General features: G+C 43.3%; 5 protein-coding genes, 1 long non-coding RNA gene and 1 pseudogene across 6 annotated transcripts, besides 1 other annotated feature; 6 read left to right on the forward strand and 1 right to left on the reverse strand.

The window, feature by feature from the left end:
* Positions 1-12,927: 12,927 nt before the first annotated feature.
* Positions 12,928-13,579, reverse strand: LOC124903235 (uncharacterized). The gene is made up of 2 exons (XR_007063920.1): positions 13,512-13,579; positions 12,928-13,021 (listed from the first exon to the last, which is right to left on the reverse strand). It is a non-coding gene; the product is annotated as an uncharacterized LOC124903235 (long non-coding RNA).
* A 3,179-nt stretch (positions 13,580-16,758) lies between these two features.
* Positions 16,759-19,780, forward strand: PRR20A (proline rich 20A). Its single transcript, NM_198441.2, has 3 exons — positions 16,759-16,972; positions 17,127-17,197; positions 18,219-19,780. Exons 2-3 carry the CDS (start codon positions 17,146-17,148, stop codon positions 18,830-18,832), a joined length of 666 nt encoding a protein of 221 aa, NP_940843.1. The 5' UTR covers positions 16,759-16,972; positions 17,127-17,145; the 3' UTR covers positions 18,833-19,780.
* A 3,548-nt stretch (positions 19,781-23,328) lies between these two features.
* On the forward strand, positions 23,329-26,350 carry PRR20B (proline rich 20B). Its single transcript, NM_001130404.1, has 3 exons — positions 23,329-23,542; positions 23,697-23,767; positions 24,789-26,350. Exons 2-3 carry the CDS (start codon positions 23,716-23,718, stop codon positions 25,400-25,402), a joined length of 666 nt encoding a protein of 221 aa, NP_001123876.1. The 5' UTR covers positions 23,329-23,542; positions 23,697-23,715; the 3' UTR covers positions 25,403-26,350.
* Positions 28,496-28,790: a silencer, noted in NCBI's record as "tiled region #3887; K562 Repressive non-DNase unmatched - State 24:Quies". NCBI's record gives its function as "represses a minimal TATA promoter and a strong SV40 promoter by Sharpr-MPRA in K562 cells {active_cell/tissue: K562}" and the evidence as "EXISTENCE:reporter gene assay evidence [ECO:0000049][PMID:27701403]".
* On the forward strand, positions 29,902-32,923 carry PRR20C (proline rich 20C). The gene is made up of 3 exons (NM_001130405.1): positions 29,902-30,115; positions 30,270-30,340; positions 31,362-32,923. The coding sequence occupies exons 2-3, from the start codon at positions 30,289-30,291 to the stop codon at positions 31,973-31,975; spliced, it is 666 nt and encodes a 221-aa protein (NP_001123877.1). The 5' UTR covers positions 29,902-30,115; positions 30,270-30,288; the 3' UTR covers positions 31,976-32,923.
* A 3,549-nt stretch (positions 32,924-36,472) lies between these two features.
* Positions 36,473-39,494, forward strand: PRR20D (proline rich 20D). Its single transcript, NM_001130406.1, has 3 exons — positions 36,473-36,686; positions 36,841-36,911; positions 37,933-39,494. Exons 2-3 carry the CDS (start codon positions 36,860-36,862, stop codon positions 38,544-38,546), a joined length of 666 nt encoding a protein of 221 aa, NP_001123878.1. The 5' UTR covers positions 36,473-36,686; positions 36,841-36,859; the 3' UTR covers positions 38,547-39,494.
* Positions 39,495-43,037: 3,543 nt separating this feature from the next.
* PRR20E (proline rich 20E) lies at positions 43,038-46,059 on the forward strand. The gene is made up of 3 exons (NM_001130407.1): positions 43,038-43,251; positions 43,406-43,476; positions 44,498-46,059. The coding sequence occupies exons 2-3, from the start codon at positions 43,425-43,427 to the stop codon at positions 45,109-45,111; spliced, it is 666 nt and encodes a 221-aa protein (NP_001123879.1). The 5' UTR covers positions 43,038-43,251; positions 43,406-43,424; the 3' UTR covers positions 45,112-46,059.
* PRR20FP (proline rich 20F, pseudogene) lies at positions 49,294-49,473 on the forward strand (annotated as a pseudogene).

Below are 70,623 nucleotides of genomic sequence, written 5' to 3' on the forward strand. Positions count from 1 at the left end.
TAGTCTGTGGGAAATATGAGTGAGGAGGCAATTGGTTCCCCAAATTGAAGTAGCAGAAAACAAGACTAAAGGCAATAACAGTCAATTCATCTCAAAATATTTTATAATAAGGCCAGAAATTGCAAATACTAATGGTAGTTAAAAGATTACCTACTTACAGTCTTCAGATCTAAATCTAAGGATAGCATCTAAGTTCAAATAGATGTATTGGTAGTCACTGGCATAATTAAATAGAAGAGAAACTTGATGACAAAATGCAAATACCTGCATTGCAAGCAGGTATATAGAGTTGTCATTCTCATATACAAGATATATTTGGTCAACAGTCACATCTCCCAGTATCTGGTTTACTATTGGCTCCAATTTAGGTAATCACAGTGCATCAAAAATAATTGGGGCTACCACACAAGCAAAAGTTTAATTGTTATCATGTCTCGTCAATCATTAATCTACCTCAATGTTTATCTCCAACAACATAATAGAAAGTTATCTTTTTTAGCTTTTACAAATGTAATGATGTCTTAAACAAAGTAGCCAATATTTTTCTAATAACCACAGCTCTATTTGCCTGATAAGAATTAGATTATTTCAGAAGTGATTTTAAAGATGATGAAAAATGATGGAAAGGAAAAATAAAATTTACCATCAGTTAGATGAGTCTAGCACTGAAGAAAATATTACTAGGATTCTGCATCCTTAATAGTTCACGACGGTAATTGATGTCCTCAGACAATTCCAGAAATTCACTTGAATCTAGCTCTTAGTTCTTTTGATGGATTTAATAATTTAGAAAATAGAAGTAGAAAAAAATATAGTATCAAAGAGATTTGAATTTAGGGATGTAAATTATGTGAAGTAATGCATATGTTCGTTAGCTCAATTTGGACATGACACAATGTATACATGTTTCATGAAAAATGTACATGATAAATGTATGGAATTTTTGTCAATTAAAAGCATTACATATATATATCTATATGCATAGAAACATACACACACACTATATATATACCTATATATGCACACACACACACAGCTATATTTATACATACCTACATATGAGCATATATAAACTTACATATATTAACCTAATACATAAGGTATATATAAATGTATTAAATAACAATATAATTATAAAATATTAAGTAATATATAAGGTATATACATAAAAAGGTATTATATGCCTTATAAGGCATACCTTATAATACCTTTATACCTTTATATAATAACTTTATATATATCTTATATATACCTCATATATACCCTCATATACTATAAATATATTACATAATATATACATACCTTACACATTATATAATTAATATAATATCAAGATTACAATATAGTTAGTATATAATTAGAATGCTACAATAATATGGTATTATATACTTAATATAAGGTATTTATAAATGTATTACATAATAATACATAAGTATAGTATGTATAGGAAAAAAGCAATTGACATAAAAGGACTTATATAATAGTCTCTATGTATAGGGAAGACCCTTGTGTTGAACATATATAATATGTCAGTATAGGTATATACACTTATATATACATATGTGTGTGTATACATATATATATATACACCCCATATATAACTCATATATATATATATATATATACTTCTCATGTTTAATTAGGGTGATTTAATGTAAACTGAATATTAGAATCTGAGGTGTTTCTGTTACTGACTGCTATTTTATGTAATTTAGTTTATCTATCTACTTACTTGTTTATCATTTTTCTATTTGTTTGTATGATTAGGTAGTTTTCAAGCTACAGGCAAACTAATAAAATTTAGGCAGTTTGTTATTATTTTTGTATGAAAAACTCTAATTATTTTGAATTTGAAAGAATTGGGACTTAGCTATCCAATTAAACCTCATGTTTTACAAGGACAGCTTTTCAAACATATTTTGTTTTAATTTGATGTAGGGTTGATAACCGACAGGAAGAAAAAAGAGATCAAAATGTTCCAAAATTCTAAGTAGGTTCAGGACTGATTTGCAGCAAAAGTTGCAAAAGTGTATTGTTTTTAATTAATAACAAAGATATTACGATGCTGATTTTTTTAAGTTATAAAAACTACTAAAGTATATGTATTTTAGACCTTTTGGGTGAGTTTCTCTGAAAGGGAGTAAGACTATCCTATTTGAAGTAATGATTTCTGAATATGGTGTCATCTGAGGAATGGTGACTTTTAATTAGCACGTAGAAGGAGATTTACAGAGAAATTTTGAGTTGGCAAAAGTGTTTGCTAAGAAGAGAGGGTTGTTTCTAAATGGCACTTTAAAGAAGACTAAACAAAGTATGTGAAAATACATATATTAGAAAAGCATCAAACTTAGCAACAGAGGTATCAAAATTCTTAAACGTCAACTCAGGGAGAAGTAGGCAAATATGCTACTTATGAACAAGAAGTTTTGAGGATTTGGGACTAGCAATTTATGATGAAGAGAAATAATAGCAACAGATGATGAGAAATGATAAATCACTAGAGAAATTGTTCATATTTAACATCCCAATTATGTAAGGCATGATTATGATGCTTCTCTCATATCAGGATATACCAGAAGAAGCATGACCAAAGAAATAGATCCTTTCTGTTATGAATCTAGTATTAGTGTACTAAAATTTAAAAAATTCTCATCTCTATCTTGAGACTAGTAGAAAAACTAGAATTGCAGGGTTTAAAGTTCTGATTTTAAAATAAATAAAAGTATTTTCCTACTAGCAAATAATATATTTTATAATAATTTCAAGAAATAATAAAAATATTGGAATTTTCAAACTAACCACCAAATATGTCAATGGCCAGCACCCTGAACAAACCAGTGAAGATGAGGAAGAGATTATAACAATTAAATTTTATTGTTCATTTTACTTTGTCAATCCTTAGAATTTAATAACTCCAATAATTAAATACTAACAGGAATGTTAGCATACAAATCTAATATTTTAGTATGTTCATTTAAAATAATGAATACATGTTTAAATATAAATTACTAAACATGATATAGAATTCTATATTGATTTAAAATTATATGCCTGATACCACATAATAGTGCACTTATTTTTAGCCATGTCATCACTCTTTTTCTCTTGGAGTCTTATATTTCCTGTATTTTGGTTCTGTTAATTGGTAGTTTACCAACTGTCTACATTGTATTTTTTCATGAGCTTTATAAACATTTCTATTTGGAGATAGCATCATATGATGTTCACTTACAAATGTGATAAAATAAATGGATACGTTGTGCAATGCATTGAACCTACATGGGATTTAGTAGTTTTAAAGCCAAAGTTATTTGTGTTCCACATGCAGTGAAAAGGGATGTTTCAAAATCTGAGAAGAGAGCCTACTTTAAGAAAAAATAAAATTCTTAAATGATGGTGCTAGTTTTTATGGATCCTTGAAAGGAATAATATGACATGCTTGTAAATGTTACTGAGGCAAACATGAGGCAGTCTCTGCCTGAAGAATAAAATTGAGGCATATGTTCTTTCCATCCCATCAAACCCAAGTTTCTAAGGAATATATAAATCTTATGTGCAATGTATAACTGTTTTTCATCCAAGCAAAGCAAGTTCCTGATTCTACCTAGTCTAGATGTGCTTTGTATCTATTTAACTTTTAGTTGGTTGGCAGGAGGGGTAGGGAAGAGGATTGTAAGGATCATCATATGAAAACTTTTGTCTCCCGCATGTTTATTTCTTTATATAATTGATAGTTTTTAATGGAAGACTCTTGTATTTTAGCCATCCTATGTGATTATCAATTTCATATACATTGTGTTTGAGTTTTATTAAAGTATCTGTAAGAAAAATGAAGTAGCTCATGTTTTTCCATTCTAAGTATATTAATACATCTAGACAATCTATAATATTTGAAATAACTTGGTTTATTATGCTACTATCACCTTTATAAACTTATAGCATCTCAATTTTGGCATAGTTCGAAGATCCTTTACATGCTTTCTTGGACTAATGGCTTTATATCCTATACCGAAGAAACAGCTAAGATGCCACGTACGTATACCTCTCTCCTTTCTAGCTTATAAATTTAACTACACCTACTGTTATCTCATCCACAACACAACCTCAAGACACAGGGGAAAAACACTGCAATAAACATTTTCATTTCTGTAATTGTATAAAAATACATCTTTTTATATGAAGAATGGGAAACAATATAGTGATGTCAGTTAAGGAGGAAAATTTTGCCATTTTTTTTAACTCAGAGAATTTCTATTATTTGGGACAGGAATTCATGATGATCCAAAATATTTTGCTGCTCATTTTGTTATACATATGTGTTATTTAATATATGGCTATAACATGCATGTGTGTACATGATGTATAGATATGTATGTATCTTCATTTCTTATTTGATTTATAGTATTGCCACCAAAACAACAATTTAAAAAATACTGAAGCCTCTATACTGTCTGCTTCTGAACTACTATTCACAGCGGATATCCACAAATTCTTAATAGGTTACTTCATTATGCATAATGAAAAAACATTGATTTTTTTAAACAAAACTTTTCCTTGGTTATTTCCACAATTTATTATTGATTTAATATTTTAATGGCTTTTTACTATGAAAGGAGTCATCTCCTTCTTTAAATTCTTTGAACAGCTGTTAATCTATTGCATTTGCTATTTGATATTTGCAGTATCTCAATAGAACTATCTTCCTTTTTGTGAGAACGGTCACTACAAAATTTCCCACAAACTTCTTAGAAATGTAATTTTGAGAACAAACGGTTATCTTTTTGATTCGGGGGAAGAATTTTCAAATCGATGAGAGCTACTGTTTGGATGTGGTATGTCCCTGCCAAAACTCAAGTAGAACTGTAATTGCCTATGCAGCAGTGCTGGGAGGTGGGGCCCAGAGCGAGGAGTTTGAGTCATGGGGCCAGATCCTTCATGAACAGATTAATGCCCTCTGGTGGAATTAAAGTCTCGCTTATTTAGGAGTGAGTTCTTGCTGGCTGAGGACTAGATTAGTTACAATGACAGTGGGTTGTTATAAAAGCGAGCCAAGCTTCCCAGATTCATGCTTGCTTCCTCTCTCACCATGTGATCTCTGTGCACATGTCCTCTTGGTTTTCTGGTTTTATAGACACAATGGAGTATTATTTAGCCAAAAAAAAAAAGAACAAATTTGGGCCGGGCACGGTGGCTCACGCCTGTAATCCCAGCACTTTGGGAGGCCAAGGCGGGCGCATCACGAGGTCAAGAGATCGAGACCATCCTGGCTAACACGGTGAAACCCCGTCTCTACTAAGAATACAAAAAGTTAGCAGGGCATGGTGGCGGGCGCCTGAAGTCCCAGCTACTCAGGAGGTGGAGGCAGGAGAATGGCATGAACCCGGGAGGCGGAGCTTGCAGTGAGCCGAGATCGCGCCACTGCACTCCAGCCTGGGCAACAGAGTGAGACTCCGTCTCAAAAAAAAAAAAAAAAAAGTGTTACCATGTTTTCACCCAGCACTAGGTTCCACCAGCAGCTGGTCAGATCAGAACTTCCCCACCTGCAAGATTTTTAGCTAAAAAAATTACCTTTATAAATTATCTAGCCTCTGATCTTCTATTAGAGCAACGCAAAATGGGCTAAGACAATGAGAATCTTTTTATTAAACAAAGAAAGAAAAAACAACTTGCTATTTAATGTATGACTTTAGCTAAAATTGTATAGAACACTTTGAAAATTGATATTATAACCTAAATAAAATAAAATTCAATAACAATTGTTGTGGCCTACCATATATAGATATGCTTCCTAATTTTAATAATATCAAGACGAAAATGAAATAAAGTGGTTTTGTTCATTAGTACACCCTGATTTAATAGGGTAAATACATGCAAACAAAAGTAATACAATATATGGTGAAAGTAATATCAGTTCCACTTTTTCCTGGAGTAGTTAGGAAAGAAAAGTCAAGATAAAGTGATCAATTGTTGAAAATCTAGAGAGTAGGCTGGGCACAGTGGCTCACGCCTGTAATCCCAGCAGTTTGAGAGGCTGAGGCGGGCAGATCGCTTGAGATCAGAAGTTCAAAAACAGCCTGGCCAACATAGTGAAACCCTGTCTCTACTACAAATACAAAAAATTAGCTGGGTGTGGTGGCAGATGTCTGTAATCCCAGCTACTCAGGAGGCTGAGGCAGGAGAATCACTTGAATCCAGGAGGCGGAGGTTGCAGTGAGCTGAGATCACATCACTGCACTCCAGCCTGGGCAACAAGAGTGAAACTCCATCTCAAAAAAAAAAAGAAGAATAGAAAATCTACAGAGTATTGCTCCTATGTAATGTCCTATTTCTGTTATCTAGAATATTTACTAAAATATTATGGAGAAATGTGAACAATGCATTATCCATATAGTGTGATGAACTGGACCAGGTAAAGGTAATTAAAGTTTCTTTGAATTATATAGTATATACATATGTGGGTTAATAGAGCTTTGGATAAAAACATGAGGACAGTAGTCTTTAATGTCTCTTTCTGATTAAAATTAAAACAAACTGATTCATCACATATGAGAGTCACATACCAAGTTGCTGATCTATTGCTATTATTCTAATAAAGATGTCAGTAGTTACAATTGTGGCCTGTGATTCTGTGTAAGATCCATCTGAAATTTTGCAGGAACGAGACTGGATTAAATTGTGATTTTATAGGGACTAATGCCCTTGCATTCCGTGAGTCTTTGAAAGGGGGACTAATTTGGCCATTTCAGCCAGGATTGATTGTGTTTTGGATTTACTTTCTTAGCTGTGCTGGGTGAGAGTTTTGGAGGTCTTCCCCCAGCATTTTCTTTCATAACAGCTCTTACTAAACAATCAGGGATCAATGTAAGATTCATATATTACATATACATTCTAAGTATGTACTTAGGGAACCAAGCAAATGGTTTGGGGCAAGGGTGCTCCCCATCCATTGGACCCATTAGGAAAGGAAACTGGTTCCGGGCTCCATTTACCATTTTGTCTCCATGTGGTCCTACTATTAAGGTAGGTGCATGATGTTATTTGTGGTTTCCTGCAATTAATGTCAGCCAAGAACAACATCGACCAAATATATTTGTCTGCCCTTTCCTCCTGTTTACAGTGTATGGTAATCTGATAAATGACCATATGCCCCTCTAGGGAAGGATTGGATCAATGAATGCTATATGTAGACCTCCAGATGTTACAACCTTCCATTCCATGGTAAACTTCTGGATCTAAGAACTGGTTCAAGATTGGGTATTGCACAAGGAAATTTGAACTCTTTATTGACGAATCTAATATTTGATCATGTCTTGAACTTTCTTGGCTATGTAAATAAAATAACTTTCTCATTGGCTGTCGATCTATGCCTTTTAGGAAAACTGTGTTCAAGTAGCCATTGTTACAGATCCTTCTGCATCAATGCTCCTATTAACCATTTCTAGTTCGCAGATTAATAAGAGAATTATATCCAACAGGTTGACAACAATTAAGTGCCATTGTTGCCACCTCTGTAATTCCATAATGCCATTATACCAATTTGCACTTAAGCCACCAACTTCTAGTGGCACCTGTTGTCTACCACCTGGCCTGCTGAGCAGAGCCACCACTGAATTTCTCAGAGATGTCATTGATCCCACTTCACTATTCTATTAGTTATCCATTTATGAAGGTAGTTTCCTTTGGGTCCTCCTGAAAAAGGTAGTTGGCTGGGTTGTCTTTCCCAAGGAACAAGGACACTGTAGTATGTATTCACCAATGTTTAGTAATTATGGGTTGAAAGTGGCTTTTAGAAGTTTAACTCCCTCTCCCTTTGACTTTCCCTGAACATGAACTATGCACATTAATAAAACTACTGAAGTCCTTGAGCAGAAATTCAGGTGTTTTCACTGAGAAGCTATTGCCTTGTACAGAAATATGAATGCTGACATAATATGGTTGAGACACCAGCAGAGATAGCTATAATCTTCCAGATTTTTTACCAGTATTCTCCATTACATAGTTATCTATTGTGCTTGTATAATATGCTTTAAACATCTATCTGTATGCCATATGATGGTAATTTAATCACTTCTAAGTGATTCATAGTACTTCATAGCAAATACACATAACATGTTATATATTGATTTTTTATGCTAGACAACAAGATTCTTTCCATCTAACTGACAAAACAATAAATGGTGAAAGACCATTGTAACTCAAGACCTATTGCACATTTGCATGAGTTTTCCTCAAAAAAATATATATCCAAAAGTAGAATATTGGATAACAGGAAATTATTATCTGACTTCAATAATTCCTACCAGATTTTTCTTAAGAATGCTTGCATCGATTTTTACTTCCACAAGTAGTGCACAGTTACTCATATTTGCTATTATTGAATTTTGATTTTTTACAAATTTTGTGATATTTTACTGCTTTTAAATTTGCCCATATCTAACTACCATGTGTATTTACCTTTAATTATTTGCATTAAAGTTTTATTTTGAGAAATGGCCATTCATATCCCTTGTATGTGTTCGTTATTTTCCTGAAATTTTTTGTTGTCTTGCAGTATTTCCTTGCATTTTCTATTTATTCCTTTTATATGTTGAAAATGCAAATAAAGCATTTTATTACACATTGCTTATCATGTCCAGAATATACTCCTAAATAACCTGCCATATAAAGAATAAGAAAATGTAACAAAATCTCAAGAGAAAAAAAATCAACAGAAATTAAACCTTGATATTATACAGAAAATGGATTATCAGATAAATATTATAAAATGAATATTATTATAACTATGATCTGTGAAATTAAGATAAGCACATTTGGAATGAATAGAAAAAAAGGTTTTCAACAAATAACATATATTAAAAGTGTACCATATGGAAATTATCCAATGGAAAAGGAGACAATTTAAAATTAAAAAATAAACTAAATGGGCATAATAGTAGAATGGAAACCATAGAAGACAACTCAGTTAAATTAAAGGCAAAACAATGGAAATTACCCAATCTGAAGACCAGATAATATTTTTAAAAGAAAAATAAGTTAGAACTCCAGGGACTTGAGTTTCTGATATCCAAGGGCATAACATATGTCACTGAAACATCAAATGGAGAGAATAAAATTTGGGCAGAGAAAAATACTTGGAGAAATAATTCCTAGATTTGGCATAACTCATAAATTTAAAGATTTACAGAAAAAACTCATATAACCTCCAATAGGATAATCTAAAAGAAAATCGTGACGAGACAAATCATTATAAAATGGCTGAACACCAAAGATAAAGAAAATAATTTGAAAGCATATAGAGTGAAACATAGAGCTAAACAGTGTCGACAAGGGGAAAATGATTCAATTAACACCCAATTTCGCAATATAAATCACATAAGGCAAAGACATTTGGAAAATATACATAAAACTCTGAAAGAAAAGAACTGTCAAATCCAAGTTTAATATCTTTAAAGATATTGTTTAGGAATTAGTGTGAAAGAAAGAGATTCTCAAATGACAGAAAACAATTAGAAAATATTGCCAATAAAACTGGTCTCTAGGAAACACTACAGGCTGAAGGTAAATGATACTTGAGGGAAACGTGCATCTTCCAAAATGCAGAAGAAGTAACAGAAATAGTGAATAGCTATGCAAATATAAAAGACTACTATTTTCCTCAAGTTTAAAAAAATCTCCAGGATTGAACAATTATATATATTATATACACATAAATATAAATATATGTGCATATATATATATATATATATATATGTCCCCCAAAATATAGAATTGTCACATATGTTAGAAGGTCTATTTATGTATGTAAAACCATGGACAATTTAGAATATTATCTTGCTTATAGAACTATACATTCTAGTTATACAGGAAGCAAAATACATTTTATATTTATGCTGACTTATAATTAAACTTTCATCCCAGTGATCTATCCAAATGGTGTAAAAAAAATTGTTTTGAGGCCGGGCGCGGTGGCTCACGCCAGTAATCCCAGCACTTTAGGAGGCCGAGGCGGGCGGATCACGAGGTCAGGAGATCGAGACCATCCTGGCGAACACGGTGAAACCCTGTGTCTACTAAAAATGCAAAAAAATTAGCTGGGCGTGGTGACGGGCACCTGTAGTCCCAGCTACTCGGGAGGCTGAGGCAGGAGAATGGAATGAACTCGGGAGGCGGAGCTTGCAGGGAGCCGAGATCGCGCCACTGCACTCCAGCCTGGGAGACACAGCGAGACTCTGTCTCAAAAAAAAAAAAAAAAAAAGAAAAGAAAAAAAAATTGTTTTGATTGACAAACAAGTTTTTTTTTAAGTTGCTTTATATATACACTTTATGGAGACAGTAAAGTTTTATCAGTTTCTGGATATGAGATATAAATGAGCAATTTTAAATTGTGAGTCTGATTATAAATTGGGGAGATTTCATTGGCTTCTGTTTTAATGATATTAGTAAATAACACAGGTCCACTTTTTTGTTTGCTTCTAAACCAATCTCTCTTTTACATGTACACAACAGGAAATAGAACGTTGCCTGCACATTCGTTGGAGGATATTCTTTTCACTCGATGGTTGGACTCTTCGTAAAAAGACTGAAATGTTTGGGAGCAAGAGAGACACAGACACACACACACACACACACACACACACACACACACACACACACAGAGACAGACTTCAATCCTTTCCAGTTGAATCGCTTTTAAGTAATTAATTATTCCTTTTTTTGCTTTACATCTAGCTTTAAGCATAAACTTAGAATATTTACCTTTAAATGCCTACCTGTTTCAGGTTATTATCAGAACAGGGAGATCTTCGCTCAGGCAGATTGTTTTGCAGGACAAAAAACTATAACCCACTGGTGTGATTTGTTAGAAAATAATTTCATGATTTTAACAACACTAACAGAAAACAAAACATTAAAAACTCAATTGGCAGTTTGCAACATTTCACTTTTGGTAAACTTGGCAGCAGCTGTCTGTTCAGGATATCAAAGCAATGCCAGTCAAAAGGCAACATATAAAGAGAAAAAACACAGCGACAAATGGTAATTGAAGAAAATAAAACAAGTAATAAGTAACTGAGGTATACTACTCTCAATTTCTTCTCATGCTTCTACTCCAGTTTTTAGTCCTCTGAAATCAGTCCATTTGAAAGTCATTCACTTTCAATAAATTCAGTTGGCCATGATATTCGTTAGAATAATGAATATAGATCAAATACATTATACTGAATTTTCTCTACATGGAGTAAGGTGGCTTTTTATTCTACAATAAAGTTAACGTGCTCTCTGCTACCAAATGCACTTTTATATTCACTTTCGTAAATAACTTAGAGAGCATTTGGATACTACACATATTTCTATAATGTCATAATAATTAGTTTCAATGTGTTATCAGAGTGCGAATAGTTGAAGTTAATGGCATTTTAATGTTCTTTATATTCTCAGTGCGAGTCCCAATTATAGAAATTTTCCACCCTGGGACTACTAAGACTCCCAATTTCATATTTGAATGTCCCTCTAGACTCTGTCAACAGGACGCAGAGCTTTTATAAATTGTGACCCTACAAATCTCATCCTTTCTGCTCACATGGCGAGAACATTATTGTGTCCATCAGTTGTGAACATACAGGCTTATATTGTTTTAGAAAATGATCAACGTTTCCTAGAACATCAAGCTGGTTGTTTTTCTCTTCCTTTACTTTTTTTCTTTGTATTCAGTATCAAAGGACAAGTGGAAAGAGTAAGAGCAATAACTGAATTAGGCAGAGATAGACCCTATAGCTTATTCATAATTACTTTCCCTTTTAATTCAACTTACAAGTGTTTCCCAAGCATATATATTTTAAAAGCACTATTAATGCTAGTGGAGAAGGAAAGTTATTAGGATAATTAAAAGATCATAAATATTTTCAAAAATATACTGGAATGGAAGCAGGAAATTAAAAATACTTCAATAATGGATTATATGATTTTTCTCAGCAACTAATTCATTCTCTTCTCTGTTAGAAGATCAAGCATCCCCTCCCAATGTCACACATACGCAGAGCATCCTTCCTTACCTCATTTTCTGGCATTGTCATGTGGCTTTCTGGAACCAATGTGAGCAGAAGTGACAAGGTGCTAGTTCTAAGCTGAGACTTTTAAAGGAATCTCATGTTTTTGCCCCTTGCCCTTTTCACGTGTCCTCAAGGGCAACAAGTTCCAAATAAGGGCTCAAATTTCAACATCAATTTCAGAAAAAGAAGTGTGGAGCAAATTAAATAGCTGAACTTGAATTGCTCATGATTAATATAATCTGAAAATAAATGTTTTGTTTAAATCACTGAGATTTGAGACTTCTTTGTTAATGAAACAAAACTGAGTAATACCATAATATTACAATACAAGCACTGAATGTTCAGTTCTATTTAAAAGCTTGAACAACCTGAAATTATGCCCATACATTTTTGTTGTTGTTGTTGTTTTTGGCCAATATTTCAAAAGACCTTTAAGGGGTATTCATATATGGAGGTAAAATAAAATAAATTAATCTTTTAGACAATAAATGCCATTTGAAAAACTGAAATAATCAAAAAATTATATCTGGTAAATTTTTTAATGGTTTATACTTGATTATAATCTGGTCTTTACTGTAGAGAATAATAAAGAGTTTAAGTTATATATTTGTTTTATCAACTTGAATATATTATTATTTATTTCACAACTGGGTTATGTTACTTTGGAGAATTTGCTTTTTTTTGATATTGACTTGAGTTTTCCTCCAATTATTTATCAGATTATTTATCTTCATTATAAATTACATAATGAACACATATAAACAACATTGATACACTGCTCTTAATGTGATAGTAAACAAAATATCATCTGTCATGTTTCCTGAAAAAGAAGTCAATTTTAAAATTAGAATCTTCTGACAATAAGAAGAAATGCAATAAATCTCTTAACACATCAATTAAAGTTTTACTCTTTTCTCATGGAGTTGAGAATTTGTCTTCATTATGGAGTTTCTCCTATCCTTCAAAGTTGAGTCCTAGAAAAAAAAAATGTCTTAAGAAATACTTCCTTTTTTAAAAATTTGGCTTTTGCTTTCTGAATCACGGTATTGGCCAACTCAGCATTTTGATATTTATTGAAAGGCCTTTATAAGGCAATTATTGCCTTTGGCTTGCCTTTCATATTCATTTTACTATAATTTTATGCTTCTCCAAGATCTCGTAATGTAAATCAGTGTAGTGAATATTGCTAGCATTAACATCAAACAAATTTTTGTAGTATAACATTTTCACATTCTTATCAGAAACAATGCTAGTTAGTTGCATTTTAAAATCTTGTTAAACAGTTACAATCATTTAAATGCATTTACCTGAGTAAATATATCTAACAGCTAATGCCTATTCAAGCAAATATATCTCAATAAAAGTGTCTGTAATTCTATTTATTTGTACATTTATTTTATCTCTTCTGTGTTTTTGTAACGAAGCCTGTATTTCATAAAAATCACAAGACTTTGTTTTACTTACTTTCTTTCTCTTCGTTCTTTTCTTTCTCCATGCATGCTTGCTTGCATGTAGTAGTTTCAGTAGGGAGTAGTCACTAGCAATTGATTAACTTCACATCCCAACCTCCAAGCACAGCCCATAGGATTCATAAACTTGTTTGTCTTTCAAAGAACAATGAACCTTAGACCATGCAGACCTCTTTGATGGCAACTAGAAGTCGGATCAGGCCAAAGGACGCAAACAGCTTTGATTATAAGGGCATCTCACCCCTCACATACATACCTTACTCATAAAATCCACCAAATATGTTCAAAGACAGGTAGGATTTGAGAGATTTCTCTCTCCTGCCCTCTTGTTTTGGCCAAATTGAATAAAACTCTCTCTGCTCCTAGGAGCTGAGGTGTCAGTTTTTGGTTTACTATGTATCAGGAACATTAACCTAAATTGGGGGATTCTACAACATTTTGAACCAAGTATATGTGTTTCCCAAAATTGTTTATTACTTCATAATTTTTCTATTCAGACAGTGATGATTGCTAAAAACTAAGGTGTCCCCAAGTGCAACATTGTTTCTAGATCATAAACCCAATGTGAAGCAGAATAGTATGTGTTTTGCTCAATATTTTACCCCTAGTCCCTAGACACTGCTTAGCCTGTAGTCATTAAAGGGACATCAGTGGAAGGACACCAACAACAACAACAACAAAAAAAAAAAAAAAAAAAAAAAAGAGGAAGAAGAAGAAGGAGGAAAGAAGGAAAGCAGAAAGGTGAGGATGAGCCAGGTTAGATATTGGGTTGTCAGTCAATTAATACAATCATGTCTAACACTTCTAAAAACACAGAAAGAAAATTTACAAGTCTCAACATTAGGTACTATTGCTCATTTTCTCTTTGACCTGCATGAAATTAAGAACTTGTTAAAATTCTTGGGATCTTAATTCAGACACAAAATATATAGATTTATCAAGTATATATGAAATACCGTATAGTCTTCCATGCCATCTTCACTACCCCATCCACCTTATCCATCATGTCTTCCACCTCCCAACTCTGTGTGTGCCCTTGCATCCCCTGAATTAAGAACGTGCTATCTCTGGAGGGATATTCACAGGATAGAGGATTCCTTCCAAGCAGGAAACTGAATGTTGCATGAGGAACACTTCTCGCCACTGATACAAAAGTTGAAGGATTGTGGGATGGGTGGAGCAGGGGTGAGGGAATTTTTTTCTTTAATTTTTGTTTAAATTATGCTTTAAGTTCTGGGATACATGTGCAGAACGTGCAGCTTTGTTACATAGGTATAAAGGTGCCATGATGTTTTGCTGCACCCATTAACCCATCATCTACATTAGGTATTTCTCCTAATAGTCTCCCTCCCCTAGATTCCCAGTCCCTCACAGACCCCAGTGTGTGATATTCCCCTCCCTGTGTCTATGTATTCACATTGTTCGACGCCCACTTATGAGTGAGCACATGTGATATTTGGTTTTCTTTTCCTGTGTTAGTTTGCTGAGATGGGAGGTTGACAAAGGGACACGGAAGCCAACTAAAGGAGCTCCCGGTGGCCAAAGCTGGAAACATTGAGTAACAAAGTAATTACCTAAATAATTAATAATTAAATAGTTAAGTAAAATACTTGACAAAATAATTAGTTCAATTATTAAATAATTCATCCCCTGAAGTACTGGAGTGTAAACCAAAGCATACAATAGGTGTCCATAAGTCCATACGGATATAAATAAGTGATTAAATAAACAAACATGTGGGGGAGAATGGGAAAATCCTCCACACAGGAGAACTCCACAGAACTTAGGTAGCTATTCCCCTGCAAGGAGATAAAGCAAAACTTCCCTTTTCTTTACGTATAGGCTACAGGTAGCGACTTCCAGAAAGCACAGTAGAGAAAGAGGTGGGAAAATCACTTTATGGTGGAGAAACCTAATCAACACTGCCCCAGCCCGGTGACCAGGACTAATAGCAGCAGTGATAAGCCGGCTTGATGGTGTGTACTCTAGACAGGATGGGATGGGAATGGCGCTTTCCCGCTGCAATCTTCCTGACAAAAACATATAATTCCAGTCAGATCACAAGGAATACATCACACGAACTTCAGGAGAGGACATCCCACAATATATCTGATCAGTATTCAAAGTGTCAGAGTCATCAAAAACAAGGCAAGTGTGAGAAACCGTCGCAGCCAAGGGGAACCGTGACGAGTTGTAAGGTGGTACCCTGGATGGGGTCTTGGGACAGAAAAGGTATGTGAGGTGAAAGCATAGCAAAACCTCACTTCAACAGGAAATACAACCCAAAAAAGTAATTGGCCCGGCATGGTGGCTTGCGCCTGGGGTCCCAGCGACTCGGGAGGTTGAGCGGGACGGACGGCTTGAGCTCAGGCCTTCCAAACAAGCCTGGGCACATAGCGAAAACTCGTCTCTCCAAAAAAATCCGAAAATTATCCCGATGTGGTGGCGCTCACCTGTAGTCCAGCTACTCCGGAGGCCGAGACAGGAGAATCACTTGAACTGATTCTCCTATCTCAGCCACCCCCCCCCAACCCCCCCAAGTAGCCGCAGCGAGCCGAGATGGCACCGCTGCACTCCAGCCTGGGCTACAGAGCGAGAACCAGTCTCTGTAAAAAACACAAGGATGCAAACCAACCAAATAACCCACTGTGGGATCCCCTCCAGCGTCCTGCTGTGTTTCCCGCTGTCTTCCTCCACCCGTGAGTGCACCCACAGCAATAAAAGCCAGCGGTGTGGGTCTCACACGCATCTCCAGCCCCGTCTCACACGCACCACCTCCGGGCCTGGACTTGGCCTCCCGTCCATTCCCAGAATGTGCCGGGCTCCCTTCCAGTCCGGGCCTCAGCACACTCTCTTCACTCCCCTTCCTCCCTCCCTGCCTCTCCCAACCCGGTTCAGGATGACTAATTTCAAACGTTATGTTCCAGATTTCAGCCCAGATATCCCCGCTTTGGATGCTTTCCTTGACCATGCTCAGATCTAAGCTAATCGCATCTTCCTGTCAGCCGCTTTCAGGGCACCACACCTCATTGTGCTGACACTCAGAGGTCATTATGCAATTTTTTTTCCTCGATGATTAGATTAATCAATCAACCACGGACGTCTAGAAATGGCGGCATCTCAGAAGGGCCCCCATTTGACTGGCAGGGGACTGGCCCAATGCGCCTCGCAAGCCCAGCCAGGCCCGCCCCAGCCGGCCCCCCTCTGACGACGCCTGTCCCTTACGCGACTGCCTTGCTGCCATATAAGAGGGACGGCGCTCGGCCTCCAGCAGTCGGCTTTCTGCTGGGCTCGGAGCCAGAACCTGCTGCGTGCTCCCTCCAGACTCCCTGGCTGCGGGTGGACTACCTCAGAGCTACAGCGGTGAACCTGTGGACACCTCCGACTCCTCGGGCCTCTCTTCGTCGAAGAGTCTCCTAATTTTCAGATCTCCGGAGCCAGCTGTGGGAAGATCAGGTGTGTGTCTGGGGGTCCCGGAGGCGTGGACGGATCTCGGGTGGGTGCAGTTGGGGACAGAATCCTCATTCCCCTAGAAAGGCCACGGCCATCCCCCTGCCTTGTCACCTCTGTCTTCCTAAATCCGTTCTTGCTCTCTTGTTTTTCTCCCCAGCCCCTCCCGCCGATTGCTCATGGAGGAACCAAGGCCTTCGAAGCGACTTCGCTCCATGGCCCCTAATCAAGGTACATCAAACGCCTGCCACTCCTCTCTTTTTAATTTCGTCTGTTCCCCAATTCTTCCCCAATGGTTGACACTCAAACTCAATCAAGCATTCTCTGTTTCACCTTCTCCTAGCCTGCCTCAACCTGGGCTGCTTGTTGGAAGTCAGCTCCCGGGTTCCACATCATCTGGGAAATTCCTTTCCCTCTTCCGAACCGTAATCCCATTTCCCAAATCTGAGATTTGCTGTTGTTGTCGCTGTTTCCTTCTGTTTAGTTTTGTATTACTGTTTCTCCGTAGCAGAGCGAGTCCTCACGCTACGTCTTGATCTATGATAAACCGGTACTTCCACCTTGTTCTTTCCCGGAGGAGTTGGAATTTTCCGGCTGTTGCCACGTTGTTCTCCAAAACTTTTCCCTTCATACGCTGAGTGTCCTAAATCTTTTAATCTTGTCTAGTTTGACAGATGCATAACAATAAAGCATCCACTGAAAGGAAATTCTTTAACATCTTGCTTGTCTGAAACATCTTCATTCTCCCCTCCCAGATTCTTCAGCGAAACTTCGGTTGGACAGGAAATTTTAGGTGGGAAATTCATTTCCCTTGAAATTTCGAAGACATTTTCTGTTATGTTCTAGACTGAACTGCTGCTTTTGAGATGTCTGACTTTTGAGACATGTGGAATCCTAGCCCTTTCCATGTGACTTTTCCTTTCTCTGTCTCCCGCTCTCTAGAATCTGTTAGAATCTTCTCTTTTTCCTCAGCACTCTGAAATTTTCTGGTGAAATGTCTCAGCCACAGCATACCTCTAATTCTCTTATATTTCATCCTTCTTTCCATCATTTTAGGTTTTTGCTTTGTTCTGTGGGAGACCTTCTCAACTTCATTCTCCAACTTCCGTGGAGAGTTTTGTTTCTTCTCTCACAATTTTAACTTCAGAAATCCCTCTTTTCTCTGAGTATTTATTTGTAAAAGTATCCTATAACTGCTTGACGGGTGAAGTTCCTTCTGTCTCTCTCTGCTCACGCTCCGCTTCTCTTTTAGCCTCAGGTGGGCCTCCTCCAGAGCCAGGCTGCTGTGTTGCGGACCCTGAAGGCTCCGTGGAAGCAGATGGGCCCGCACAGCCAGCCCAACCCGCAAAACCCATCGCTTACGTGAAACCCTTCAGACGGCAGCCCCCAGCTCGCCCAGAGTCACCCCCTCCTGCAGAGAGAGGCCGGCGCCGGGGAGGAAGCCGGCGGCCAGGGCGAGGCCGTGGCAGAAGGGCTGGGCCCCGCGGGGACGCTGGCCAGAGACAGGGGGCAGAAGGCTTGATGGCACCGGACGTGCACATCCAACTGGACCACCATGGAGAGCCAGGCCACCAGGGGGAACCGGAAATCACGGAGACCGCAGCCTTCTCCCTTTCTGAAACAGGTCCTCCGCCTGGAACTGTGCAGGAAGGCCCTGGCCCCGACGTGGCGCAACCTGAGCTGGGGTTTCAGGAGCCGCCCGCTGCTCCTGGGCCTCAGGCTGTTGACTGGCAACCCGTCTTGACCCTCTATCCCTGCATCGGGTTTAGGGCTCTGGGTGACTCAGCGGTTTTACAAGTCATTCAAACCCCCCAGGGCACCTACGTGCAAGGGGTCCCAGTGTTCCTCACCGACATTGCGTATTGACCACTATCTGCCACCCACGTTGTTCCCAGCCTCCCTTCCTTCCACCTGGACGTTCCCCCCAGCCCCACTTCTGCTCCACTCCTCCCCCGACTGGACCTGAAGCCTGAGCTTCCCCTGAACTTGGAGTACGCAACTTACAACATGCAAGCTGCCAAACACCCTTTCTGTACAAGGCGATTGGAATGGAACTGTCATGTACAGTGAAAGTACACGTCACGTTTTTCAGCCAAGAAGAAGCCAACCCAGACAACCTGGAAGAAGTGGGATGCAACAAGGATCACTAAGCATGGAAATTAGGAAACTGTATTCTTAAGTCCAGAGAAGTACGATTCTGGAAAAAGGATTGATGACCTAGAATTAAAATTCCAGAAGACACTCATATAGACATGTGGGACATGCGAAAACTCAGAAGGAGCTAGAAGTTACTAAAGTGCTTCTCTAGTGCCTGGAGACGATAGACTGGCTGAATATAAGAGCAATAAAAATCTAGACTGACACATTTTTAAGTCTCAACGTGGGTACCCTTTGGGAACCACTAAATGAATTGGAATAGAAGGTAAAATTTCAAACAGATTGAGGAAAAAGGGGATCAAAGGACATGTGACGAATCAGACAAAAGGTGTTGGGGTGGGGGGGGGGGCGGTTAACGGAAGCAAGGAGAGTGCATGACTCACTGGAACCGCTAAACCAGGAATCAGTAATTTGACGGCAGTGTCCTTGGCTTCCTCCTGGCTTTAATGGGAATATTTTGAATGTTTCACCATTAACCAAGATGTTGGCTGTAGGTGTCTCTTAGATGTTTAAGTTGAGTTAGTTCCCATCTTTTCAGAGTTTGATAAATGTTGTATTATGAACTTTTGTATTTTGTATTTTATTAGGTAGGCTGTTGTTGGCTGGTTTTCACTCCTTTGTAAACGTCCAAATAAAATACAGATAACTTTTTACATCAAAGATTTTTCTCTTGTGTACTCAATCCTTCTAAATAAACCTTTCTCTTCAGACTTATTTTATAGAACAGTTCTTTCACTAAACTTTCACAAATCGCAAATACAAAATGTGTTTACTAAAAGCAGAAAGGAAGGTAGAAAAATGGCTCCAGTCTCTGTTCTCCATTCATATCGCATCTTTCCCCATAGTCACACAAGTCTACACCAACAAACGTGTACATTGAGAGCATCGTTTGTGGCTCGCTTTTACAAACACCTGGCGTGCCATGCGCCAGGGGTCCTGCTGAAGTGACTATAAGGTCCAGGCAGGCAACACAGGTGTGGTCAGGACCAGAGCCTCTGTGGAGTCCGTGCGTCTCCAAACTAGGAACAGGCGACTTCGTATTGAAGCATGGCATGGAGCACAATGAGCACTGTGCAGTGGGAGCTGCTTCTTGGCTTGCCATTGGGGTCTGTCATCCATAAGCCAGAAAGCCCCCTTGCAGTCATCCTACGCACATGTGCCACTATCTTCTTGCTGTATATCTGTCTGGAAAGATGCACAGCTTTTACATTATGCAGGTGGTGGTCTGCTGATACGCTACTTCCAGGATATTTCTACCACCAGAATGCTTCACTAAACATTGGTACGTGGAGTAAGACAGGGTCTCATTCCGTCATCCAGGCTGGAGTGCAGTGGTGCAATCACAGCTCAGCGCAGCCTGCGCCTCCTCAGCTCGGGTGATCCTCCAACATCAGGTTGCCAAGTAGCTCAGACTGCAGGCAGGCACCAAGAGCCCTTGGTAATTCCTCCTGGTTTATTTATTCGTTCATTTATTTATTTATTTATTTTGAAACAGACTCTCACTCTTTCACCCAGGCTGGAGCGCGGTGGCTTCGGCTCACTGAGAACTCCATTCCCGGGACTGAAGCGATTCTCATGTCTCGCCCTAATAAAAATAGGAAAATTAGCCAGGCATGGTGGTGGGCCACTGTAGTCCCAGCTGCTCGGGAGGCTGAGGCGGGAGAATCCTTTGAGCCCAGGAGGCGGAGGTTGCAGTGAGCCCAGACTGCGCCATTGCAGTGATCCGAGATCATGCTATTGCACTCCAGCCTGGGTGACAAGAGCAAAACTTTGTCTCAAAATGGAAAAAAGAGAGAGAGAAGTTATCCCAATAAGAAAGATAAAAGTTTTGAAGAGAAACTTCACAGAAGAATCTATGGGTTCGGTCAGTGAGCACACGAAATCCCAATAAGGATGAGAATATGCAAATAAGCATGGAGCATCCTGTGGTGCCAGGGAGAAAGGAGCCGCCCAAAACCAAACAAAGCCAAAAGCCACAGCGATGGGAGGTTGACAAAGGGACACGGAAGCCAACTAAAGGAGCTCCCGGTGGCCAAAGCTGGAAACGTTGAGTAACAAAGTAATTAGCTAAATAATTAATAATTAAATAGTTAAGTAAAATATTTGACAAAATAATTAGTTCAATTATTAAATAATTCATCCCCCGAAGTACTGGAGTGTAAACCAAAGCATACAATAGGTGTCCATAAGTCCATACGGATATAAATAAGTGATTAAATAAACAAACATGTGGGGGAGAATGGGAAAATCCTCCACACAGGAGAACTCCACAGAACTTAGGTAGCTATTCCCCTGCAAGGAGATAAAGCAAAACTTCCCTTTTCTTTACGTATAGGCTACAGGTAGCGACTTCCAGAAAGCACAGTAGAGAAAGAGGTGGGAAAATCACTTTATGGTGGAGAAACCTAATCAACACTGCCCCAGCCCGGTGACCAGGACTAATAGCAGCAGTGATAAGCCGGCTTGATGGTGTGTACTCTAGACAGGATGGGATGGGAATGGCGCTTTCCCGCTGCAATCTTCCTGACAAAAACATATAATTCCAGTCAGATCACAAGGAATACATCACACGAACTTCAGGAGAGGACATCCCACAATATATCTGATCAGTATTCAAAGTGTCAGGGTCATCAAAAACAAGGCAAGTGTGAGAAACCGTCGCAGCCAAGGGGAACCGTGACGAGTTGTAAGGTGGTACCCTGGATGGGGTCTTGGGACAGAAAAGGTATGTGAGGTGAAAGCATAGCAAAACCTCACTTCAACAGGAAATACAACCCAAAAAAATAATTGGCCGGGCATGGTGGCTTGCGCCTGGGGTCCCAGCGACTCGGGAGGTTGAGCGGGACGGACGGCTTGAGCTCAGGCCTTCCAAACAAGCCTGGGCACATAGCGAAACCTCGTCTCTCCAAAAAAATCCGAAAATTATCCCGATGTGGTGGCGCTCACCTGTAGTCCAGCTACTCCGGAGGCCGAGACAGGAGAATCACTTGAACTGATTCTCCTATCTCAGCCCCCCCCCCCCCCCCGCCCCACCCCAAGTAGCCGCAGCGAGCCGAGATGGCACCGCTGCACTCCAGCCTGGGCTACAGAGCGAGAACCCGTCTCTGTAAAAGACACAAGGATGCAAACCAACCAAATAACCCACTGTGGGATCCCCTCCAGCGTCCTGCTGTGTTTCCCGCTGTCTTCCTCCACCCGTGAGTGCACCCACAGCAATAAAAGCCAGCGGTGTGGGTCTCACACGCATCTCCAGCCCCGTCGCCATCGCGCTGAGCTCGACTCTTTTTACAAAAGGCCACTTGACATCCTCACTTGGCAGTTCAAAAGCCCCTTCAACCAGATGTGCGCAAGCCAAGCTCCGCAACTTCCCGTTCAGAGCAGGTTCTCGGTCCACCTCTGCCTGAATGAACCGGCGGGCTACCAAGGCCGCAGTCTCTTCCTCAAGGGCTGTCCACACTGGGTCTCGCTTTCTCTTGGAAATTTCTCTCCCACCAGGGAACTTTCTCCTCCTCTACCTCCCTGAGTCTCAGTCTAACAGCACCCTGCGCCCAACCCCGAGGGCTGCAATAGCCTTCTTGCCTCTCCTGACTTATTCTGCGGACCCTGGGTTGGCGCTCCTTCACAGCCAGGCTGGTCGTTTCTGAAATGTTAACCCGCTGCCGGACACCGTTCCACGGTTTTCCGCTGCCTTGGAACAAGACCAGCTCCTGCGCGGACCCTGCCTCCACCTCGCACCACCTCCGGGCCTGGACTTGGCCTCCCGTCCATTCCCAGAATGTGCCGGGCTCCCTTCCAGTCCGGGCCTCAGCACACTCTCTTCACTCCCCTTCCTCCCTCCCTGCCTCTCCCAACCCGGTTCAGGATGACTAATTTCAAACGTTATGTTCCAGATTTCAGCCCAGATATCCCCGCTTTGGATGCTTTCCTTGACCATGCTCAGATCTAAGCTAATCGCATCTTCCTGTCAGCCGCTTTCAGGGCACCACACCTCATTGTGCTGACACTCAGAGGTCATTATGCAATTTTTTTTCCTCGATGATTAGATTAATCAATCAACCACGGACGTCTAGAAATGGCGGCATCTCAGAAGGGCCCCCATTTGACTGGCAGGGGACTGGCCCAATGCGCCTCGCAAGCCCAGCCAGGCCCGCCCCAGCCGGCCCCCCTCTGACGACGCCTGTCCCTTACGCGACTGCCTTGCTGCCATATAAGAGGGACGGCGCTCGGCCTCCAGCAGTCGGCTTTCTGCTGGGCTCGGAGCCAGAACCTGCTGCGTGCTCCCTCCAGACTCCCTGGCTGCGGGTGGACTACCTCAGAGCTACAGCGGTGAACCTGTGGACACCTCCGACTCCTCGGGCCTCTCTTCGTCGAAGAGTCTCCTAATTTTCAGATCTCCGGAGCCAGCTGTGGGAAGATCAGGTGTGTGTCTGGGGGTCCCGGAGGCGTGGACGGATCTCGGGTGGGTGCAGTTGGGGACAGAATCCTCATTCCCCTAGAAAGGCCACGGCCATCCCCCTGCCTTGTCACCTCTGTCTTCCTAAATCCGTTCTTGCTCTCTTGTTTTTCTCCCCAGCCCCTCCCGCCGATTGCTCATGGAGGAACCAAGGCCTTCGAAGCGACTTCGCTCCATGGCCCCTAATCAAGGTACATCAAACGCCTGCCACTCCTCTCTTTTTAATTTCGTCTGTTCCCCAATTCTTCCCCAATGGTTGACACTCAAACTCAATCAAGCATTCTCTGTTTCACCTTCTCCTAGCCTGCCTCAACCTGGGCTGCTTGTTGGAAGTCAGCTCCCGGGTTCCACATCATCTGGGAAATTCCTTTCCCTCTTCCGAACCGTAATCCCATTTCCCAAATCTGAGATTTGCTGTTGTTGTCGCTGTTTCCTTCTGTTTAGTTTTGTATTACTGTTTCTCCGTAGCAGAGCGAGTCCTCACGCTACGTCTTGATCTATGATAAACCGGTACTTCCACCTTGTTCTTTCCCGGAGGAGTTGGAATTTTCCGGCTGTTGCCACGTTGTTCTCCAAAACATTTCCCTTCATACGCTGAGTGTCCTAAATCTTTTAATCTTGTCTAGTTTGACAGATGCATAACAATAAAGCATCCACTGAAAGGAAATTCTTTAACATCTTGCTTGTCTGAAACATCTTCATTCTCCCCTCCCAGATTCTTCAGCGAAACTTCGGTTGGACAGGAAATTTTAGGTGGGAAATTCATTTCCCTTGAAATTTCGAAGACATTTTCTGTTATGTTCTAGACTGAACTGCTGCTTTTGAGATGTCTGACTTTTGAGACATGTGGAATCCTAGCCCTTTCCATGTGACTTTTCCTTTCTCTGTCTCCCGCTCTCTAGAATCTGTTAGAATCTTCTCTTTTTCCTCAGCACTCTGAAATTTTCTGGTGAAATGTCTCAGCCACAGCATACCTCTAATTCTCTTATATTTCATCCTTCTTTCCATCATTTTAGGTTTTTGCTTTGTTCTGTGGGAGACCTTCTCAACTTCATTCTCCAACTTCCGTGGAGAGTTTTGTTTCTTCTCTCACAATTTTAACTTCAGAAATCCCTCTTTTCTCTGAGTATTTATTTGTAAAAGTATCCTATAACTGCTTGACGGGTGAAGTTCCTTCTGTCTCTCTCTGCTCACGCTCCGCTTCTCTTTTAGCCTCAGGTGGGCCTCCTCCAGAGCCAGGCTGCTGTGTTGCGGACCCTGAAGGCTCCGTGGAAGCAGATGGGCCCGCACAGCCAGCCCAACCCGCAAAACCCATCGCTTACGTGAAACCCTTCAGACGGCAGCCCCCAGCTCGCCCAGAGTCACCCCCTCCTGCAGAGAGAGGCCGGCGCCGGGGAGGAAGCCGGCGGCCAGGGCGAGGCCGTGGCAGAAGGGCTGGGCCCCGCGGGGACGCTGGCCAGAGACAGGGGGCAGAAGGCTTGATGGCACCGGACGTGCACATCCAACTGGACCACCATGGAGAGCCAGGCCACCAGGGGGAACCGGAAATCACGGAGACCGCAGCCTTCTCCCTTTCTGAAACAGGTCCTCCGCCTGGAACTGTGCAGGAAGGCCCTGGCCCCGACGTGGCGCAACCTGAGCTGGGGTTTCAGGAGCCGCCCGCTGCTCCTGGGCCTCAGGCTGTTGACTGGCAACCCGTCTTGACCCTCTATCCCTGCATCGGGTTTAGGGCTCTGGGTGACTCAGCGGTTTTACAAGTCATTCAAACCCCCCAGGGCACCTACGTGCAAGGGGTCCCAGTGTTCCTCACCGACATTGCGTATTGACCACTATCTGCCACCCACGTTGTTCCCAGCCTCCCTTCCTTCCACCTGGACGTTCCCCCCAGCCCCACTTCTGCTCCACTCCTCCCCCGACTGGACCTGAAGCCTGAGCTTCCCCTGAACTTGGAGTACGCAACTTACAACATGCAAGCTGCCAAACACCCTTTCTGTACAAGGCGATTGGAATGGAACTGTCATGTACAGTGAAAGTACACGTCACGTTTTTCAGCCAAGAAGAAGCCAACCCAGACAACCTGGAAGAAGTGGGATGCAACAAGGATCACTAAGCATGGAAATTAGGAAACTGTATTCTTAAGTCCAGAGAAGTACGATTCTGGAAAAAGGATTGATGACCTAGAATTAAAATTCCAGAAGACACTCATATAGACATGTGGGACATGCGAAAACTCAGAAGGAGCTAGAAGTTACTAAAGTGCTTCTCTAGTGCCTGGAGACGATAGACTGGCTGAATATAAGAGCAATAAAAATCTAGACTGACACATTTTTAAGTCTCAACGTGGGTACCCTTTGGGAACCACTAAATGAATTGGAATAGAAGGTAAAATTTCAAACAGATTGAGGAAAAAGGGGATCAAAGGACATGTGACGAATCAGACAAAAGGTGTTGGGGTGGGGGGGGGGGCGGTTAACGGAAGCAAGGAGAGTGCATGACTCACTGGAACCGCTAAACCAGGAATCAGTAATTTGACGGCAGTGTCCTTGGCTTCCTCCTGGCTTTAATGGGAATATTTTGAATGTTTCACCATTAACCAAGATGTTGGCTGTAGGTGTCTCTTAGATGTTTAAGTTGAGTTAGTTCCCATCTTTTCAGAGTTTGATAAATGTTGTATTATGAACTTTTGTATTTTGTATTTTATTAGGTAGGCTGTTGTTGGCTGGTTTTCACTCCTTTGTAAACGTCCAAATAAAATACAGATAACTTTTTACATCAAAGATTTTTCTCTTGTGTACTCAATCCTTCTAAATAAACCTTTCTCTTCAGACTTATTTTATAGAACAGTTCTTTCACTAAACTTTCACAAATCGCAAATACAAAATGTGTTTACTAAAAGCAGAAAGGAAGGTAGAAAAATGGCTCCAGTCTCTGTTCTCCATTCATATCGCATCTTTCCCCATAGTCACACAAGTCTACACCAACAAACGTGTACATTGAGAGCATCGTTTGTGGCTCGCTTTTACAAACACCTGGCGTGCCATGCGCCAGGGGTCCTGCTGAAGTGACTATAAGGTCCAGGCAGGCAACACAGGTGTGGTCAGGACCAGAGCCTCTGTGGAGTCCGTGCGTCTCCAAACTAGGAACAGGCGACTTCGTATTGAAGCATGGCATGGAGCACAATGAGCACTGTGCAGTGGGAGCTGCTTCTTGGCTTGCCATTGGGGTCTGTCATCCATAAGCCAGAAAGCCCCCTTGCAGTCATCCTACGCACATGTGCCACTATCTTCTTGCTGTATATCTGTCTGGAAAGATGCACAGCTTTTACATTATGCAGGTGGTGGTCTGCTGATACGCTACTTCCAGGATATTTCTACCACCAGAATGCTTCACTAAACATTGGTACGTGGAGTAAGACAGGGTCTCATTCCGTCATCCAGGCTGGAGTGCAGTGGTGCAATCACAGCTCAGCGCAGCCTGCGCCTCCTCAGCTCGGGTGATCCTCCAACATCAGGTTGCCAAGTAGCTCAGACTGCAGGCAGGCACCAAGAGCCCTTGGTAATTCCTCCTGGTTTATTTATTCGTTCATTTATTTATTTATTTATTTTGAAACAGACTCTCACTCTTTCACCCAGGCTGGAGCGCGGTGGCTTCGGCTCACTGAGAACTCCATTCCCGGGACTGAAGCGATTCTCATGTCTCGCCCTAATAAAAATAGGAAAATTAGCCAGGCATGGTGGTGGGCCACTGTAGTCCCAGCTGCTCGGGAGGCTGAGGCGGGAGAATCCTTTGAGCCCAGGAGGCGGAGGTTGCAGTGAGCCCAGACTGCGCCATTGCAGTGATCCGAGATCATGCTATTGCACTCCAGCCTGGGTGACAAGAGCAAAACTTTGTCTCAAAATGGAAAAAAGAGAGAGAGAAGTTATCCCAATAAGAAAGATAAAAGTTTTGAAGAGAAACTTCACAGAAGAATCTATGGGTTCGGTCAGTGAGCACACGAAATCCCAATAAGGATGAGAATATGCAAATAAGCATGGAGCATCCTGTGGTGCCAGGGAGAAAGGAGCCGCCCAAAACCAAACAAAGCCAAAAGCCACAGCGATGGGAGGTTGACAAAGGGACACGGAAGCCAACTAAAGGAGCTCCCGGTGGCCAAAGCTGGAAACGTTGAGTAACAAAGTAATTAGCTAAATAATTAATAATTAAATAGTTAAGTAAAATATTTGACAAAATAATTAGTTCAATTATTAAATAATTCATCCCCCGAAGTACTGGAGTGTAAACCAAAGCATACAATAGGTGTCCATAAGTCCATACGGATATAAATAAGTGATTAAATAAACAAACATGTGGGGGAGAATGGGAAAATCCTCCACACAGGAGAACTCCACAGAACTTAGGTAGCTATTCCCCTGCAAGGAGATAAAGCAAAACTTCCCTTTTCTTTACGTATAGGCTACAGGTAGCGACTTCCAGAAAGCACAGTAGAGAAAGAGGTGGGAAAATCACTTTATGGTGGAGAAACCTAATCAACACTGCCCCAGCCCGGTGACCAGGACTAATAGCAGCAGTGATAAGCCGGCTTGATGGTGTGTACTCTAGACAGGATGGGATGGGAATGGCGCTTTCCCGCTGCAATCTTCCTGACAAAAACATATAATTCCAGTCAGATCACAAGGAATACATCACACGAACTTCAGGAGAGGACATCCCACAATATATCTGATCAGTATTCAAAGTGTCAGGGTCATCAAAAACAAGGCAAGTGTGAGAAACCGTCGCAGCCAAGGGGAACCGTGACGAGTTGTAAGGTGGTACCCTGGATGGGGTCTTGGGACAGAAAAGGTATGTGAGGTGAAAGCATAGCAAAACCTCACTTCAACAGGAAATACAACCCAAAAAAATAATTGGCCCGGCATGGTGGCTTGCGCCTGGGGTCCCAGCGACTCGGGAGGTTGAGCGGGACGGACGGCTTGAGCTCAGGCCTTCCAAACAAGCCTGGGCACATAGCGAAACCTCGTCTCTCCAAAAAAATCCGAAAATTATCCCGATGTGGTGGCGCTCACCTGTAGTCCAGCTACTCCGGAGGCCGAGACAGGAGAATCACTTGAACTGATTCTCCTATCTCAGCCCGCCCCGCCCCCCCCCCCCCCCCCCCCAAGTAGCCGCAGCGAGCCGAGATGGCACCGCTGCACTCCAGCCTGGGCTACAGAGCGAGAACCCGTCTCTGTAAAAGACACAAGGATGCAAACCAACCAAATAACCCACTGTGGGATCCCCTCCAGCGTCCTGCTGTGTTTCCCGCTGTCTTCCTCCACCCGTGAGTGCACCCACAGCAATAAAAGCCAGCGGTGTGGGTCTCACACGCATCTCCAGCCCCGTCGCCATCGCGCTGAGCTCGACTCTTTTTACAAAAGGCCACTTGACATCCTCACTTGGCAGTTCAAAAGCCCCTTCAACCAGATGTGCGCAAGCCAAGCTCCGCAACTTCCCGTTCAGAGCAGGTTCTCGGTCCACCTCTGCCTGAATGAACCGGCGGGCTACCAAGGCCGCAGTCTCTTCCTCAAGGGCTGTCCACACTGGGTCTCGCTTTCTCTTGGAAATTTCTCTCCCACCAGGGAACTTTCTCCTCCTCTACCTCCCTGAGTCTCAGTCTAACAGCACCCTGCGCCCAACCCCGAGGGCTGCAATAGCCTTCTTGCCTCTCCTGACTTATTCTGCGGACCCTGGGTTGGCGCTCCTTCACAGCCAGGCTGGTCGTTTCTGAAATGTTAACCCGCTGCCGGACACCGTTCCACGGTTTTCCGCTGCCTTGGAACAAGACCAGCTCCTGCGCGGACCCTGCCTCCACCTCGCACCACCTCCGGGCCTGGACTTGGCCTCCCGTCCATTCCCAGAATGTGCCGGGCTCCCTTCCAGTCCGGGCCTCAGCACACTCTCTTCACTCCCCTTCCTCCCTCCCTGCCTCTCCCAACCCGGTTCAGGATGACTAATTTCAAACGTTATGTTCCAGATTTCAGCCCAGATATCCCCGCTTTGGATGCTTTCCTTGACCATGCTCAGATCTAAGCTAATCGCATCTTCCTGTCAGCCGCTTTCAGGGCACCACACCTCATTGTGCTGACACTCAGAGGTCATTATGCAATTTTTTTTCCTCGATGATTAGATTAATCAATCAACCACGGACGTCTAGAAATGGCGGCATCTCAGAAGGGCCCCCATTTGACTGGCAGGGGACTGGCCCAATGCGCCTCGCAAGCCCAGCCAGGCCCGCCCCAGCCGGCCCCCCTCTGACGACGCCTGTCCCTTACGCGACTGCCTTGCTGCCATATAAGAGGGACGGCGCTCGGCCTCCAGCAGTCGGCTTTCTGCTGGGCTCGGAGCCAGAACCTGCTGCGTGCTCCCTCCAGACTCCCTGGCTGCGGGTGGACTACCTCAGAGCTACAGCGGTGAACCTGTGGACACCTCCGACTCCTCGGGCCTCTCTTCGTCGAAGAGTCTCCTAATTTTCAGATCTCCGGAGCCAGCTGTGGGAAGATCAGGTGTGTGTCTGGGGGTCCCGGAGGCGTGGACGGATCTCGGGTGGGTGCAGTTGGGGACAGAATCCTCATTCCCCTAGAAAGGCCACGGCCATCCCCCTGCCTTGTCACCTCTGTCTTCCTAAATCCGTTCTTGCTCTCTTGTTTTTCTCCCCAGCCCCTCCCGCCGATTGCTCATGGAGGAACCAAGGCCTTCGAAGCGACTTCGCTCCATGGCCCCTAATCAAGGTACATCAAACGCCTGCCACTCCTCTCTTTTTAATTTCGTCTGTTCCCCAATTCTTCCCCAATGGTTGACACTCAAACTCAATCAAGCATTCTCTGTTTCACCTTCTCCTAGCCTGCCTCAACCTGGGCTGCTTGTTGGAAGTCAGCTCCCGGGTTCCACATCATCTGGGAAATTCCTTTCCCTCTTCCGAACCGTAATCCCATTTCCCAAATCTGAGATTTGCTGTTGTTGTCGCTGTTTCCTTCTGTTTAGTTTTGTATTACTGTTTCTCCGTAGCAGAGCGAGTCCTCACGCTACGTCTTGATCTATGATAAACCGGTACTTCCACCTTGTTCTTTCCCGGAGGAGTTGGAATTTTCCGGCTGTTGCCACGTTGTTCTCCAAAACTTTTCCCTTCATACGCTGAGTGTCCTAAATCTTTTAATCTTGTCTAGTTTGACAGATGCATAACAATAAAGCATCCACTGAAAGGAAATTCTTTAACATCTTGCTTGTCTGAAACATCTTCATTCTCCCCTCCCAGATTCTTCAGCGAAACTTCGGTTGGACAGGAAATTTTAGGTGGGAAATTCATTTCCCTTGAAATTTCGAAGACATTTTCTGTTATGTTCTAGACTGAACTGCTGCTTTTGAGATGTCTGACTTTTGAGACATGTGGAATCCTAGCCCTTTCCATGTGACTTTTCCTTTCTCTGTCTCCCGCTCTCTAGAATCTGTTAGAATCTTCTCTTTTTCCTCAGCACTCTGAAATTTTCTGGTGAAATGTCTCAGCCACAGCATACCTCTAATTCTCTTATATTTCATCCTTCTTTCCATCATTTTAGGTTTTTGCTTTGTTCTGTGGGAGACCTTCTCAACTTCATTCTCCAACTTCCGTGGAGAGTTTTGTTTCTTCTCTCACAATTTTAACTTCAGAAATCCCTCTTTTCTCTGAGTATTTATTTGTAAAAGTATCCTATAACTGCTTGACGGGTGAAGTTCCTTCTGTCTCTCTCTGCTCACGCTCCGCTTCTCTTTTAGCCTCAGGTGGGCCTCCTCCAGAGCCAGGCTGCTGTGTTGCGGACCCTGAAGGCTCCGTGGAAGCAGATGGGCCCGCACAGCCAGCCCAACCCGCAAAACCCATCGCTTACGTGAAACCCTTCAGACGGCAGCCCCCAGCTCGCCCAGAGTCACCCCCTCCTGCAGAGAGAGGCCGGCGCCGGGGAGGAAGCCGGCGGCCAGGGCGAGGCCGTGGCAGAAGGGCTGGGCCCCGCGGGGACGCTGGCCAGAGACAGGGGGCAGAAGGCTTGATGGCACCGGACGTGCACATCCAACTGGACCACCATGGAGAGCCAGGCCACCAGGGGGAACCGGAAATCACGGAGACCGCAGCCTTCTCCCTTTCTGAAACAGGTCCTCCGCCTGGAACTGTGCAGGAAGGCCCTGGCCCCGACGTGGCGCAACCTGAGCTGGGGTTTCAGGAGCCGCCCGCTGCTCCTGGGCCTCAGGCTGTTGACTGGCAACCCGTCTTGACCCTCTATCCCTGCATCGGGTTTAGGGCTCTGGGTGACTCAGCGGTTTTACAAGTCATTCAAACCCCCCAGGGCACCTACGTGCAAGGGGTCCCAGTGTTCCTCACCGACATTGCGTATTGACCACTATCTGCCACCCACGTTGTTCCCAGCCTCCCTTCCTTCCACCTGGACGTTCCCCCCAGCCCCACTTCTGCTCCACTCCTCCCCCGACTGGACCTGAAGCCTGAGCTTCCCCTGAACTTGGAGTACGCAACTTACAACATGCAAGCTGCCAAACACCCTTTCTGTACAAGGCGATTGGAATGGAACTGTCATGTACAGTGAAAGTACACGTCACGTTTTTCAGCCAAGAAGAAGCCAACCCAGACAACCTGGAAGAAGTGGGATGCAACAAGGATCACTAAGCATGGAAATTAGGAAACTGTATTCTTAAGTCCAGAGAAGTACGATTCTGGAAAAAGGATTGATGACCTAGAATTAAAATTCCAGAAGACACTCATATAGACATGTGGGACATGCGAAAACTCAGAAGGAGCTAGAAGTTACTAAAGTGCTTCTCTAGTGCCTGGAGACGATAGACTGGCTGAATATAAGAGCAATAAAAATCTAGACTGACACATTTTTAAGTCTCAACGTGGGTACCCTTTGGGAACCACTAAATGAATTGGAATAGAAGGTAAAATTTCAAACAGATTGAGGAAAAAGGGGATCAAAGGACATGTGACGAATCAGACAAAAGGTGTTGGGGTGGGGGGGGGGGCGGTTAACGGAAGCAAGGAGAGTGCATGACTCACTGGAACCGCTAAACCAGGAATCAGTAATTTGACGGCAGTGTCCTTGGCTTCCTCCTGGCTTTAATGGGAATATTTTGAATGTTTCACCATTAACCAAGATGTTGGCTGTAGGTGTCTCTTAGATGTTTAAGTTGAGTTAGTTCCCATCTTTTCAGAGTTTGATAAATGTTGTATTATGAACTTTTGTATTTTGTATTTTATTAGGTAGGCTGTTGTTGGCTGGTTTTCACTCCTTTGTAAACGTCCAAATAAAATACAGATAACTTTTTACATCAAAGATTTTTCTCTTGTGTACTCAATCCTTCTAAATAAACCTTTCTCTTCAGACTTATTTTATAGAACAGTTCTTTCACTAAACTTTCACAAATCGCAAATACAAAATGTGTTTACTAAAAGCAGAAAGGAAGGTAGAAAAATGGCTCCAGTCTCTGTTCTCCATTCATATCGCATCTTTCCCCATAGTCACACAAGTCTACACCAACAAACGTGTACATTGAGAGCATCGTTTGTGGCTCGCTTTTACAAACACCTGGCGTGCCATGCGCCAGGGGTCCTGCTGAAGTGACTATAAGGTCCAGGCAGGCAACACAGGTGTGGTCAGGACCAGAGCCTCTGTGGAGTCCGTGCGTCTCCAAACTAGGAACAGGCGACTTCGTATTGAAGCATGGCATGGAGCACAATGAGCACTGTGCAGTGGGAGCTGCTTCTTGGCTTGCCATTGGGGTCTGTCATCCATAAGCCAGAAAGCCCCCTTGCAGTCATCCTACGCACATGTGCCACTATCTTCTTGCTGTATATCTGTCTGGAAAGATGCACAGCTTTTACATTATGCAGGTGGTGGTCTGCTGATACGCTACTTCCAGGATATTTCTACCACCAGAATGCTTCACTAAACATTGGTACGTGGAGTAAGACAGGGTCTCATTCCGTCATCCAGGCTGGAGTGCAGTGGTGCAATCACAGCTCAGCGCAGCCTGCGCCTCCTCAGCTCGGGTGATCCTCCAACATCAGGTTGCCAAGTAGCTCAGACTGCAGGCAGGCACCAAGAGCCCTTGGTAATTCCTCCTGGTTTATTTATTCGTTCATTTATTTATTTATTTATTTTGAAACAGACTCTCACTCTTTCACCCAGGCTGGAGCGCGGTGGCTTCGGCTCACTGAGAACTCCATTCCCGGGACTGAAGCGATTCTCATGTCTCGCCCTAATAAAAATAGGAAAATTAGCCAGGCATGGTGGTGGGCCACTGTAGTCCCAGCTGCTCGGGAGGCTGAGGCGGGAGAATCCTTTGAGCCCAGGAGGCGGAGGTTGCAGTGAGCCCAGACTGCGCCATTGCAGTGATCCGAGATCATGCTATTGCACTCCAGCCTGGGTGACAAGAGCAAAACTTTGTCTCAAAATGGAAAAAAGAGAGAGAGAAGTTATCCCAATAAGAAAGATAAAAGTTTTGAAGAGAAACTTCACAGAAGAATCTATGGGTTCGGTCAGTGAGCACACGAAATCCCAATAAGGATGAGAATATGCAAATAAGCATGGAGCATCCTGTGGTGCCAGGGAGAAAGGAGCCGCCCAAAACCAAACAAAGCCAAAAGCCACAGCGATGGGAGGTTGACAAAGGGACACGGAAGCCAACTAAAGGAGCTCCCGGTGGCCAAAGCTGGAAACGTTGAGTAACAAAGTAATTAGCTAAATAATTAATAATTAAATAGTTAAGTAAAATATTTGACAAAATAATTAGTTCAATTATTAAATAATTCATCCCCCGAAGTACTGGAGTGTAAACCAAAGCATACAATAGGTGTCCATAAGTCCATACGGATATAAATAAGTGATTAAATAAACAAACATGTGGGGGAGAATGGGAAAATCCTCCACACAGGAGAACTCCACAGAACTTAGGTAGCTATTCCCCTGCAAGGAGATAAAGCAAAACTTCCCTTTTCTTTACGTATAGGCTACAGGTAGCGACTTCCAGAAAGCACAGTAGAGAAAGAGGTGGGAAAATCACTTTATGGTGGAGAAACCTAATCAACACTGCCCCAGCCCGGTGACCAGGACTAATAGCAGCAGTGATAAGCCGGCTTGATGGTGTGTACTCTAGACAGGATGGGATGGGAATGGCGCTTTCCCGCTGCAATCTTCCTGACAAAAACATATAATTCCAGTCAGATCACAAGGAATACATCACACGAACTTCAGGAGAGGACATCCCACAATATATCTGATCAGTATTCAAAGTGTCAGGGTCATCAAAAACAAGGCAAGTGTGAGAAACCGTCGCAGCCAAGGGGAACCGTGACGAGTTGTAAGGTGGTACCCTGGATGGGGTCTTGGGACAGAAAAGGTATGTGAGGTGAAAGCATAGCAAAACCTCACTTCAACAGGAAATACAACCCAAAAAAATAATTGGCCCGGCATGGTGGCTTGCGCCTGGGGTCCCAGCGACTCGGGAGGTTGAGCGGGACGGACGGCTTGAGCTCAGGCCTTCCAAACAAGCCTGGGCACATAGCGAAACCTCGTCTCTCCAAAAAAATCCGAAAATTATCCCGATGTGGTGGCGCTCACCTGTAGTCCAGCTACTCCGGAGGCCGAGACAGGAGAATCACTTGAACTGATTCTCCTATCTCAGCCCCCCCCCCCCCCCCCCCCCCCCCCCAAGTAGCCGCAGCGAGCCGAGATGGCACCGCTGCACTCCAGCCTGGGCTACAGAGCGAGAACCCGTCTCTGTAAAAGACACAAGGATGCAAACCAACCAAATAACCCACTGTGGGATCCCCTCCAGCGTCCTGCTGTGTTTCCCGCTGTCTTCCTCCACCCGTGAGTGCACCCACAGCAATAAAAGCCAGCGGTGTGGGTCTCACACGCATCTCCAGCCCCGTCGCCATCGCGCTGAGCTCGACTCTTTTTACAAAAGGCCACTTGACATCCTCACTTGGCAGTTCAAAAGCCCCTTCAACCAGATGTGCGCAAGCCAAGCTCCGCAACTTCCCGTTCAGAGCAGGTTCTCGGTCCACCTCTGCCTGAATGAACCGGCGGGCTACCAAGGCCGCAGTCTCTTCCTCAAGGGCTGTCCACACTGGGTCTCGCTTTCTCTTGGAAATTTCTCTCCCACCAGGGAACTTTCTCCTCCTCTACCTCCCTGAGTCTCAGTCTAACAGCACCCTGCGCCCAACCCCGAGGGCTGCAATAGCCTTCTTGCCTCTCCTGACTTATTCTGCGGACCCTGGGTTGGCGCTCCTTCACAGCCAGGCTGGTCGTTTCTGAAATGTTAACCCGCTGCCGGACACCGTTCCACGGTTTTCCGCTGCCTTGGAACAAGACCAGCTCCTGCGCGGACCCTGCCTCCACCTCGCACCACCTCCGGGCCTGGACTTGGCCTCCCGTCCATTCCCAGAATGTGCCGGGCTCCCTTCCAGTCCGGGCCTCAGCACACTCTCTTCACTCCCCTTCCTCCCTCCCTGCCTCTCCCAACCCGGTTCAGGATGACTAATTTCAAACGTTATGTTCCAGATTTCAGCCCAGATATCCCCGCTTTGGATGCTTTCCTTGACCATGCTCAGATCTAAGCTAATCGCATCTTCCTGTCAGCCGCTTTCAGGGCACCACACCTCATTGTGCTGACACTCAGAGGTCATTATGCAATTTTTTTTCCTCGATGATTAGATTAATCAATCAACCACGGACGTCTAGAAATGGCGGCATCTCAGAAGGGCCCCCATTTGACTGGCAGGGGACTGGCCCAATGCGCCTCGCAAGCCCAGCCAGGCCCGCCCCAGCCGGCCCCCCTCTGACGACGCCTGTCCCTTACGCGACTGCCTTGCTGCCATATAAGAGGGACGGCGCTCGGCCTCCAGCAGTCGGCTTTCTGCTGGGCTCGGAGCCAGAACCTGCTGCGTGCTCCCTCCAGACTCCCTGGCTGCGGGTGGACTACCTCAGAGCTACAGCGGTGAACCTGTGGACACCTCCGACTCCTCGGGCCTCTCTTCGTCGAAGAGTCTCCTAATTTTCAGATCTCCGGAGCCAGCTGTGGGAAGATCAGGTGTGTGTCTGGGGGTCCCGGAGGCGTGGACGGATCTCGGGTGGGTGCAGTTGGGGACAGAATCCTCATTCCCCTAGAAAGGCCACGGCCATCCCCCTGCCTTGTCACCTCTGTCTTCCTAAATCCGTTCTTGCTCTCTTGTTTTTCTCCCCAGCCCCTCCCGCCGATTGCTCATGGAGGAACCAAGGCCTTCGAAGCGACTTCGCTCCATGGCCCCTAATCAAGGTACATCAAACGCCTGCCACTCCTCTCTTTTTAATTTCGTCTGTTCCCCAATTCTTCCCCAATGGTTGACACTCAAACTCAATCAAGCATTCTCTGTTTCACCTTCTCCTAGCCTGCCTCAACCTGGGCTGCTTGTTGGAAGTCAGCTCCCGGGTTCCACATCATCTGGGAAATTCCTTTCCCTCTTCCGAACCGTAATCCCATTTCCCAAATCTGAGATTTGCTGTTGTTGTCGCTGTTTCCTTCTGTTTAGTTTTGTATTACTGTTTCTCCGTAGCAGAGCGAGTCCTCACGCTACGTCTTGATCTATGATAAACCGGTACTTCCACCTTGTTCTTTCCCGGAGGAGTTGGAATTTTCCGGCTGTTGCCACGTTGTTCTCCAAAACTTTTCCCTTCATACGCTGAGTGTCCTAAATCTTTTAATCTTGTCTAGTTTGACAGATGCATAACAATAAAGCATCCACTGAAAGGAAATTCTTTAACATCTTGCTTGTCTGAAACATCTTCATTCTCCCCTCCCAGATTCTTCAGCGAAACTTCGGTTGGACAGGAAATTTTAGGTGGGAAATTCATTTCCCTTGAAATTTCGAAGACATTTTCTGTTATGTTCTAGACTGAACTGCTGCTTTTGAGATGTCTGACTTTTGAGACATGTGGAATCCTAGCCCTTTCCATGTGACTTTTCCTTTCTCTGTCTCCCGCTCTCTAGAATCTGTTAGAATCTTCTCTTTTTCCTCAGCACTCTGAAATTTTCTGGTGAAATGTCTCAGCCACAGCATACCTCTAATTCTCTTATATTTCATCCTTCTTTCCATCATTTTAGGTTTTTGCTTTGTTCTGTGGGAGACCTTCTCAACTTCTTTCTCCAACTTCCGTGGAGAGTTTTGTTTCTTCTCTCACAATTTTAACTTCAGAAATCCCTCTTTTCTCTGAGTATTTATTTGTAAAAGTATCCTATAACTGCTTGACGGGTGAAGTTCCTTCTGTCTCTCTCTGCTCACGCTCCGCTTCTCTTTTAGCCTCAGGTGGGCCTCCTCCAGAGCCAGGCTGCTGTGTTGCGGACCCTGAAGGCTCCGTGGAAGCAGATGGGCCCGCACAGCCAGCCCAACCCGCAAAACCCATCGCTTACGTGAAACCCTTCAGACGGCAGCCCCCAGCTCGCCCAGAGTCACCCCCTCCTGCAGAGAGAGGCCGGCGCCGGGGAGGAAGCCGGCGGCCAGGGCGAGGCCGTGGCAGAAGGGCTGGGCCCCGCGGGGACGCTGGCCAGAGACAGGGGGCAGAAGGCTTGATGGCACCGGACGTGCACATCCAACTGGACCACCATGGAGAGCCAGGCCACCAGGGGGAACCGGAAATCACGGAGACCGCAGCCTTCTCCCTTTCTGAAACAGGTCCTCCGCCTGGAACTGTGCAGGAAGGCCCTGGCCCCGACGTGGCGCAACCTGAGCTGGGGTTTCAGGAGCCGCCCGCTGCTCCTGGGCCTCAGGCTGTTGACTGGCAACCCGTCTTGACCCTCTATCCCTGCATCGGGTTTAGGGCTCTGGGTGACTCAGCGGTTTTACAAGTCATTCAAACCCCCCAGGGCACCTACGTGCAAGGGGTCCCAGTGTTCCTCACCGACATTGCGTATTGACCACTATCTGCCACCCACGTTGTTCCCAGCCTCCCTTCCTTCCACCTGGACGTTCCCCCCAGCCCCACTTCTGCTCCACTCCTCCCCCGACTGGACCTGAAGCCTGAGCTTCCCCTGAACTTGGAGTACGCAACTTACAACATGCAAGCTGCCAAACACCCTTTCTGTACAAGGCGATTGGAATGGAACTGTCATGTACAGTGAAAGTACACGTCACGTTTTTCAGCCAAGAAGAAGCCAACCCAGACAACCTGGAAGAAGTGGGATGCAACAAGGATCACTAAGCATGGAAATTAGGAAACTGTATTCTTAAGTCCAGAGAAGTACGATTCTGGAAAAAGGATTGATGACCTAGAATTAAAATTCCAGAAGACACTCATATAGACATGTGGGACATGCGAAAACTCAGAAGGAGCTAGAAGTTACTAAAGTGCTTCTCTAGTGCCTGGAGACGATAGACTGGCTGAATATAAGAGCAATAAAAATCTAGACTGACACATTTTTAAGTCTCAACGTGGGTACCCTTTGGGAACCACTAAATGAATTGGAATAGAAGGTAAAATTTCAAACAGATTGAGGAAAAAGGGGATCAAAGGACATGTGACGAATCAGACAAAAGGTGTTGGGGTGGGGGGGGGGGCGGTTAACGGAAGCAAGGAGAGTGCATGACTCACTGGAACCGCTAAACCAGGAATCAGTAATTTGACGGCAGTGTCCTTGGCTTCCTCCTGGCTTTAATGGGAATATTTTGAATGTTTCACCATTAACCAAGATGTTGGCTGTAGGTGTCTCTTAGATGTTTAAGTTGAGTTAGTTCCCATCTTTTCAGAGTTTGATAAATGTTGTATTATGAACTTTTGTATTTTGTATTTTATTAGGTAGGCTGTTGTTGGCTGGTTTTCACTCCTTTGTAAACGTCCAAATAAAATACAGATAACTTTTTACATCAAAGATTTTTCTCTTGTGTACTCAATCCTTCTAAATAAACCTTTCTCTTCAGACTTATTTTATAGAACAGTTCTTTCACTAAACTTTCACAAATCGCAAATACAAAATGTGTTTACTAAAAGCAGAAAGGAAGGTAGAAAAATGGCTCCAGTCTCTGTTCTCCATTCATATCGCATCTTTCCCCATAGTCACACAAGTCTACACCAACAAACGTGTACATTGAGAGCATCGTTTGTGGCTCGCTTTTACAAACACCTGGCGTGCCATGCGCCAGGGGTCCTGCTGAAGTGACTATAAGGTCCAGGCAGGCAACACAGGTGTGGTCAGGACCAGAGCCTCTGTGGAGTCCGTGCGTCTCCAAACTAGGAACAGGCGACTTCGTATTGAAGCATGGCATGGAGCACAATGAGCACTGTGCAGTGGGAGCTGCTTCTTGGCTTGCCATTGGGGTCTGTCATCCATAAGCCAGAAAGCCCCCTTGCAGTCATCCTACGCACATGTGCCACTATCTTCTTGCTGTATATCTGTCTGGAAAGATGCACAGCTTTTACATTATGCAGGTGGTGGTCTGCTGATACGCTACTTCCAGGATATTTCTACCACCAGAATGCTTCACTAAACATTGGTACGTGGAGTAAGACAGGGTCTCATTCCGTCATCCAGGCTGGAGTGCAGTGGTGCAATCACAGCTCAGCGCAGCCTGCGCCTCCTCAGCTCGGGTGATCCTCCAACATCAGGTTGCCAAGTAGCTCAGACTGCAGGCAGGCACCAAGAGCCCTTGGTAATTCCTCCTGGTTTATTTATTCGTTCATTTATTTATTTATTTATTTTGAAACAGACTCTCACTCTTTCACCCAGGCTGGAGCGCGGTGGCTTCGGCTCACTGAGAACTCCATTCCCGGGACTGAAGCGATTCTCATGTCTCGCCCTAATAAAAATAGGAAAATTAGCCAGGCATGGTGGTGGGCCACTGTAGTCCCAGCTGCTCGGGAGGCTGAGGCGGGAGAATCCTTTGAGCCCAGGAGGCGGAGGTTGCAGTGAGCCCAGACTGCGCCATTGCAGTGATCCGAGATCATGCTATTGCACTCCAGCCTGGGTGACAAGAGCAAAACTTTGTCTCAAAATGGAAAAAAGAGAGAGAGAAGTTATCCCAATAAGAAAGATAAAAGTTTTGAAGAGAAACTTCACAGAAGAATCTATGGGTTCGGTCAGTGAGCACACGAAATCCCAATAAGGATGAGAATATGCAAATAAGCATGGAGCATCCTGTGGTGCCAGGGAGAAAGGAGCCGCCCAAAACCAAACAAAGCCAAAAGCCACAGCGATGGGAGGTTGACAAAGGGACACGGAAGCCAACTAAAGGAGCTCCCGGTGGCCAAAGCTGGAAACGTTGAGTAACAAAGTAATTAGCTAAATAATTAATAATTAAATAGTTAAGTAAAATATTTGACAAAATAATTAGTTCAATTATTAAATAATTCATCCCCCGAAGTACTGGAGTGTAAACCAAAGCATACAATAGGTGTCCATAAGTCCATACGGATATAAATAAGTGATTAAATAAACAAACATGTGGGGGAGAATGGGAAAATCCTCCACACAGGAGAACTCCACAGAACTTAGGTAGCTATTCCCCTGCAAGGAGATAAAGCAAAACTTCCCTTTTCTTTACGTATAGGCTACAGGTAGCGACTTCCAGAAAGCACAGTAGAGAAAGAGGTGGGAAAATCACTTTATGGTGGAGAAACCTAATCAACACTGCCCCAGCCCGGTGACCAGGACTAATAGCAGCAGTGATAAGCCGGCTTGATGGTGTGTACTCTAGACAGGATGGGATGGGAATGGCGCTTTCCCGCTGCAATCTTCCTGACAAAAACATATAATTCCAGTCAGATCACAAGGAATACATCACACGAACTTCAGGAGAGGACATCCCACAATATATCTGATCAGTATTCAAAGTGTCAGGGTCATCAAAAACAAGGCAAGTGTGAGAAACCGTCGCAGCCAAGGGGAACCGTGACGAGTTGTAAGGTGGTACCCTGGATGGGGTCTTGGGACAGAAAAGGTATGTGAGGTGAAAGCATAGCAAAACCTCACTTCAACAGGAAATACAACCCAAAAAAATAATTGGCCCGGCATGGTGGCTTGCGCCTGGGGTCCCAGCGACTCGGGAGGTTGAGCGGGACGGACGGCTTGAGCTCAGGCCTTCCAAACAAGCCTGGGCACATAGCGAAACCTCGTCTCTCCAAAAAAATCCGAAAATTATCCCGATGTGGTGGCGCTCACCTGTAGTCCAGCTACTCCGGAGGCCGAGACAGGAGAATCACTTGAACTGATTCTCCTATCTCAGCCCCCCCCCCCCCCCCCCCCCAAGTAGCCGCAGCGAGCCGAGATGGCACCGCTGCACTCCAGCCTGGGCTACAGAGCGAGAACCCGTCTCTGTAAAAGACACAAGGATGCAAACCAACCAAATAACCCACTGTGGGATCCCCTCCAGCGTCCTGCTGTGTTTCCCGCTGTCTTCCTCCACCCGTGAGTGCACCCACAGCAATAAAAGCCAGCGGTGTGGGTCTCACACGCATCTCCAGCCCCGTCGCCATCGCGCTGAGCTCGACTCTTTTTACAAAAGGCCACTTGACATCCTCACTTGGCAGTTCAAAAGCCCCTTCAACCAGATGTGCGCAAGCCAAGCTCCGCAACTTCCCGTTCAGAGCAGGTTCTCGGTCCACCTCTGCCTGAATGAACCGGCGGGCTACCAAGGCCGCAGTCTCTTCCTCAAGGGCTGTCCACACTGGGTCTCGCTTTCTCTTGGAAATTTCTCTCCCACCAGGGAACTTTCTCCTCCTCTACCTCCCTGAGTCTCAGTCTAACAGCACCCTGCGCCCAACCCCGAGGGCTGCAATAGCCTTCTTGCCTCTCCTGACTTATTCTGCGGACCCTGGGTTGGCGCTCCTTCACAGCCAGGCTGGTCGTTTCTGAAATGTTAACCCGCTGCCGGACACCGTTCCACGGTTTTCCGCTGCCTTGGAACAAGACCAGCTCCTGCGCGGACCCTGCCTCCACCTCGCACCACCTCCGGGCCTGGACTTGGCCTCCCGTCCATTCCCAGAATGTGCCGGGCTCCCTTCCAGTCCGGGCCTCAGCACACTCTCTTCACTCCCCTTCCTCCCTCCCTGCCTCTCCCAACCCGGTTCAGGATGACTAATTTCAAACGTTATGTTCCAGATTTCAGCCCAGATATCCCCGCTTTGGATGCTTTCCTTGACCATGCTCAGATCTAAGCTAATCGCATCTTCCTGTCAGCCGCTTTCAGGGCACCACACCTCATTGTGCTGACACTCAGAGGTCATTATGCAATTTTTTTTCCTCGATGATTAGATTAATCAATCAACCACGGACGTCTAGAAATGGCGGCATCTCAGAAGGGCCCCCATTTGACTGGCAGGGGACTGGCCCAATGCGCCTCGCAAGCCCAGCCAGGCCCGCCCCAGCCGGCCCCCCTCTGACGACGCCTGTCCCTTACGCGACTGCCTTGCTGCCATATAAGAGGGACGGCGCTCGGCCTCCAGCAGTCGGCTTTCTGCTGGGCTCGGAGCCAGAACCTGCTGCGTGCTCCCTCCAGACTCCCTGGCTGCGGGTGGACTACCTCAGAGCTACAGCGGTGAACCTGTGGACACCTCCGACTCCTCGGGCCTCTCTTCGTCGAAGAGTCTCCTAATTTTCAGATCTCCGGAGCCAGCTGTGGGAAGATCAGGTGTGTGTCTGGGGGTCCCGGAGGCGTGGACGGATCTCGGGTGGGTGCAGTTGGGGACAGAATCCTCATTCCCCTAGAAAGGCCACGGCCATCCCCCTGCCTTGTCACCTCTGTCTTCCTAAATCCGTTCTTGCTCTCTTGTTTTTCTCCCCAGCCCCTCCCGCCGATTGCTCATGGAGGAACCAAGGCCTTCGAAGCGACTTCGCTCCATGGCCCCTAATCAAGGTACATCAAACGCCTGCCACTCCTCTCTTTTTAATTTCGTCTGTTCCCCAATTCTTCCCCAATGGTTGACACTCAAACTCAATCAAGCATTCTCTGTTTCACCTTCTCCTAGCCTGCCTCAACCTGGGCTGCTTGTTGGAAGTCAGCTCCCGGGTTCCACATCATCTGGGAAATTCCTTTCCCTCTTCCGAACCGTAATCCCATTTCCCAAATCTGAGATTTGCTGTTGTTGTCGCTGTTTCCTTCTGTTTAGTTTTGTATTACTGTTTCTCCGTAGCAGAGCGAGTCCTCACGCTACGTCTTGATCTATGATAAACCGGTACTTCCACCTTGTTCTTTCCCGGAGGAGTTGGAATTTTCCGGCTGTTGCCACGTTGTTCTCCAAAACTTTTCCCTTCATACGCTGAGTGTCCTAAATCTTTTAATCTTGTCTAGTTTGACAGATGCATAACAATAAAGCATCCACTGAAAGGAAATTCTTTAACATCTTGCTTGTCTGAAACATCTTCATTCTCCCCTCCCAGATTCTTCAGCGAAACTTCGGTTGGACAGGAAATTTTAGGTGGGAAATTCATTTCCCTTGAAATTTCGAAGACATTTTCTGTTATGTTCTAGACTGAACTGCTGCTTTTGAGATGTCTGACTTTTGAGACATGTGGAATCCTAGCCCTTTCCATGTGACTTTTCCTTTCTCTGTCTCCCGCTCTCTAGAATCTGTTAGAATCTTCTCTTTTTCCTCAGCACTCTGAAATTTTCTGGTGAAATGTCTCAGCCACAGCATACCTCTAATTCTCTTATATTTCATCCTTCTTTCCATCATTTTAGGTTTTTGCTTTGTTCTGTGGGAGACCTTCTCAACTTCTTTCTCCAACTTCCGTGGAGAGTTTTGTTTCTTCTCTCACAATTTTAACTTCAGAAATCCCTCTTTTCTCTGAGTATTTATTTGTAAAAGTATCCTATAACTGCTTGACGGGTGAAGTTCCTTCTGTCTCTCTCTGCTCACGCTCCGCTTCTCTTTTAGCCTCAGGTGGGCCTCCTCCAGAGCCAGGCTGCTGTGTTGCGGACCCTGAAGGCTCCGTGGAAGCAGATGGGCCCGCACAGCCAGCCCAACCCGCAAAACCCATCGCTTACGTGAAACCCTTCAGACGGCAGCCCCCAGCTCGCCCAGAGTCACCCCCTCCTGCAGAGAGAGGCCGGCGCCGGGGAGGAAGCCGGCGGCCAGGGCGAGGCCGTGGCAGAAGGGCTGGGCCCCGCGGGGACGCTGGCCAGAGACAGGGGGCAGAAGGCTTGATGGCACCGGACGTGCACATCCAACTGGACCACCATGGAGAGCCAGGCCACCAGGGGGAACCGGAAATCACGGAGACCGCAGCCTTCTCCCTTTCTGAAACAGGTCCTCCGCCTGGAACTGTGCAGGAAGGCCCTGGCCCCGACGTGGCGCAACCTGAGCTGGGGTTTCAGGAGCCGCCCGCTGCTCCTGGGCCTCAGGCTGTTGACTGGCAACCCGTCTTGACCCTCTATCCCTGCATCGGGTTTAGGGCTCTGGGTGACTCAGCGGTTTTACAAGTCATTCAAACCCCCCAGGGCACCTACGTGCAAGGGGTCCCAGTGTTCCTCACCGACATTGCGTATTGACCACTATCTGCCACCCACGTTGTTCCCAGCCTCCCTTCCTTCCACCTGGACGTTCCCCCCAGCCCCACTTCTGCTCCACTCCTCCCCCGACTGGACCTGAAGCCTGAGCTTCCCCTGAACTTGGAGTACGCAACTTACAACATGCAAGCTGCCAAACACCCTTTCTGTACAAGGCGATTGGAATGGAACTGTCATGTACAGTGAAAGTACACGTCACGTTTTTCAGCCAAGAAGAAGCCAACCCAGACAACCTGGAAGAAGTGGGATGCAACAAGGATCACTAAGCATGGAAATTAGGAAACTGTATTCTTAAGTCCAGAGAAGTACGATTCTGGAAAAAGGATTGATGACCTAGAATTAAAATTCCAGAAGACACTCATATAGACATGTGGGACATGCGAAAACTCAGAAGGAGCTAGAAGTTACTAAAGTGCTTCTCTAGTGCCTGGAGACGATAGACTGGCTGAATATAAGAGCAATAAAAATCTAGACTGACACATTTTTAAGTCTCAACGTGGGTACCCTTTGGGAACCACTAAATGAATTGGAATAGAAGGTAAAATTTCAAACAGATTGAGGAAAAAGGGGATCAAAGGACATGTGACGAATCAGACAAAAGGTGTTGGGGTGGGGGGGGGGGCGGTTAACGGAAGCAAGGAGAGTGCATGACTCACTGGAACCGCTAAACCAGGAATCAGTAATTTGACGGCAGTGTCCTTGGCTTCCTCCTGGCTTTAATGGGAATATTTTGAATGTTTCACCATTAACCAAGATGTTGGCTGTAGGTGTCTCTTAGATGTTTAAGTTGAGTTAGTTCCCATCTTTTCAGAGTTTGATAAATGTTGTATTATGAACTTTTGTATTTTGTATTTTATTAGGTAGGCTGTTGTTGGCTGGTTTTCACTCCTTTGTAAACGTCCAAATAAAATACAGATAACTTTTTACATCAAAGATTTTTCTCTTGTGTACTCAATCCTTCTAAATAAACCTTTCTCTTCAGACTTATTTTATAGAACAGTTCTTTCACTAAACTTTCACAAATCGCAAATACAAAATGTGTTTACTAAAAGCAGAAAGGAAGGTAGAAAAATGGCTCCAGTCTCTGTTCTCCATTCATATCGCATCTTTCCCCATAGTCACACAAGTCTACACCAACAAACGTGTACATTGAGAGCATCGTTTGTGGCTCGCTTTTACAAACACCTGGCGTGCCATGCGCCAGGGGTCCTGCTGAAGTGACTATAAGGTCCAGGCAGGCAACACAGGTGTGGTCAGGACCAGAGCCTCTGTGGAGTCCGTGCGTCTCCAAACTAGGAACAGGCGACTTCGTATTGAAGCATGGCATGGAGCACAATGAGCACTGTGCAGTGGGAGCTGCTTCTTGGCTTGCCATTGGGGTCTGTCATCCATAAGCCAGAAAGCCCCCTTGCAGTCATCCTACGCACATGTGCCACTATCTTCTTGCTGTATATCTGTCTGGAAAGATGCACAGCTTTTACATTATGCAGGTGGTGGTCTGCTGATACGCTACTTCCAGGATATTTCTACCACCAGAATGCTTCACTAAACATTGGTACGTGGAGTAAGACAGGGTCTCATTCCGTCATCCAGGCTGGAGTGCAGTGGTGCAATCACAGCTCAGCGCAGCCTGCGCCTCCTCAGCTCGGGTGATCCTCCAACATCAGGTTGCCAAGTAGCTCAGACTGCAGGCAGGCACCAAGAGCCCTTGGTAATTCCTCCTGGTTTATTTATTCGTTCATTTATTTATTTATTTATTTTGAAACAGACTCTCACTCTTTCACCCAGGCTGGAGCGCGGTGGCTTCGGCTCACTGAGAACTCCATTCCCGGGACTGAAGCGATTCTCATGTCTCGCCCTAATAAAAATAGGAAAATTAGCCAGGCATGGTGGTGGGCCACTGTAGTCCCAGCTGCTCGGGAGGCTGAGGCGGGAGAATCCTTTGAGCCCAGGAGGCGGAGGTTGCAGTGAGCCCAGACTGCGCCATTGCAGTGATCCGAGATCATGCTATTGCACTCCAGCCTGGGTGACAAGAGCAAAACTTTGTCTCAAAATGGAAAAAAGAGAGAGAGAAGTTATCCCAATAAGAAAGATAAAAGTTTTGAAGAGAAACTTCACAGAAGAATCTATGGGTTCGGTCAGTGAGCACACGAAATCCCAATAAGGATGAGAATATGCAAATAAGCATGGAGCATCCTGTGGTGCCAGGGAGAAAGGAGCCGCCCAAAACCAAACAAAGCCAAAAGCCACAGCGATGGGAGGTTGACAAAGGGACACGGAAGCCAACTAAAGGAGCTCCCGGTGGCCAAAGCTGGAAACGTTGAGTAACAAAGTAATTAGCTAAATAATTAATAATTAAATAGTTAAGTAAAATATTTGACAAAATAATTAGTTCAATTATTAAATAATTCATCCCCCGAAGTACTGGAGTGTAAACCAAAGCATACAATAGGTGTCCATAAGTCCATACGGATATAAATAAGTGATTAAATAAACAAACATGTGGGGGAGAATGGGAAAATCCTCCACACAGGAGAACTCCACAGAACTTAGGTAGCTATTCCCCTGCAAGGAGATAAAGCAAAACTTCCCTTTTCTTTACGTATAGGCTACAGGTAGCGACTTCCAGAAAGCACAGTAGAGAAAGAGGTGGGAAAATCACTTTATGGTGGAGAAACCTAATCAACACTGCCCCAGCCCGGTGACCAGGACTAATAGCAGCAGTGATAAGCCGGCTTGATGGTGTGTACTCTAGACAGGATGGGATGGGAATGGCGCTTTCCCGCTGCAATCTTCCTGACAAAAACATATAATTCCAGTCAGATCACAAGGAATACATCACACGAACTTCAGGAGAGGACATCCCACAATATATCTGATCAGTATTCAAAGTGTCAGGGTCATCAAAAACAAGGCAAGTGTGAGAAACCGTCGCAGCCAAGGGGAACCGTGACGAGTTGTAAGGTGGTACCCTGGATGGGGTCTTGGGACAGAAAAGGTATGTGAGGTGAAAGCATAGCAAAACCTCACTTCAACAGGAAATACAACCCAAAAAAATAATTGGCCCGGCATGGTGGCTTGCGCCTGGGGTCCCAGCGACTCGGGAGGTTGAGCGGGACGGACGGCTTGAGCTCAGGCCTTCCAAACAAGCCTGGGCACATAGCGAAACCTCGTCTCTCCAAAAAAATCCGAAAATTATTCCCGATGTGGTGGCGCTCACCTGTAGTCCAGCTACTCCGGAGGCCGAGACAGGAGAATCACTTGAACTGATTCTCCTATCTCAGCCCCGCCCCACCCCCCCCCCCCCCCCAAGTAGCCGCAGCGAGCCGAGATGGCACCGCTGCACTCCAGCCTGGGCTACAGAGCGAGAACCCGTCTCTGTAAAAGACACAAGGATGCAAACCAACCAAATAACCCACTGTGGGATCCCCTCCAGCGTCCTGCTGTGTTTCCCGCTGTCTTCCTCCACCCGTGAGTGCACCCACAGCAATAAAAGCCAGCGGTGTGGGTCTCACACGCATCTCCAGCCCCGTCGCCATCGCGCTGAGCTCGACTCTTTTTACAAAAGGCCACTTGACATCCTCACTTGGCAGTTCAAAAGCCCCTTCAACCAGATGTGCGCAAGCCAAGCTCCGCAACTTCCCGTTCAGAGCAGGTTCTCGGTCCACCTCTGCCTGAATGAACCGGCGGGCTACCAAGGCCGCAGTCTCTTCCTCAAGGGCTGTCCACACTGGGTCTCGCTTTCTCTTGGAAATTTCTCTCCCACCAGGGAACTTTCTCCTCCTCTACCTCCCTGAGTCTCAGTCTAACAGCACCCTGCGCCCAACCCCGAGGGCTGCAATAGCCTTCTTGCCTCTCCTGACTTATTCTGCGGACCCTGGGTTGGCGCTCCTTCACAGCCAGGCTGGTCGTTTCTGAAATGTTAACCCGCTGCCGGACACCGTTCCACGGTTTTCCGCTGCCTTGGAACAAGACCAGCTCCTGCGCGGACCCTGCCTCCACCTCGCACCACCTCCGGGCCTGGACTTGGCCTCCCGTCCATTCCCAGAATGTGCCGGGCTCCCTTCCAGTCCGGGCCTCAGCACACTCTCTTCACTCCCCTTCCTCCCTCCCTGCCTCTCCCAACCCGGTTCAGGATGACTAATTTCAAACGTTATGTTCCGGGGGTTTCAGGAGCCGCCCGCTGCTCCTGGGCCTCAGGCTGTTGACTGGCAACCCGTCTTGACCCTCTATCCCTGCATCGGGTTTAGGGCTCTGGGTGACTCAGCGGTTTTACAAGTCATTCAAACCCCCCAGGGCACCTACGTGCAAGGGGTCCCAGTGTTCCTCACCGACATTGCGTATTGACCACTATCTGCCACCCACGTTGTTCCCAGCCTCCCTTCCTTCCACCTGGACGTTCCCCCCAGCCCCACTTCTGCTCCACTCCTCCCCTCCCAACCCAACCGGAGCCCTCACCTTGTGTAGTCAGAATGGAGTATCCGCCCCCTCCTCCCAGGATGCTGACAGTAGTCCATCTGCTTCCAATGCCCCTCTTGTCTCAGCTTTGTAACTTCTGACAAAGTTAGACATACACGGAGTTCCTCAATGCTTTTTTAAATAAGCCAGCAGCTCCCCAATCTTCTTGTGCTCATATTAAAAGTGAATTTGAGATACTTGGTATGAAAAAGAAGATTGTTGGAATCCAAAGTTATGTTAATGTTATGAGTCACGGAATAGATAAGACTGAGGAGCAAATCAGTAAAAACTAGGGGCTTAGGCAAGAGAGAGATGGACAGTGTGATGGAACAGTCGTCCTGCGGACCGGAGGTCATCTAACATGGAGCTCTCCTGAGAGAGCCAGAATATGTGTATGACAGCAAAATACAAGGAAATCATGGCTAATCATTTCTCCCAGTGGAAGAAATCTGTGAATCCTGAGCAGGAAACAAGAATAACACCCATTGAGAATATGAAGTATGTTGAAGAGAACATTCCAAAAGCTACCTGAGAGCTGAGCCCTACAAGGAAATCAGAATTAAGGTGACATTAGACTTTGCCTGACAGCATGGATGACTATGGAAAGCAATGGTGCAATATCCTCAGAGCTTCAAGATGGAAATCACTCTGAATCTAGTGTTCTATGAGCAATCAAAGAAACTGTTGGGGAGAGAAGGAGGCAGGCTGTTTCAGCTCAAGGGCACGGCCATATGAAGGGAGGAATGGCATATAGAAAAAGGAGGAAAAGGCAGAATCCTACTCAGACTGGACCTGAAGCCTGAGCTTCTCCTGAAATTAGAGTACACAACTTATAATGTACAAGCTGCTAAACCCCCTTTCTGTACAAGGTGATTGGAATGGAACTCTTATGTACAGTGAAAGTACAAGTCACGTTTTTCAGCCAGGAAAAAGCCAAACCAGACAACCTGGAAGAAGTGGGATGCAACAAGTGTCAGTAAGGAAGGAAAATAGTAAACTGTATTCTTAAGTCTAGAGAAGTATGATTCTGGGGGAAAGATGGGTGGCCTAGAATTAAAATTCCAGAAGACTTTTACATAGACATGTGGGGAATGGGAAAATTCAGAAGGAGCTAGAAGTTGCTAAAGTTCTTGTCTAGTGCCTGGAGATGATATAGTGGCTGAATAGAAGAGAAATGAAACTCTAGACTCTGACACATTTTTAAGTCTCAATGTAGGTACCCTTTGGGAACCACTAAATGAATTGGAATAGAATGTAAAATTTCAAACATACTGAAGAAAAAGGGGATGAAAGAACATTTGTTGAATCAAACAAAAGGTGTGGGGGGTTTAACAGAAACAAGGAGAGTGCATGACTCACTGAAACTCCTGAATAAGGAATCAGTAATTTGATGGCAGCGTCCTTGGCTTCCTCCTGGCTTTAATGGGACTATTTTAAATGTTTCACCATTGATGAAGATGTTTGCTGTAAGTTTCTCATAGATGTTTAAGTTGAGGTAGTTCCTATCTTTTCAGAGTTTGATAAAAGTTGTATTATGAATTTTTGTATTTTGTATTTTATTTTGTATTGTATTAAGTAGGCTTTTATTCGCTGATTTTCACTCATTTGTAAATGTCCAAATATAATAAAGATAACATTTTACATCAAAGGTTTTTTTTGTGTATTCAATCCTTTGAAATAAACCCTTCTGTTAAGACTTATTTTATACTACAGTTCTTTTGCTAAAATATCACCAATTACAAATATAAAATGTGTTTACTTAACCCAGAAAAAAGGTAGAAAAATAATATCTGCTGTCTCTGTTCTCCTTTCATATTGCATCTTTCCCCATAATCACACAAGTCTATACAAACTAACGTAAATATTAAGAGCATCGTTTGTGGCTTGACTTTACAAACACCTGGCATGCCATCTGCCAGGGGTCATGCTGAAGTGAATATAGGGTCCAGGCAGGTAACGCAGGTGTGGTCGGACCAGCACCTCTGTGGAGCCCATGCCTCTCCATACTAGGCACAGGCGACTTCGTATTGAAACATGGCATGGATCACAATGCACACTGTGCAGTGATAGCTGCTTCTTGGCTTGCCATAGGGATCTGTCATCCATAAGCCAGAAAGCACCCTCTCAATCATCCTACACACATGTGCCACTATCTTCTTGCTGTATATCTGTCTGAAAGATGCACAGGCTTTAAGTTGTGCAAGTGATGGTCTGCTGATAGTGTGCTTCCAGGATGTTTCTACCACCAAAATGCTTAATTAAACATTTGTACATAGAGTAAGACAGGGTCCCATTCAGTCATCCAGGCTGGAGTACAGTGGTGGAATCATAGCTCACTGCAGCCTGTACTGCCTGAGCTCAGGTGATCCTCCCACATCGGCCTGCTAAGTAGCTGGGACTACAGGCAGGCACAAAGACCCCTTGGTAATTTCTCTTGGTGTATGTATGTATGTATGTATGTATGTATGTATGTATGTATGTATGTATGTAAGTATTTATTTTGAAACAGAGTCTCACTCTTTCACCCAGGCTGGAGTGCAGTGGCTTCAGCTCACTGAAACCTCTCCTCCCCTGGTTGAAGCGATTCTCATGCCTCAGTCTCCCAAGTAGCTGGGACCACAGTCCTGTGCCACCACGCCTGGCTAATTTTGTATTTTTAGTAGAGATGGAGCTTCACCATGTTGGCCAGGCTGGTCTCAAACTCCTGATCTCAAGTTATCTGCCCACCTTGGCCTCCTAAAGTGCTGGAATTACAGGCATGAGTCAACACACCCAGCCAACTGGGGTTTCATCATGTTGTGAAGGCTGGTCTTGAACTCGTGAGCTCAAGCCATCTGCCCACCTTGGCCTCCTGAAGTGCTGGGATTATAGGTGTGAACCACCGCACCCGACCTTTTTTGCAAAAATCTTTATGAAATAAATTCTCAAAGTGAGATTCCTACACCAATTGGTATGGCCATATTTTATTTTATTTATTTACTCTTAATTTAACAGTTAAGTTACATTAATTTATCTTTTATGTTAAATTAGGATCCAGCATGTGTTGTTCCCCTCTATGTGTCCATGTGTGTTCACCGTTTAGCTCCCACTTATAAGTGACAGCATTGTGGTAATTGGTTTTCTGTTTCCGTGTTAGTTTGTTAAGGATAATGGCCTCCAGCTCCATCTGTGTTCTTGCAAAGGATGTGATCTTGTTTTTGTCATGTCTGTGTAGTATTTCATGCTGTATACATTGATGGGTATTTCAGTTGATTCCATGTCTTTGCCATTGTGAATAGTGCTGCAATGAACATACCCATGCATGTGTCTTTATAATTGATTTATATCCCTTTGGGTATATACCCAGCAATAAATGTTGGGACGCTATAATTTTTTCCAGTCTCTTGGATAAAAATGTTATCTTATTGTTTTTCAAATTTGAGTTTCCTCCTACTAATAAAGTTCAGTATCTTTTTGTGGATTTATTGACCACTATTATAATCTTTTTCTGTTAATTTCTAATATATCATTTTTATACAATTTTCTGTTGGATTTTATATCTTCTGCTTATCAATTTGTAGGAACTCATGTGAAAAGTGCATAAGTTCTGCAGTTCTGCTCCATCTTCCAATATTCCTCAGGTTTCCTGGGGTTCTCCTGGCTCATCCTCTAAGCCCCTGCCCTCATCCCTCCAACACTTTGCTAAACAAGACTTGGTTCCCTTTACTTCCCCACTTTTGGAAATCCTGCTTCTCCTTTGGAAATCCTGGTGTGTTTGTGGAAGTAGTTGTCTTGGGCCATATGTGGAACCAGCTTCAGTTGTGGGTGCAGGTAGATGCGTCAGCAGATCCTGGGTTGGTGTGATCTCAGTGCAGGACAGTCCTTTCGGTAGGACCAGGTGCTTACATGGAAGCAGGACTCCTTTGGGAGTCAGGCTGCTGCTGATCTCCCCACCCTGGAGGAGACGGAATTCTTTTCTGAGTTATGGGGGATATCCTTGGTGCCCTGGAGGGCACTCAGACCACAGCCAAATCAGCCTATGGGTTTCAGTAAGTGACGTAACTTAGAGCACATGAGGCTTCTTTGTGGGACCCCTCTGCAAGCTGCCTCAGCCTCTTCAAGTTTCACTGTCCACCTCTACCCGATCAGACCAGGCTTCAGTGTCCCCACATAGGACCCCCTCCCCTGAGACCTCACCTTAGGGGAATCCAAGCATGGGAAGAAAGAAGTGAGCCTGAGGGAGGGGAGGCAAGTCTAGAAACCAGGAAGCTTATTGCAGGCTGCACACCATGTCCCCTGTATTTCAAAACATTTGCATTTCCCTGCTGACCCTGTGATGTTGCCTAATGCCTGTTCCTATGTTTCTTGGCCATGCGGATATTTATTTTATAAAGTGTCTGTTCAAGTCCTTTGCCTATTTTGCTATTTGCTGGTCTTCTGATTCTTGTATAATTTTTATTTTTCAAAGGTCAGATATTTTAAAAAGCAAAGTCAAACTCTCTTATACTGCGTGCTTCAGTCTTAGGCAGGTTTTATGTCATTGTTATGTTCCCAAAACAATGTAGAGTCTTATTTCCAGTATTTTCTTTTTGCTTTTTCTTTTCTTTTTTTTGACAGAGTCTCACTCTGTTGCTCAGGCTGGTGTGCAGTGGTATGATCTCAGCTCACTGCAAGCTCCGCCTCCCAGGTTCACACCATTCTCTTGCCTCAGCCTCCCAAGTAGCTGGGACTACAGGCACCTGCCACCATGCCTGGCTAACTTTTTCATTTTTAGTAGAGACGGGGTTTCACCATGTTAGCCAGGATGGTCTTGATGTCCTGACCTCGTGATCTGCCCACCTTCACCTCCCAAAGTGCTGGGATTACAGGTGTGAGCTCCCAGACCCAGACTGTTTTTCTTTTCTTTTCTTTTTTTTCTTTTTTTCAGTTGGAGTCTCACTCTGTCACTCAGGCTGGAGTGTAAAGGCACATTCTTGGCTCACTGCAACTTCTGCCTCCTGGGTTCAAGTGATTTTCCTTCCTCAGCTTCCCAAGTAGCTGGGTTTACAGGCACCCACCAGCACACCAGGCTAATTTTTGTATTTTTAGCAGAGATGGGGTTTTACCATGTTGGCCAGGCTGGTCTCAAATTCGTGACATCAAGAGATTAACCAAACTCAGCCTCCCAAAGTGCTGGGTTTACAGGCATGAGCCACTGTGCTGGGCCTCCAGTATTTTCAGGTCTTATATGAATGATATTCTACTGTACATATCCTTTTGTCATGGTATCTTTTGGGTGTCACTTATCTGGCTGGAAACCTCTGTAGCTGACGGCAACTTTGTCCAAATTCTTTTCTTGTGTGCAGGAAGAATAAGGTACACAGACAAGTGGAGGGTGAGCAAATGAAGAGGACCTTTTCTGAGTGTTAGAACAGCTCAGAGGAGATCTGCAATGAGTAGATCCTCTCTGTAGGCAGGCCATCCCATTGAGTGTTAAGATCTCAGCAGAGAGGAGGTCTGGAGTGGGTGGCTCTTCTCTGATGGTAGGTCATCCCAGTGAGTGTTCAGCTCTCAGCAGAGAGGAGGCCCTGGAAAGGGTGGTTCCTCTCTCCAGGCAGGTTGTTCAAAGGTCTGCAGCCTTCAGCAGAGAGGAGGCTCTGGAGAGGGTAGCTTCTCTCTGTCCTTGGTCGTACCACCATCTGCTCAGCTCTGGCTGAGCCTGGGGATTTTATGAGCCTTAGAGAGAAGAAAGTGTGTGCCAATTGGTCCATGGGTGGCCATGGGTGGGCCCAGAAAATGCACCACACATTCCCACTCTGGTCCATCAGACTGGCAGCCTAGACCCCAGCCTTCAGGCCCTCCCTGGTCTGAAGGTGTGGCCTCACTGGGGACACTCTGTCTTCCATCCAGGAATCTCTCTGCCTCCTGCTGCCATTCATGGCCCCCAGGCTCAGCCCTGACTTTGCTCTGAGATCAAAGTAGACTCCGAAAGCAGGCAGAAGCCAGTCAGCAGGAGGAGGCACTTCTGAGCTTGTGAGGGCAGGGGGGCCTTCCCAGGCACCCAAGAGTGCAGGAATGCCTGAGTCTGAAGCCAAGGTTTGGGCAGCTGCAACTGCACCTGGGGTGGGTTGGGGTTCCTGCCTACTCCATGGAGTGGGATTCGTGGGTCTGCAGCTATGGCTTGGGTGGCTGCAGCTGTGCCTGGGAAGGCGGGGCTTCTGTCTGCTTCTGGCCCCCCAAGAGCACAGGGAACCTGGAATCTGCAGCCACAACTTGGGTGGCTGCAGTCCTGCCCAGGAGGGCAGTGCTCCTGCCCACTCCGTAGACCTGGAGGCACAGGTTTGCAGCTAAATTTGGATGGCTGCCATGGCACTCAGGGAGCTCCTGCTCCAACTCAGAGGGATGGGGCTTCCACTTGTTCCCAGCCCCAACCAACTCCATGGAGCATGCAGCCCCAGCCACACCTTCCTGATGCAGCCAGCATGATAGCAATGGCAGGCCATCTGGAGTGTCTGCTGCCATCAACCCCCACCTCTGAGGTGTTACATCTAACTGCTGTTAGGATAGGGCTGATGACCACTCTTTACTGCTTCATGCTGACAGGGGGTATTGTTTGGGGATAAATGGCAGTTAGATCTTTCTTAGAGGCATATCTAAGGGTCCCAGGTAAAAAGGGAGCCAATCATTCAAGGCTCCAGTTGCATGATTGCTTGAACTTTGATGGTTTCTAGGCAAGAAGAAACGAATTTTACAAGGAGGTTAAAGTTTGAAATGGGCTACAGCTGTTTCACTCTGGTGGAAGAAATTTAATCTTGGATGCAGGCAATTAAACTTTAAGAGAGAAATAGATGTTTAGGTGAGTATTTAATACCTTGGGAAGGGGTCCTTGACAAAGATGCCTTATGATGAGGAACAGAACAAAGGTGAGAATAGTAAGCATAGGATATCTGTGGAGGGTTAATTATTAGTACTTATCTTTTTTAATTTTTACTTTGGTGTCCCTGATTTTTTCATGCCTATACTTCAGGTGCTCTCATGGGTTAATGGAATAAATTTTGTCAGTTCCCCAGGCCTTAACTCAGGTATAATGAATCCAACAATTTATTCCAGTGACCTTCACTGCCATAGGAGTAGGAAGAAGTAGAGTGTAAAGTCTCTCCTATTCCTAGCCTAGAGAAAAAGAAAGTGAAGGAAGTGTCATTACTAGTACTAAGTCTGCTGGGTTGAATAGAGGGACAAAGTTCATGGGATTGAGAATCCAACATTTGTTTCAGCTCATATTGGAAACAGGCCAAAGAAATTATATGTTTAAATCAGAAGTTTCTTGGTCTAGCAAGAAATCATTGGTGAGAAAAGGCTATCCACACATCATTTCAAAGGGACTTAAACCCAGCTTCATGAGGTGTTGCTAACACATATAGGGCTATAAGGAGAAGAGTAATCTGGGAGAGATTAGTCTCTTGAGACAGTTTTCTAAGGTGCTTTTTGATAATAGCATTTGTCTTTTTTTTTTTTTTTTTTTAACTTTCCCTGAGGATTGTGGTCTCCGAGCACAATGAAGATGGTATTGTATGCCTAGTGCCCTTGAGAAACCCTGGGGGACAGCTGCCTTGAACGAGGTGCCATTATCACTATGATCACTATGATCATTATGAGAGCACTTAGGAAGTCGAAAGTGAAGAATTATCTCAATAATTAGTACTTTTATCACCTCAGAGGCTTTCTCTGTCTAGCATGAGATTGCTTCTACCCAGTTAGTGAAGGTATCTACCCATACTAGGAGGTACAGGATGCCCCTTGTGTTGGCATATGGGTGAAACCCATTTGCCAGACTTCCCCAGGTAACCCCCCATTTTTTTGTGTTCTGGGGGAAAAGAAGCCATCGATTGAGGGGATTATTTTTCAGGCAAGTCTTACAAGCATTAATGTCCTGTTTGACCATTTTTAGCAAATTTTTGCCTGAGAACAACCTTTCAGCCATAGGATAGGTTTTATCCTTACCTAGTTGAAAGGCATGGTGGAGGATTTTAAGAACTTTCCATTGGCTGGAAGCTGGTAAATGAAGTTTGCCATCCCCTGATTGCAGTCATCCTGAGGACTGAAGGGTATATCCCCAAGAGGTAGCCCATTTATCTCCACAGAAGAATGCTGAAGTTTTATTTCTTTTATGAAGCCCTCCGAGATCTGAGGGGGCTCTACTGGTTCAGAAGTCTGGGGCCCTCTCCTTACAGACTTAGCTGCTTTGTCTGCCAATTTATTTTCCTCAGCTATTTTACATGGCCTTAACAATGTGTTAATGACACTTCCCATGGAAGGAAGAATGAGGATAATATTTTGTTGATTTCCCAATGATATTAATGGAAGACCCACTGGCTGTGAAGAAGTCCCTCTCTTTCCAGATAGTGGCATGGGCATGGAGGACTTGGTAAAGGCAGGAGTAAACAAGAGGTCTCCCCAGCTACAACTAAGAGGTTGGGGAAAATATCAGGTTAAAGTTTTTCCTAAGACTCCCCTCATGGTCATGCTAAGAGAGGAGGGAAAGCCTGGATTGGAGAGGAGAGCTGAATGGCCTGATCCTGTGTCCAGGAGGAGGTCTACCTTCCTCTCTTTGAGTTCCAGAATCACCTGGGGCTCCTGGATGTTAATGGTAGTCTGGACCACTGGAGCTGGGGAGAGGAGCCCCATGACCCATCAATCCTGCTGGACCATTTGAGGGACTGGCTCTAGACCCAGTGACCTGCGTTTCTGGGTACAGTACACCCTCCAGTGGCCCCCATTGCAAATTGGACAGGGTCAAAGTAGCTTCCTCCTGCTGTTCAGACAGTCCTTCATAAAGTGCTCTGGCTTGCTACATTTGTAGTAGCTAAAAACGCGTCTCAGAGACTCTGAGGTTTGTGAGCCTGCAGGGAAGTTATTAGAGCCTCTGCCTTTTCCTTGTATCTTCTTTCTCTTTTTTGGTCTTCCTCCTGGTTCCTATATTAAAGACCAAGGTGGCTACTTTCAGGAAATTCTCTAACATACTATTTTGTTCTATAACCTGTTTCTGTAGCTTCCCTTGATATCAGGGGCTGTCTGTGTGATAAACTTATCTTTTAGGATTAGCTGTCCCTTGACTGAATCAGCAGATAGAGAGGTAGGCTTTACCAAGGCCCTTCTTAGCCTTTCCAGGAAGACAATGGGATTCTGACCTAATCCCTGGCCTATCATGGATGGCTTGGATAATTGAAAGGCTTAAATCTAGTCCTTCATAAGACCTCCAGTATGCATACCTGAAGGTGTCTCTTCCTCCATTCTCCCATTTCATCATTGGGGTCTCATTTAGGACCCACCAATGGTATTGCTATTCTTCCAGTCACATAACTTTCATCCCCTTCCTTGGCCCTTTATGAGATACAAAAAGTCATCCCCAAAATGATCTGCTGTTTTTAGAGTGGCCTTTCAGCAGTAATCAGGGTTTGATTCACAAGCAACATGACATCATTCCAGGAGAGTTCAAATACCTGGGTTAAATTCAGGAAAGCCTCTATATACACCTCTCAGGATCGTCTGCAAACTTGCCAAGATCCCCCTTAATTTTCCTTAAGAACTGTAGAGAAAAGGGGACTTGGACCTTAATGGGGCCCTATTCACCAGGCATCTGTTGTAGGGGCAGGAGTGACACTGGGACCTGCCTAAAATATGTTTTTTAGGATGAGGTAAACTTGGAAGACCACCTGGATAGAGAGGTGTAGAGGCAGTTGATTCCTTAACTGGAGGGACCTCTGGGGTTTGTTTCCCTAGTTCCCGAGATTGCCCCTTGCAGCCTTTCCTGAGGTGGATGCTAGGAGGCTGAATCAATCCTACAATATTGGCAAAGGTCTGGACTATCCTGCAAGACAAAGAAGGCTTGCACAAATGAGGCCTTAGGCCACTTGCCCTCACATTTCCAGAAAAGGTCCAGCTACAGAATATTATTAAAAAAAAATGCTTCCTTCCTGAGGTTAAGCTTCTCCTTCCTGCATAACATAATTCAGCCACACCATTGTGCAAAGGAATATGAGGCACTTTTTCTTCAGGGTCTGAGAGTCAAAGTAGTCACAGTGATTCAGGATACACTCTAGAGGGGTGCAGGCTGAAGAGTGTTGGTTACACATCTGGAAAAGAGGACAGAGGATGAAAAAGTTTTCTTCCTCTCTCTTTCTAGCCTGAGGGTCAAAGGGGTCCCAGTGATTCAGGATGCACTCGAGAGGAGTCAGGTTGAAGTTGGTTGGTTACCCACCTGGAAAGAAGGAGAAAGGCATCCTTTTGTTATTTTATCTTTCCAGCTAATACCTGGGGTACATGAGGAAGAGAAAAAAGGCATCCCTGTTTTTCTTCCAACCTTATATTCCTGAGTCCTGGTGACCTGTGCAGGTGGCAACCATGGGTGCACATGTGACCTTGACCCATGAAGCAGGAAGCCGTAGCTGGCAGAAATATTCACACTCACCTGAGCTGTGCCTAAGCCTTCCACTGTCAATAACCTTTAAGTTCTCTAGACCGTATCTAAGCCATGAATGTGAGCATGACCTCCTTCCATGAAGCAGAAGAGCCTAATCGGCAGGAATTAGTCATGCTCACCTGTGCTGTGCCCCTAGACTTATGCTGTCTTTTGCCTTTGTATCCCTCAGATCTAGTTTTCCTTTCTAGGGCCTCAAACTGAAGCTTGGGAAAAAGGTGTCTCAGGAGGGTGTATGAACCGATTAAATTAGTCCCAGGCGGCCCTCACCAAATTGCAGCCAGTAACCAGCAGGGCAGTCCTTCGGTTGCTTCCCTTTCATAAGCAGGCAAAGCTGTGGGACCAGGTCCTCCTCAACCAAGGGAGAGGAAGGAAGTCCCTGGAGTTGGGGATCTAGCCCAACAATGTGCCTCCTAAAAGGACAACTTAAGTGCAGGGGAGGGGAAGGTGCCTAGGGAAAAAAGCCTCTTGCCCTATGCATGTGGGTTCCTCCAACAGGGGAAAGAAAACTCAACTGTTATATTCTCCTTGATTCTAAGAATAGACAGACACCACATTGTTCTCATTTACACTCCTGATGACTAAGCCAAATGCTCATTCTACCCAGTAATATTTCTGTAGTTTACAATAACATTATATACATTTAACATTGTATATAAAGAAGAGATAGGAACCATGATAGCCATGAAAATAAGAAAGGAAGAACAATAGGAAAGACTGGATGGAGGTCCTAGTACTGACACCCTAATGGGCAATCAGGGACTAAAGTTAGTCCAGGGGCCTTTGGAGAACTTTGAGGTGTGGCCTCAGCCAGCTACCCTCAGTTTCCCCCGGACCGCCTTCTGGCCCCATATGACAGCCAGACCTTCGTGACGGGAAGCTGGGTTGGAACAAAGTCAACATTCCCAACACCCAGGAGTGATGGGGGATTGCCAGTGTCCTCCCCAGCAAGCCTGTCCTGTGTGTCTTAAGTCAGGCAGGCTGCTCCCTCTCTTCCTCTTTTTGTCTTTCTCTTTCTCCCTCTCCTCTTCTATCCTATCTTTTAGTCTAATATTCCTCTACCTAAACATTCAGTATCAAAATTCTTCAAGTATTTATTTTAGGCTCAGTAAAATTAAACAGTCCAGATAGTAAATATTTTAGGGTTTGCAGGTCATATGGTTTCTGATGAAACTACTCAATTTGCTCTTTATAACATAAAAATAGCGGTATATATTATAGAAGTTAATGGCATGGCTGTGTTCCAATAAAACTGCATTTACAAAAGCAGACAGCACCCAGATTTGGCCAGCAAGTTGTAGTTTGCCAGTCCCCTCTTTAGGCTCTCTCTTTCTCTCTCTCTTTCTCCTCTCTCTCTCTCTCTCTCATCTGTAAGTTATGGTATCTTTCCCATATGTTAAAATACACACAAACTCTGACCACCGGTTAATAATATACATTGAGTCCAAAACTCTTCTGAGCTCTAGTCCTGTTTCCAATCAAATATTAGGTATTTTTCCACATGGATGTATCAATGGAACTGAGACAAAATATATCACAAATGCAATGTATGATTTTTCTTATCAATTTTCTCTTATTTCAACTTCCCAATATAAATATGTGGTGATACCATCCAGCCATTGTTGAAAATAAAGTACAGGCTCCTTTGGCTCTTCTCTCTTCATGAAGCACCTGTGAATTACCAAGTTATATTGATTTAACATTAAAATGTATCTCAAATTCAGCCAAGTTTCTCCATTGCAATTGTGAGTTCTCTAATTTAATCTACAATTATATCTTGCCTTTAATGCCTCCTATTTGTCTCTTCACTGTTTAATACACTACCTATTATTCTATTCTCCTGAAGTTAAGTTATACTCACAAAGTGGAAGGAAGTAAATTCAAATTATTTTCCTTCTTAAAATTATTTGATCTTAGTACAAAATAAGAATTTCCACATTTCACCTACAAGTTCTGTCATGATCTGGAAACTTTGTAGTCTCTTCCTGCATCAGTCTTTCCTCACTCATTCATTTCCATCCATGTTAGCTTACTTTCAGGTCATTGAATCCATTAAACTTTTTTTCTTACTTCTGAGATGAAAACATATGATGCTTCTTCAAACTGCAATGTCTTTCACTGACTCTTTGCTGATAACTTTCTATTTATCCTTCAGATCTCACATTATTACGAATTTCTCAATCATGCATTCCAAGAACCTCGATCCAAATTTGGTATCCCTGTTGTAATTTTCATATTATTTATATTTTCCTTAGATAAATTGCAACAGTTTGTTATTATTTTTGTTTGATATGTGTTTAATTTCTTTCTCTTCTTACAGTGTAAGCTCTAGCAAAATAAGGCTCATATTTATGTGTATCACAATTGTATGTCTAGTACTTTAAAAAGCGCAAAATATAATAGGATTTTAGTAAGTATTTAAAAATATTTGTCTGTACAAATAATTTAAAAAGTAGCTGGGTGTGGTGCACACCTGTAGTCCTAGCTACTCTGAGGGCTAAAGTGGGAGGATCACTTGAGCCTACGAGGTTGATGCTGCAGTGAGCCCTGATCATGCCACTATACTCCAGCCTGGGTGGCAGAGCAAGACCCTATCTCAAAAATAAAAATAATAATGATAATAATTGATATTTAAGCAATATTCCAAGATAGGAAAATAGCTTAGTAATTTATAATATACTGTATGGCTTTAAATAATTAAAATCATTTTATTCTTATATAATAAATTTAAGGACAGTAATATAAAGAAAAGACACTAAATATTTGGCCAAATATTCTGTGCAGTAGCAATAAATTACTACACAAATCTCCATGTAATGGGGGAGAAGAAGCTGCCCAAATTATCTTTTAAATGAAGGAAAATCTTATAAATACATAGTGTGGTTTCACCACAGAAAATTCTAATGTTTTCCTATTGCTTCACCTCTTTCCCAGTGTTTGCTTATTATTTTACTTAATAATTTCTCTTGTTTTGTTATTGCTGTTTCTGTATATCAAATTTTGCGTGAAGTTAGATCACTAGAGTCACACCCATTAATTTCCACCCTCTATTGACTAAATAAGGTAAACTCATTTATAATTCAGTGAGCATAACTGGACATTAACTCAACATTTTAGGGTTAAAATCCCTTAAAATTGAGTAAATGTGAAAAGTAATCCTTTACAAATGAAAGCTGCTGTGGTGCAAAAGCAAAGCCTGTGTCCATTTACACAATAGCACTTCACGGGCCATATCTCTGCTTTGGCTTTCTGTTACTCTCTAGTATGTTAAAATACATATCACGCAAACATTCCTCTAAGAAGAAATAGCAATACATTTTTAATAAATTCTTAGCCAAATTTCCAGTTTCAGTGACAAGTATTTTGCTACAAAGGTATCACTGACAAATTATATTTAAATAAATAAACTAAAATCTATTATTAAATGGCTTATCTCCTTTTCTGGAATGCAGAGTTCGTATTTGAGTTTGTCAGGAATTAAATAGCCATGCATTTTTAATAAAGCATGGATGAATATACCAATCATTTGAGAGTTATTGACATATCTATATCTGTACGATAGTGTCTTATACTATTTCTGCTCTTTTCTTAATAGGGTTTATACATTCAGTATTAATAATAGATGAACATTTTTAATTCATTTCTACTGTTGAATCCTATTTGTACTTCTGCAGGAACATTATTAAAACTGATTTTATAAAACTTATTTCTCATGACACGTGTATAGGCATTACTGTTCTTTAAAAAAATTCTGTGTGACTACAATTCTCAAATTATTATAAGTAAATTATTCATTTGTTAACTGCCAGACATAACTGTTTTTTCTTGCACTGTTTTCCTTGAAGGTGGCCTTAGAAATGATATACTTATCATTATCCAAGGAATATGTATTATCTACTAATCTCTTAGAAGGAGACATTACTCACCTTGCATACTGGTTTTCACTGAAATGCTAATAAATTTAGCCTACAGGTCTGAGGTAATCTTTATTTTACACAAATAAGCAGGAACATTTACAGTTTTCCAGTAGTGGTCAGGTGATTTAAAGCTTCATGTCCACTTGTGTTTTTTAATTCACAATCACAGTGACAACAAAGGAATAACCCAGAATCAGTTTGTCTATGATATTAGGATAAAATGACCCTGAGTGACACATGAGTTCTGTCATATCACAGTCTCAAAAATAAGAAATATATTTCATTCTCAAACAGTATTCTACTTATAAAAAGGAAATTTAAAAGTTACTTCTTTGATTTCAATGTCTAATTAAATAGATCCCAAATTTTTGCATTTATCCTATTGATATCAAAATATATTTCCCCAGCAATGTTTTTCCAGTTGTTGCTTTCATAAACCAGAAACAGTATAAACAGTTGTGGATTGTCATACTGTTAGAAAAATTTATTATTGCTAAGACAAGACATAAAATAAAAACAGGTGCCAAATAGAACAAAATAAAAAACAAACAAACTCTTACTATCTGCCGTTCACTAAACAGATGTTTGCTGAGCACCCATTTCATGCTGTGCAGCACTTTGCTAGGAACAGCAGAGAGAAAATAAACTGAATCACCTTCCTGCTCTTAGGGACTGTATAGTGGGAGAAATAGAAAGAAACAAATATTCAAGGCAATAAATGTATATTACAAATGATATGCTCTATGCTCTGCGATACTCTCTTAAAATACTGTGTAATGGATTTTAGGTTTCTGATCCAGGGAAGGGCTCTGAAGAAATGGCATTTAAGTTGAAGACTTGAGGATAAAGGGTCAGTCAAGTATATCAGAGGAAAAGAACATGCCAAGAAGAAGAAATAATATGTGCACAAGGAGCAGATACATACTATTACAATTATTTTATTTTTATTGCTATTATTGCTATTTTATTGCTATTATTGCTATTTTAAAAATTTCCATTATTCCCAAATGCATTTCATTCTATTATTCAAGAAAGTTTACACTTGGCCTGGAAGGTCAAAAGCAAACATGGCAGACAAGTATGGGTGCTAAATCTAACCTAAACTATGTGCTTCAACATGGAAGAATCTTCAGCGGAAGTGACATACTCAAACAAATTACAGATTGAGTTGGTCAGGAGAAATGGGGAGAGGCATAAGTAGTGCCTGTGATGAGGCTGAACAGAAATAAAGAGCAGTTTACCTCCTCAGGGGTCTTTCCAGATAAATTTGAAAGCTAGGATTGAAGTGCTTCAGCAGGACAGTGACATGGACTGATTTATATTTTTACATAAATAAACTTTGTTTTTCAGAAGGACTCTGACTACATGTAGAGAAATACTATCTTGAAAAGAAAAAACAACAACAAAAACCACATAAATACAGATAAAGCAGTTTAAAAATGTAGTTTTCTAGATATTCAATGGTAGGTGATAAAGGATGGCAATGAAAAGTATAATATAAAAAGGACTCAAAGGAAGTTTAGCAGGTAGTAGCATTGACATGAATTAGTAATTTATTCAGTAGAGATAAGGTCAAATTAAATTATATCAATATCCCATTTAAATATTTTATCTAATATATAAATGCATATTTATAACAATATGACAACAGTGTATATCTATAGATTCTGAAAGTATGCTTATTTTTAAGTTCATATTTTTAAAATTTACTCACAATGACTACATATCAAAATATGAAATGTATTAAAATATAGGAAATTCTGTTGAAAGTGTCAGCTATTCTGTTTATATTTTCCTACTCAATAACCCAAAGCAGCAATTTGCAGAATTTCTAAGATAATAATTCTAAATAAGATGTCCCTTATTTTTCTCCTTTATGAATGACACAACCCAAAACTTCATCTTTATTAATTGACTTGTCTATTTGTGCCAAGGTCCCTGTCAGGAAGATTCATAATGAATTATATTATTTTGATATCTTGTCTGTCATTTTTTTTTCATAGCATGTATTTCCTACTTGAGGTACCCATGTGGTTAATTAACTTTATGGGCAGTAGCACGACACATATGAAAAAGTTAATGTCAAGGGAAGAACATGGATTCTGTGAATCCCTGATATCCAGACTGTAGCTATGAGTGAGATTTAATTGCCTGGCCTCAACCCTATTGTCCTGGTTCTTGGAAATAAAATGCACCCCTGAATGCCATCATGGATATATAATTACAAATATAGTACAACCTCTGATTCACATACAATATAATCCATATTTCTTGTTGGATTTACATCTGAGTCTTGGTTTTTCTGTCCATTTTCCACCTGGAACTAGTCTTCAGCTCTGACCTTCAAGGCTGTAGCCCTGGAGTGGATGCTAATTCTTAGAGTTTATCTCTACTTGTATTATGCCTCAGCTGGTGCTAATCCTGTCACCACTCAAAAGAAAATTCTGGAACCAGGATTTTGGCATCTACTATACACAGAGAAGCATTTTTTTTCTAGGACTCCTTGACTATATTATTGTATTCCCAATTTTGAAGTTAGGTGACTTGCATATTGATAATATCCATGACTAATCTTAAATTACCCATGTCTTTTGTTCTTTGAGAGCTTGTTTTATGAAGGAATTGAAGTTGGATCTAGGGAGATATGATGTATATCTAATTCCAGATCTTAAGAGAATGTATTTAAATTCACACATAGCATTCAGTCTCTGAAAAAGTATCATTTTATATCTAAGTTTTAGATTATATGCACCTAGAAATCAGAGCACTTCTAACTGTATCTTAAACTGCAGTAGGCCAAAAACTTTCTTTGCCTGATTGGAAAACTGTGCACATAACATAATTCCAAGACTCTATAAATATTTTCTTAAAGATAATTTTTCTGATTTGGCAGGTTGTTTGAAAGGTGTTGTTCTCATATGTTTTCATACATTCTTTACAAAAGATCTACCCCAAAATAGGGAAAAAATCATGCTATCTATAAAACATTTAAAATTGTGTGTAGTCAATAATTTTACTCTCGTGTTTCTGGACTGGCGAATATAAAATATTGGCATATTGAAGTTTTAAAAAACCTGCTTGCCATCATTTTTTTTTCAGTTTTTAAACATTTTTAACTGTATCACTTTGTGCTTTTTTTTTTCCTTTTCCAGATGAGAGAAAAGGGCTCATTAATTCTCAATGAATCTAAGGTCACAAATTTATTAAGTGGGGATAATAGGTGTAGGGCTTCTGCTTTATGGTGCCTTTTGCAAGTTCTATGCAGCCTGCTTAGTTTCCGCAGTCCTCTCTGACATATTCATTTGTTTATGGTCTCCTATCACTTCCTATTCTACACGTGTCACTCAGAGAACTCCATTAACACTAGTGTAGTTCTTAACTACCTCTTTGTTAGCATGAGTGGTTTGCTTTACAGATTCTTTCTTAATCAGATAAAACATTTCTAGGTACAATTTTAAAAAATTTTGTTTAACCAGATGGCTGAGCTAATAAATATCATGTTTCAGGCTATTTAAAGGTCTTTTAAATATTTGATGGTGGTATGAAATAAGTTGAAAATTTGCTGAAGTTTTGTTTTTATTAAAAAATATTAATAGCTTTCTGTTTAATTAGTTTAACCTCATTTACTTAGTAAACAAATTACTTCACACTATAAATTCAAAACCATTTTCTGAATGCACTAAGGCTTCTGTAAATAAGAATGTCTAAGGCAAATTTTTACTACAGGAAGTGTTACTGGTAACTAAGGATCAAAAGTCTAAAAGGACAGTTTCTTGTATGTCAACACCAAAAAACTCCCAAAGTGTATGTTTGGATTTAGTTTTCTGTTCTATTTCTGTTTTGTCTTAAGGGGAAACTCTAACTAATAGTAACCGGAAAAGCAAAACAAACAAACAAATCTGCCATTGAACTTAAAAATGCAAAAGTAATGTATATTTATGTGCATAAATACTTTTTATTCTTGCTCTTATTGCATTGTCTTTTCATTTGCAGCAGAAATCTTGTAGATCCTTAAACAAAGCCATACTTTTTCATATAAAAAATTAATAAATTAAACTTTCTCAAAAATAAATTTCTATTACTGTATTTTCAGGCTATAAAGTAATAGGCTTCCGAGACATTATAAGAAGTGTCTTTAGTGAACTCAATGTCACAGATTTCTTTACTCTCCATATTGGAATATAAAATCTGAAATAACTTTATAATAAGATGAAGTTGAGAAAGAGAATGTAGTGATTGAAGACTGGTCCTTTCATTTTTCTTTAAAGGTTTTTTTTCAGTAATACACATCGATTACACTTTTTAATCACAATAAAGTTCTGTCTCTACATTACAAATACTATTAATTCAATTCTCATATATCTGCCATGTGCATAGTGCCACCTGTTCTGCAATAGCAGAGCTCCAACACCTGGCTTTTCTCTGTTTTGTATTATTAATCAAGCACATGTGTAGAAGTTTTATGTTGGCAGTTCATACCACACTCATGTGAATCCTCATTCTTTGTAAAGTTAGGATCAAGAAAGAATGGAGAATAGAACCAGAGATATCAGTTGGCTTTACATACAACCTGCTTAGGTGGCTTCCTATATGGTGTGTTCTGGAATTTGCTTGCAAGCTAGCATATCCTCAAATATGTTCCATTAATTCAAAATGGTGCCTGAAATGACTACCAGTATAACAGAAATGCACTTTTTATCTCTATACATTTCAGTTTTCCCAACTGTAAATTGAGGGCAAAAAATATCTAATTCAAGTGATGGAAAGATATAAGTTAACTATCACAATAAGTATAAAATATATGGAGATATTGTGGTTTTGATAATGCTTACATAAAAATCTATAAACTGACACATAAATATATTTGTATACTGCCTCCTCAACTATGTTTTTATAAACTGGAAGAGTGAGACAGTTTATATTTTCACAAAATGTGTACGTGGAGGCATTCTAGGCTTTTAGCGGATGGGGACAAGAGTGCATGGTGTCCTGTTAGGCAAGGAAATGCCACAAATATTAAATAATTATTTTGCATTTTCCATGAGTTTTGTATGTTCAACTTCTATTCATATAACAAAAAGTTTGTAATCTGAGTATAAAAATGTACTTTATAAATATATAAATATATCAACATGAATTTTGTACATTTTTTTATAAATGCAATTTCAAAATCCAAGTATCTTGTGAATTAGGAAAAAAAATCCTGTTTAATTTTATTCAGAACTCTATCAAAAGTGATTCTGTATGAGAATCAGGCCTCTGATTGTAATGGTTTTTATGGTACTGGATCACTAATATTAAAAAATAAATTGTCTTCACATGTGATTCCATCTGGGATTGCAAGTATTCATTTTATCATTTAGCTTGGCCACACTGTAACACATTAAAATTCATATTTATTTTCTTATGAAGTATTTGTATTTAGTAGTTTGTATTGTTAGGGAATTATATTTATGTTAAAAATTATGTGTGTAGATAGGTTGTATTGTCTTTAAAGTCATTTTGAAAGAGTGTTGTAAGTTGAATTGTGTTTCCTCAAAAAAGATATGTTGAAGTTCTCATCCCAGGTACCTGTGAATGTTTCCTAGATGTAATCAAGTTAGGAATAAGTCATACTAAATAAGGGTGCAAACTAAATCCAATAACTTATGTCATAAAACGAAAGGAAAGAAAAACTCAGATACAGAGGCAAAAAGATACCCAGACACCCAGGAAGGAAGGCCATGTGAAGACATAGATAGGAATTGAAAGTATGCCACCACAAACCCCAATTAGTACCAGCGACCTTCTAAAGATAGGATAAAGAAAGAAAGAAATATTTTTTAAAACTTCAGAGAGAACATGGTCTTGGAAATACCTAGACTTCTAGTCTTAAGAACCAGAAGATAATAAACTTTTCTTGTTTTAAGCCACCCAGTTCATGGTATGTTGTTGTGGCAACTCTAGGAAACTAATACAAAGAGTAAGAGGTATTTCAATTGTGTTTAAAAGCAAATAATAAATATTGGCTTCACAGCAAACAAAACTAACAGATTTTTAGGGTCTGTTTATTTTTATTTTTTATTTTTATTAGTACATAGCAGTTGTGTATATTTATCCCATAAATAATCCCATAACTTTATGTCCATAAGTTCCATTGTTTTGATTTTTAGCTCTAACACATGAGTGAGAACCTGCAAAGTTTGTCTTGCTGTGCCTGGCTTATTTCATTTAATATAATGACCTGCAGTTTCATCAATATTGCTGCAAATAACAGGATATCTTTCTTTTTTATGGCCAAATAGTGCTCCATTGGGTTTACATCCAAAATTTTCTTTATTCATTCATCTGTTGATGGACACTTAGGTTTCTTCCCAGTCTTTGTAATTGTGAACAGAGCTGCAACAAATATGAAAGTTCAGATACCTCTTTGATATACTGATTTTCTTTTTGGGGAATATATACCTAACATTGGTATTGCCGGATCATACCACAGTTCTATATTTACATTTTTTAGGAACCCTCCTACTGTGTTCCACAGGGGTGGTACTAATTTACATTCCCACCAACAGTGTACAAGGATTTCCTTTTCTCCACATCCTCACCAGCATTTTTTATTCCCTGTCTTTTGATATATACCATTTTAACTGGGGTGAGATAAAATCTCCATATAGTTTTGATTTGCATTTTCTGATGATCAGTGAT

Source organism: Homo sapiens, chromosome 13 (genome assembly GCF_000001405.40).
Source record: "Homo sapiens chromosome 13, GRCh38.p14 Primary Assembly".
Taxonomy (NCBI): Eukaryota; Metazoa; Chordata; class Mammalia; order Primates; family Hominidae; genus Homo; species Homo sapiens.

Bases quoted from the DNA above. Each gene is read 5' to 3' on its own strand.
- PRR20A (NM_198441.2), top strand. From the start codon at position 17,146: ATGGAGGAACCAAGGCCTTCGAAGCGACTTCGCTCCATGGCCCCTAAT. The intron at 17,198-18,218 runs GTACATCAAACG...CTTCTCTTTTAG, and splicing joins CTCCATGGCCCCTAATCAAG to CCTCAGGTGGGCCTCCTCCA.
- PRR20B (NM_001130404.1), top strand. From the start codon at position 23,716: ATGGAGGAACCAAGGCCTTCGAAGCGACTTCGCTCCATGGCCCCTAAT. The intron at 23,768-24,788 runs GTACATCAAACG...CTTCTCTTTTAG, and splicing joins CTCCATGGCCCCTAATCAAG to CCTCAGGTGGGCCTCCTCCA.
- PRR20C (NM_001130405.1), top strand. From the start codon at position 30,289: ATGGAGGAACCAAGGCCTTCGAAGCGACTTCGCTCCATGGCCCCTAAT. The intron at 30,341-31,361 runs GTACATCAAACG...CTTCTCTTTTAG, and splicing joins CTCCATGGCCCCTAATCAAG to CCTCAGGTGGGCCTCCTCCA.
- PRR20D (NM_001130406.1), top strand. From the start codon at position 36,860: ATGGAGGAACCAAGGCCTTCGAAGCGACTTCGCTCCATGGCCCCTAAT. The intron at 36,912-37,932 runs GTACATCAAACG...CTTCTCTTTTAG, and splicing joins CTCCATGGCCCCTAATCAAG to CCTCAGGTGGGCCTCCTCCA.
- PRR20E (NM_001130407.1), top strand. From the start codon at position 43,425: ATGGAGGAACCAAGGCCTTCGAAGCGACTTCGCTCCATGGCCCCTAAT. The intron at 43,477-44,497 runs GTACATCAAACG...CTTCTCTTTTAG, and splicing joins CTCCATGGCCCCTAATCAAG to CCTCAGGTGGGCCTCCTCCA.